The sequence below is a fragment of the Sturnus vulgaris genome, chromosome 3 (assembly GCF_052056855.1).
Source record: "Sturnus vulgaris isolate bStuVul1 chromosome 3, bStuVul1.hap1, whole genome shotgun sequence".
Taxonomy (NCBI): Eukaryota; Metazoa; Chordata; class Aves; order Passeriformes; family Sturnidae; genus Sturnus; species Sturnus vulgaris.
The window spans coordinates 30,776,148-30,848,236 of NC_142245.1; the positions used below are offsets into that span (position 1 = coordinate 30,776,148).

The following is a 72,089-nucleotide window of genomic DNA, read 5'->3' on the forward strand; positions in this document are numbered from 1 at the left end:
ATGTTGCACAGTGCACATGGCGACTCTTGCCATTTTAAGACCACTGATACAATTTTCAAGATAAGCTTAAGTTTTAATGTCTTACAAAAAGTCTGAGGTTCCTGAACATGCAAGTAACTCCTAAAAAGAGTTTTGAACTTATAAGTCACTTTACAGAAAAGAGAACTATAATGATTAGACAGACTACCCCCTGATATATAGGAAGTTATGAGTAGATTTAAGGATTTAGCTTAAGTCAGTAGGCAATTAACTAAAGCTAAATCAAATAGAGAATGCTATGTTCACTCAGATTATATCAGGTTAACATCAGTTTCTATACAAATATAAGACTTAAACCTGCCTAATACCTTTATAGCTGTTTGAGTGAAACTTTACACAAGGAACTGCTCTGAGAAGCATGAACATAACTTTCAGTGACAGGACTGCTACAATGCCATACTGCACCCTAAATTAAAGGATGATTAGGTGTCATGCATTTAGATGAGAATACTGATGTGGTATAAGATAATCACCCATCACTTCTGGGTATCCTGAAGTTGTTCCCAGCTGAGAGACCTCATTTCACACAGACTCCCACATTCCCAGCAATAGCACTCAGAGATAGGCAGCAAGGAAACATTTGGACCACTGGTTTTGAAACAACCCGTGTGGGCAAGGCAGGGCTGATAGCAGAGGATTTGGGTGCCTTGGAGGATAAATGTGAGACACCGAGTCAGCAGTGTGGCACTGACACAGAGCTATTGACTGGGAAGCTCAAGCTCTTGGTTCCAGACCTAATGGCTGGACTCAGAACAAGCTGCACATCCCCAGTGGATCCAGCCTGCGTTTTATCAGAAGTGCACTGAAAGTCTTCAGGTGGAACTTTTTGGGGTTTATGAGTATATATTTTTTAATAAAACCCTTTTACATTGCAAGTTTCTCACTACTCTCAACTATTGTTTTCACAATCGCCTTTTGTCATATTCACACACAGTTTGCCCCAAAATATTTTATTCAAAATATTTGACTCTGATAGTGTTTGGAGACTGTCTAAAAATTCATTTGCAAGGAAAAATGACAAGAAAAATTAGAAGTAACCTTCATAAATATTCTTCTGAGGCCTGAGTAGGTAAAAATTATGTATGTTAATGACACACTTTGTTTCAGCATCACATCACCTCACAGAGATTTTCTGATTAAAATATACTATTTCTCTCCTCATATTTCTTGTTTTCTTTCTGTCTTTAGACAATTGCTTTTCCAGAACAAGCATACCCTTTTATGAATTCTGTTCATCTAGCATATGGGGGGGATACTGTAATAATAGCATAATGTATTATTAATATAATAAACATTTTTAGACGGTTTCTATTTTATATTTGTGTGGTAACATTTTAAATATTTTCTGGTAAAAAAATACAGTATAATAATCATTGTGCTGAAATATCAGTAGTCCTTGAGCTTGAGAATGTGTAATCTAAATGGAGCTTTTGTAGCTATAATAGCTCTGTAGCTATTCATTTACTCTCTGGGTTCTGATTCATCAGAACTCTTAAGCAATTACCTAAATTCCTGTGCAGCAAAGCATTTAATCTTAGATTAACTTAATGTTTTAAATAAATTTTTTTTCCAAGAAAACTCTTAAACTAAATGTATCATTATCAAATGGAATTATAACTCCACATTAATCAGGACAGCCAACGGGGCTTAAAAAGAACCATGAAAGCCCTTTGGGTCATGTTTCCACCCAGAAATGGTACTGTTCTAACTATGTTCTAAATTGAGGATGAAGATACATTGACAGTGAAGTGTTTATAGGCGAGAAGTTCACTACCTTATGAGAAGCAGAACAGTGTATCTGCTCTTTTCAACTACATTTTTCCTACAGGTTTTAGCTATATAGTTACGCTGACAAAAGTCATACCTCAGACCAAAATGCTAAACAGTCCACACTGAAAATGACAAAGAAACTAATAACTTTATCTGTCAAAGACATCTTGAGTTTATGAAGAGAGAGCTGGATGGAAAAATACTTGCTGAACCTGAAAAAGTGATCCTACTACTTAGTTAACCAAAGGATTCCCAATTGATTTACCACCAAAGGGTTCCCAGTTTATTTACTTTTTAGGGCGGTAAAGACAAATCCACCATATCACTGTAACAAGATAAAATACATACGAGAGCAGTAAAGTTTGAAGTAGGACACTAAAAGAGGTTACAGATTTGTAACTTAATCTATATTGCCAATTTCTTTCATGCCTTGGTTTCTGTTTTCATTCACATATTGCAAATGGCATGAACAGTAGACAGTAATTAAAGAAATGAGACAGGAATACACTGGTAGGAAGCAGCACTGTAACACAGCAGATTCATATGATAAAGTTATATTCCAGCAGCAGGTAAAAACAAGGGCAGCCCCTAAAACCAGCAAAGCACAGAGAATGTCCGTGACAGCACATCTGCTGCAAAAGTTAGTGGACAGGGTTAATATTATTTTTGAAAATTTCTTCTTTAGGGTTGAAATTTTCAAGTAACATACCCTGATGTTAAAGCAATTTACAAGGAGAAAATAATAGTTTTTCTAATTCTCCTGAGGCTCTGGAAGTGAAAGGAATTCTCAGTGCTACTTTTTTAACACTGGTTTAACTAAAGGACTCTGTGGAAGTTTTATAGTAAGCTTTTTATTTCTATTTGAATTACTGCCATCAGTGGCTGATTAAATAACATGAGAAAATAGGAAAGAAGGAAACATGAACACTTTAGCAAAGACTTTTTTCACCTAAGAAGTCTTTATGGGGCATTAGAAATGTAAATTTTCATAGTAGAAACCAAGTTTTAAGTAGGCAGAAAAGAGACCCCATCACTTCACATGATCAGCTTCATATTTCTATTTTGTTAATGTCCTATACAAGTGTCTGCTTACTGGTATGATACCTTTTCTAAATTTTTTATCATTCTTAAATTTCTATTCATATTTTATTCCTAAAAAATAAACAAACAAGGTAGAGAATCCATGTAGTCAGAGGTATCCTTTTACTCTTTTTTTTCCAAGAGGAAAAAGTGCTGAAATATTTTTGTGTTATGACTTAAGAAGAGTATTGCAGATTTTGGGTTGTTTGTTTTCTTTTTCTTGGTTTCTCAAAATTTCCTGGGAATCTTTGAGATTAAGACTTGACAGGTGTTTTGGAATAGCATTTAAGGTAAACATATTTCATTTAATCCAAAAGCAGATCAGTATGAGGGAGACGTCCCCAGAGGATTAGTCAAGAGATTTATCAATTCCTAACATCTTACACTGGTTAATGTTCTTTTATCTGACACGGAATATTCAAATATATAAACCTATAATACTATAACATAAATCTATGCCTACAGGCATATAAGCAAAGTCACATTCATGGCTCTTAGTAGTAGCTCTGTGGTTCCTGTGAGGAATTTCAAAAGTCTAAATGGGACATTATTGTTACCCAAACTTTTATCTGATCCCTAAATACAAAGTATAGGATAACTTTTAAAATTACCTTTCTTGGAATTCTCATCCATTTAGAAACCAAAAATCATATTGGGAAACAGTTTTGTAAACATGTGAGTGAGAGATGTATTTTTAACGTATGAATATCTGGAAGATGTTTCTGTTTTCATTAGAAATTGATGAAAATTGAATTCTGTAAGATTAGGTGAAGTATTGATCATTTTTACCACTCAATTCTTCCCTGGACTGATCATGCAAAAATACTTTAATTTTGTAAAATACTACAGCAACTGATAATACTGACAGAGCTGGCAGTCTTAAACCTTAAGCCACCTTATTTTTCTGCATTCATTTGCGTAGGTCAGAACTGCGTTTGCCTGTTCTCTAAAGAAAAAAAAATATTAAAAAAGGCCAGTGCCAGAAACTGAGCACACATACAACACTTTGCTAACAACTTAGTGCCAGTAAGTAGCCAGTGAGATTGGTGACACACTTCCTTTCTGAGTACTGACAATAAAGAATGTGAATAGTACATTGCAAAACCTGAAGATTTGCATTCCAAAAAATAACACAAGAGTTGAAATTATCTAAAAACTGAAATCTCGACACCAGAGCCCATGAAATCAGTTGTCCTCAGAGGCCACTACAGTTTGAAAAAAAAAAAAATTGCCAGTCTTGCTGTCCTGCTCACTTTCCCAAAATGTGACAAGCAAAGACAGACTTGTATGGAGTTCTACCATCACATTCTCAGTTGGCTAAGTGTTGTTACAGCTCCAGAACTGAACACAGGCAGATATGTTCTGTGCATCTTTATATGTAGATATATCTCAACACATAGATTTATAATTTGATGTGATAAAATCCCATTAAGGGAAATAAATACTATAGAAAGGCTTTCAGATTCCACTCTTAACTATCCATAACACACATAGGAATCCATCTGTGAATGCTAAATTATTTACACATACAAATTGCATAACTGGTTGAACAGTTACCAGACTTGTGTGCTCAGGTGGGAGATTATTTTAACATCTACCTCAAATTGTGTGGATGCAGTGCAGGTGTTCTGCTGAGTTTATGACTAATATCCCTCAGGGGAGACCTATGAAAGGGGGAACATAATCTGTCAAGAACATACTTAATTTGATTAGTTTGAGCTTAAACATTTGAGCAGCCTTTGAACCTGAGCCGAGATGGTTCCAGGAACCTTCTTTATGACAAGCACCTCTGACTGCAAGTTCAGGATTGCCATCTCTTCCTTATTAAAGGAACATATTGTACATAAAAGGATATTATGCTGGATCTGGAAAGTATTTTACAGGTATGCATTAAGAGTGTATTTAGGTACTTAAATACAACATGCACTACTTTCAGACTGTGTATTTAGGACATGACCCTGACTCAGGAGGTTGCATATGGCAGGGTTTGTTTGGTTTTCAATTCCATTGCATTTTGTGTTTCTGCTCACCACTGTCTTATCTAATTGTTCCTCTTGCTTTACAGATCCACTGACTGCGGGCTTCTTCTGGGAGTGTAGACAGTCTACCTCTATGCAAAGAAGTACTAATTGGTTTGTTGGGTTTTCAGGGTTTTTCTAAAGCTGCTTCTCCCCATATGTTCCTTCTTTTCGTTTTAAAGTTGTTTCTCCCCACATGCTGGACCTTGAGAGAGGAACATACCTTCGGAAGTAACCAGCGCCCTTCAAATGCTTATCTAAAGGAATCCCACAGGAAACCTTGGAGCTCTTACAAAAATTTGGACAGTCTGTTATTTATCAGATTTACAAGGACACTAGTCTTTGGCTATCAAGCCCTCCTGAAGTCACTAACTGTTCTCTTCCCTTTTCCTTGCTTTTAACAGTAGAGGTAAACATTGACTAAAGTTTGCTTTGTGCCATCAATCTGTAATAAAATGGTTAACTATAAATGCTGACAAGATCTTAGTTCAGCATTAGTCCTGAAGCCCTGACATCAGCGCTGGCTAATGCCAAGTTACAGGCTCTCTAGCAACTGACAACAAACATTTAGACCCAGCCTTTACTGGGTGGGGAAACTGCACGAGCATCTTTCTCACAGTAACCAGTGGGCTGCCCTCATTTCCCTGGTTTCTTAGTCAGGGACTTTAATGGGTGCACATTTCTCAACATCTTATAAGTTACAAAGTTCCCTGTATGAATTTTATCTCATGTGAAAAGGCCCATGCATTTCCTATAGGTCTGTGACATATTGTGACAAGTCAGAAACTGAAGTAACATCACTTGAGTAACAACACAGAGAGGTATTATAAAACTATCTTTTTAAGCATATTTCAATTGTGTCTTTGCAATTATATGCACGTAAAGCACTGCACAAACATCCAATGCTTGGGAAAATTAAAAGGGATGGGTTGACAGATATAGCCTTTTCTAATGTTTGAGGAGGAACTGAATTTAGAAATTGTTCCAGGAGTACAAAAATATAGTTTGGGCTTCTCTGAGTGTAGACTTTATTACCCCTCCCTGAGGAAACCTGGTGAGTGGTCAAATAGGAAGTAAATAAAAAAAAGTAAAAAATAACATTGCACAGAATCATGAGAGTGTGTAACTTGACATCCTGTTGGTCAGATAAATTAGTGAGAATGATGGTGACAGAGAATATTGTCCAGCAGGAATAGGAGGCAAAACTTTCATTCCAATGTGGATTGATTTCTTGGCCCTTTTCTTGCTTCCCTGTCCCTGCTTCCTTTTGTTTACTCTTTGGTTTTTGTTGTTTTTAAATTTTGTGAATCAGGGTAAATCACACGACCATACCACAGCTGCCTGTGAAAACACATTCCCACAACTGAGAGCTGTAGCTGGTGCTAAATAGTACTTATAAATTAATTGGAGACCATTAAGTAAAAGAAATAAAAGCACCATATTTTATTATTACATTAATTCAAAGAGCTTCTGATAGTGTATTTTGGGCTAAATCCTGCTCTGCACCTCAGAATAGGACAAAAGCCTTTTCAGTCCATGATTACTTTGTACTACTTCCAACTTCCTGAAATATATGCTATCCATAGCTGAAGAGTTCTTGATGAGTCCAGCTAGTTCGAATCTGAGTGCTTGAGTGGTTATTGCAATCACTGCACTCAGAACTAATTTTTCTACATTTTCACCTAGAGTGATATCTTGTGCACACTGTTTTCTAATAAATAATCCACAACAACGGAGGGTGAGTTGACAACAGAGACGGGTCTGTCCCAAAACTCCAGTTCTGAATGTATCTAAACTTCAGCAAGAGACAAGTGAGTGCAATGAAACTCAACCTGTTTTAAAATGGTTTTGGGTTTGTTTTTTTTTTTTTCCCCTGACTTCATGGGTTCCATTCATTTTCTATGATACAAATTAGTTCTCACCTGGGGCATTTCAATTCACCTCCCTGAAAGACAATTTTAAATTGAAGCAGGGGCTGGGAGGAGCATCCTGCCAGCACAGAAAAGAGACCTGGTGGCTTAGAGACAGAGCTGCTGGTTCCTCTTTTCATTGCTGGTTGAAGGGGCACTCCACATGTCACTGCTGCTCCTTCCTTCAGCTGGCACCATGAGACTTCCTCTCCTCTTCCACACTTCTGCAATTGCTGACATCCTTCTGAGAGTACAGAGAACCTCAGTTTCTGTCCTTGAACAGAAGTGCTTTTCAGAACTTTGGGCTGCAAAACACAGGAACCCAAAGAACTTCTGTATTCTCTGACCTTCTTGCTATATTCTTTTTTTTTTTAAGTTCCTTAACATATGCTAATCCCTTAATAATTTCAGTGTTTCTCTACGGGAAAAGACACATTTGCTTTGTGAGAAAGCTACAAGGAGGTTAGTAACCTCTATATAACAGATTCTCTTAACAGGATCTCTCTAATCAAGCATTCAGAAACTAATCTTTCAGTAATAAGATAAAAGACACAGCATTTTTGGCCTTGGGCTGATCTGGTAGGAAGAAACTAAAAGCTGACAGGTTACAGCCATTTGGCAAGCTAAATAACATCCAAGAAATACATAGTTCACTGGAGAAATTTCTTTATTTCTAAAAGGAAAAGTCAGCCTTGGTTAGTATTTCTGCAGTTATGAAGGTAATGGCAGGATCTTTTGGTAATGCCAAGAGAAGTCCTGCTCAGCCTGAGGCAGTTTGAGTGATTTCCTCTGCTACCACTCCTCCACTTCCAGTAGCATCCTCCTCTGCCCATCCCTTCCAGTAGCACCATTCTCCTGCACTCATCCCTGCAGCAGCACCATCCTCCTGTGCCCATCCCTGCAGCAACACCATTCTCCTGCACTCATCCCTGCAGCAACACCATTCTCCTGTGCCCATCCCTGCAGTAGCAATCCCCAGGGTAGGAGCTGTTGCCAGCACTGCGGCTGCAGAGGGGAAGCTCTCCAGCCTGGGGCTGGAGCAGGTGGAGGAGAACCTGCAGGGGCCAGCATTCAAAGCTACCTTGTTAGGCAGCACGCACCTGCCAGCAGCGGCATGCCCTGTGCATCTCCTCCGTGCGTGATCCGACATGCCCAGTGTCAGACCAGGATTAGGAGCCGAGATGTGGGCATGCATTCCCAAATGATGATTCCCTCTGACCTCCTCCCCTCTCACGTGATGCAATCGCTCCAGAGTCTCGCTGTTCCAGGCTTTTGACAGTTCAGAAGTCTGCAAAGAGTTGAGCCAGACTTGTTTTGTATTGCAGCTGAAATACATCTGGGACAATGGTTAATAGGAATCTGTCTGTCTGCAATAGTTGGAGGATTTTAGATGTATGAAGGGCTTTTATCCATCTCCTACATAAATGGAATTTCTGAAGGTATAATTGGGCTGTCTCTTTTCCAATGTGAAGCTCGTTGCTTTTTACTTGTCTTATTCCAAGACACAATTTTTTAAGCAGTATATTTGGTTCAGCAAGTGCACTTGGGAGCCTTCACCGATGTCCTCACAGCCCCCGTGCTCAGCTGAGCCCTTTCACAGGACAGCAATGCCCTGTGCCAGGCACCATCTATGACACAGTGCTCTATTAACTATCACTGCACAAGGCAGACACTCAAGCAAGACTATTTCTGAATAGAAACTGCACTGTCCAAGCATGAAAAATGTATGGAGATGGATCCCTCAAACAGGACAGAGTGATGATGTAAAACCTTTCCCTCGCATTAGTTGCAACCTTTCTTTGTCTTTATAGTTCAGTAGGCAAAATGGCTTCAGCGGTCCTTTGCACAGTGAGAAGAAGAAGAAAAAAATACCCTCACTCTTCCCAAGTAATCTTTCATTGTCTTTAATCAAAATTTGCCTATGAGCAGAAGTATTACAAGATTATTTCCCACTTAGAGCCAACCTGAGCATTAAGTAGAAGTCAGGTATTGTAGAAACACAGGGTAGAAATTCACCCAGTATCGTTCTGCGCAGTCCTTCAGGGAGAAAGTCATTACAAGGAATAAAGAATATACTAGTAGTATCACTATTGTTATCCTATATATGTATCTGATTCCACTCTCTTCCCTGTTGGCCCAGCAAGTGTTGATATTACAGCAGAGGCAGCTTATGCAGCTAGAAAACAAGCTGGCTGCAAGACTAGCCATAGAGAAGATACTGGGAGAAGAACCAGGGTATGAGAAACTGCCAGAGTTCAATGGGAATAAGTTATGTACCTAAAACTACTCCCAGAAGAACAATAAATCTTCAGAGTTCGGAGGACTTTCTATTATAGACGACTTCATAGCTCAGCTTTGTGAATGTGACTGTTTCAGCTGAGGGCTTTCTTTGCATGCCACAGGTGGCCCATGTTGGTTTCAGTGGTTTTTTTACAGGTGCCTAAAAGAGGATTTGTGAGTTCTGATATATTGCCTCCCATATGTGAGACAATACTTAATCTTACAGAAAGATAGGATTTTTTGTGTTGTGCATTCCAGTTCATGCGTAACCTCCCACAATTAGTGTTATCTACCCTACCAACACAGAATTTGCATTTAAGTTTTAAGAAATAAAAATGTACTGGGAGCAGGGAAAGCTCTACTGATTTTCTAACTCTATGGCTGTGTAATGTCTGCCTTTCTGTGGATCTGAGTTAAAAAGTTGGATCAGGTGTGCTGGAATCTCTTCTCCTACTCAGTCTGTTTAGAAGCAGGCATAAATGGTGTAAAGAGACTGACCAAAAAAGGCAGAGAACTGGATATGCAGCTTTGAAATTAGTTCAGGAGAATATCAGAGTCATTCTTTCCATTGTTATTTGAACGCACTCATTACTGCACAGTACAGTGTATTCTTTGGAAAAAGAGTGCATATGGGGGAACAGATTGGACAGTGTTACAGTCTAAAGTTATTTGCTATCCACTCTCCAAGGTACAACTGAAAACATAATTCACTGCAGGGACTAACCAAAAGGTGTGTATTGCTAGCGTGTGCATTGGCAAGCTGTCAAGGTGCTGCTGTGAGCTCTTCCCTACCTCTGCTCCCTGGTCCTGAAGTAGGTACTCAGCTGTCCTGAAAAGCCTATGCTGAACTGAAAAAGTTATTTGATCTGCCTCCTTAGCAGTGCTAGATCCCATCTTTTATATTATCTTTTATATTTTATATTATTCAAGCCTTTTCATTTTTCCTTTCTTTCTCTCTCTGCACCATTGTTTGAAGATATTCAATACTTCTATCCACACAGGACCAGATTCAAGCTTAATGTCCAAGCCACGATCAATGTAAACTTTATTAGATTTCTAATATGGAAAACTGCCAGACTCAGAGGAATTCTCCACACAGTGGGGACCACAAGGAAAGGTTCAGACTTGAATTGGATCTTAAAACTCGCGATCTCTGTTCAAAAACAGATGAGTTTGCATCAAGATTCAATGGGAAAAAACATTTTAGTTTAGTCACCCCAGGCAGGAAAGCCAACTTGTTTCTGGAAAATAAAAATGATAGCTGGAGTACGTGTTGCTGGTGTATCACCATGGCCCTGTTGCCCACAATATGGCCAGCAAAGGCCTCCCATGGTAGCCAGCCTGCACAATGCTTCCTGTAGGCTCCATCCCACCCTTCCTTTCCAGTGCCCAGCTTATGGCAGTAGCAGCCTCCACAGTGTGTCTCGCCAGTGAGGCACCACAGCAGCTTCTCCCACTCTTCTGTCCTAATGACAAAGATCAAAATTCCCTCTCTTCTTTACCTATGAACCCCAGCAATGTCCTTACCACACTGCTCTGTTAACAGCTGCCAGATTTCCACACATTATCATGATAATAGATATTCCAATTGTAATCTTCCCACGTCTTCCAAGCAGCATGCCCTACAAGCAGTCCAGGTATAAAGAGAGGCAAAGGAATTTAATCTCTCTAAATGTCATACAAGGCATTTGTACACTCTGATAGCTGCAAAATAACTCACTTCCCACTGCTGAGAATAGATATTTGTTAGTTAAGCTATAATTGTGTAACTAGGGCTTTTCTCAGCATTAGAACAAAATTTGGGAAGCATGTCTTCAGCTGATACATGCAGGATTAATGATCTTGTCCAAAGTGCTTGTAAAAGACTAGTGTTGAGACAAGCCCAGAAGTAAATGAGGCCTCCTTTATTAAGCAAGGCTGCTGTATTTGCACTAGGCAGCACAGCAGAAGAAAGACTTCTCCAACAGCTCATTTATTTATGTGGCTTAGACATTACTTATTTGTCGATTATCAGTTCCTTTAGTCAAAATGGAAGTTGTACTGCCATTTGTTTATAATAGACACACATTGAAGAAACATACAACACGGTTAATGTCAACTGGCAGGTCCTGGCCACTTTTGTCTCGTGAAAGCAGCAGTTTCTTCAACCCAGCTATGAAAAATGATGGTTTTGGTAGGGCAGAGGCAGATCTGTGATCCGTTGTATACCTAGTACAAAAACTTCAGCAAGGCAGCCCAAGCTTCCCCATGTGCTTGTGACACAGCAGCAGTAATGCAAGACTGTAAGCTCCAGACTACTTTTGGACTTATCTTGGAAAAGGGGGAGTGAAGGGGCGGGGGAGTGTAGTTTCTGCAGGACACATTTCTGCACTCAGATATGGGCCATGGTAATCAAATCTCTCTTAGGAAAATTAAGGGCTTCAGGCTTCTTGGTATATTGCCAGGGCAACCTTTACTTGGACAAAATGCTGCTGCTCCTCCTTCCCCTGTGAAAATTTCATCAGAAAAGATGATGATGCAAATTGCTCTATAGGATCACAGACACACCTTTATTAACTCTGATTGTCACTGAATTGCAAAAGATTGGGGCTGAGAGTAGGGAGTAGTGAAGCAAAGGTAGAATATGAAGCAGACCTAAGAGCCAGGCTTCACTGTAACTTTGTTGTGACAAGTACACACAGTCAGTGAGAGTTCATGGCTGCTGAGCTGAATGAGTGTTTGCAGATTGGTCCCATTATTCACATACACTTCCTTGTTCCAGAGAAATCTTGCAAAAAAACACATGCAGGGAAAGCGCTGAATTTTCTGTTTTGACTGAAGCAATGCCACTCTGCAGAGTTCACCCATCTGCTTATTGACTTGATCTTATAAAATAAATTAACTAACCCATTTAGATTTTATTTCCTCCTCCTCCCTTTTTCGCCTTGCTTTGGCAAAAGAAATAACTAATATTCAAAGGAAATGAGTTGTGAAACCTCTAACAGGCTGCTAACCATTAGTTTCTATAACCCATGTTGGCAATGCAGAATTCCCTGGGGATGTTCAGCCTCAGATAGTCCTGTTGAATGAACAAAAAGGCTTGGGATGTTCACCTCTGTTTGGATGCCCTTAGAGAGCACTACAGCCCTTTATCTTGATGGGGTCTGTGTTCCCTCCCCCATAGTCTCTCTCTCTCTCCCAACTGCTTCAGAGATTTTTGCAGATGCACAGATATAGTTAGGAGTTGTCTTCTTATACTCGGTGCCTTCCCTCAACTCTGCTTCCTGCCAGACCTCCTCCACACCTCATTGTTGGCACCATTGTGAGTCTGACCTGAGTTACCAAGACCTCCCCATGAACTCCCAAAGGAGAACAGAAACATGGGCAATTTGAGTCTGCTTCCTTTCACTCACTGCTTCTTCGCTTTCCCTGGACTGTGTTCCACTTGTGAGGCAGAATGATGAACAGAGTACTGCTGAGGTGCTACACAACAGGAGGAAAATATCCAGCATCTGATTTGCTTTTCCACCTCAGTCATGGGTTATCTTCCAATTGACTGTGACCATGCACACATGCATCCCTACAAAGTCACTGAGAGCCAAGAGCATGGTGTTCACCATGAAACCTGGAAGTTAGGACTTGCAAAAAGCTTCTATGCTTAGAGCAATGACAGCAGTCCTGCTGTTGACCGAAGCACCAGATCAGGAGGACTTTTTTCTGATGCTCTAACCCAGTCACTTTTGTACCAAATTACCTCCTAAGAGTCATATCTGTGAGTCACCTGGATTTGCTTGCTACTTTTACACTGAGTTTTGGCATGTGGGAGGCACCACTGGAAGGCAGTAACACTGAAATCCAAGTTCCTCCAAACTCTCTTAACACCTCTCCTGATGAAGGTCTAAGAGAGTACAAAAGATAAGTTAAAAGCCACTAAGAGCTTTGCAAGCCCTTCACTTGCAGGATAGCTGTGGGTGTTAGTGCTCAGCTTTTGCTGTCTTCTTTCCCAATACCATATGTGACAGAGGAGGGATCACAAAGAACCATGTGACAGGCTAAGGGGCTCTGGTGGTTCACTATGCCAGGAACTCTTGTCTTCTCTTCCAAAACTTCTTTAAACACATAAGGCAGAGGCACATGCATAGAGACTGCATAGGCCATGACCCTTCTTTCATTCCAGGACATCAAGAACAAAAGCAACTCATGTCCATAGGAAACAAAAATATTACAAATCCATACCCCTTTAACTGCATGTATCCAACTCTCTCACTTATTTACTCAATCTTTTCTTTCCCTAGATAAGAACCAATCTAACCTCACAAGCTGTTGCTGCAGGGCTTGGAACAGGAGAACAGATGATAAAAATATGATCGTTTTCAATGTTTTTTTGGTGTATAGCTGTCTTCATTTATTATCCACGAGGCTCTATTCACTCAAGAAGGAAAAAAAAAGCCATCAACCCTCCCTCTGCTTTCCCACTGCCAAAATTAATGTGCTGATTTTTTTCTATAAAGGTAAGAGTTAGGTGGGAACAGCTCTTCCGGCATGTTGACTAACAAAACGTGAGTGCTACACACCGTGCATGGAAGGGAGCCCAGTCTGGATTTGGGAGCTGCCCAGTCACATACAAGGCCCTTCATTGCACAACCTGGCACACAGACACAGCTGTGCAACCCAGCTGGGAGATGGGGGAGGCTAACAGCTCCTTGAATTCCCCCCTGTAATCCAGCACTGCCACAGTCAGGTACTAACATTGAGGAAGGTATGCATTGCATGCACTACATGACACCAGATTGATAAAAGTTAAATTAAACTGGTGTGGGAAACAAGTCTCAAGACAATGTGCAAACATTCATCCATATTACTATACACAAATAAAATTTAATTCCTTCTTAATAACCCAAAAATAAGACTTGACAGTGATGTTTTATCTAACAAAATAACAGATTGTTGCATATTCACTGACTCTGTTACCATGGTGCTCAGCTATCCCTGAGCATATTATCTAGAAGAGTAATGTCCTCCGGGTATCATGGTGGTAAAAGCCAGTCTAGGACTGACATTGTACAAGTCAGTCTTTTTTTGTAGAGCTGTATTCTGAAATGCTTAGATCACTGACATGAATGTCAGCATGAAGGACTGCCATAAAGCTTCTGGCACTACCAGTGAGGTCATGGTGGAACAGAAAGAGAAGGCCAGAGTATTTCTTTCTAAAACATTTTGAAGGAAAAATGTTTCATCATCCAGTGACTACTATGGATGGCTGAGGAACAAGGCAGTCAAGAAAAACTGTTGAAATACTTAGGCTTCTTCCTGATGAAGACATTTCTCTCGAGCACTGCAGGCACCTCAGTGAAAAACAGATGATCCAAATGCGTATTTTTCCTTGAACATATTACAGCCATTCCACACAGGTATTGTACTCATCACCAGTTATTCATTAAGCAGCATGACTAATATCTGTCATGTGGTGTTTGTTCACTCATTATCTGTCCATGGGTGAAGAAGTCTGTTGCAGTGGTATGCAGGTTGTTTTGGTAAAGGTTTTTATTATTTTTATTATGATTTACTATGTGTTACTGTACATTCAGAGTATAAAATGTGCTTTTGTAAATACTTAAGCCAAAAGGTATGAACAATCCCAGGGAGAATTTTTGAACTTTCCACAAATGCCTCATATAAAATTCTGCATCATCTGCAGACCATCCTTCCCCTCTCTGTGTGCACTGCACTGCATCAAAGAAACAAAACAGCTCACAATAGTCACGACAGTGCATCCCTCAACTCAGTTAAACCATACATGGCTGGATGCATAACACCTGAAGGCAAAGTTGGAGGTGTCTAAATTTCAACAGTTAAAACAAATGAAAGATGCAGAGTTAACAGACATCGAGAACAGTCATCAACCAGTCAAAACCAGACTTCTAGGTGAAAATGGCAGAGGCTTGAAGAGAGGCCCATAGCTCATAGTCAGTATAACATGCAGTCTTTGCCACTACATGACAGGTTTCTTTTGCCCAAATAATGTCTTTTACTTGCTCCATCTAAAACATTTTCTGACATTTATGCATTCATTCCAGGCTGTCCTAGGAAACATCTGTACAGCAAATGTGTCTTAGACATACAGCTTGGATGAAAGAGATTTCCTTTTGGACTGGACAGCCTGAAATAATGTCCTATGCAAATAATACAAATGATTGATACTTGTGGTATTGCTCACCACAGTGCTTTCTGCTGTTTCTCCCTTGATTTTTAATGAGATTTAAAGGCCTGTGAGTGAATAACCCCAGCCTTTTGATTAACTCAGCTAGCATGAAAAGCTGTGGGGCCTATGTGGCAGGTGCTGTGGGTTGACAATAGGGGTACTGTTTAATCCAAGGGAAACAAAGAGGAGAAAAGGGCCATGAATAAAAGGATATGGGATCTTTTCTGAGGTCAGTAGAAGCATTTTAGATCAGGAGGTGCAAAGAGAGGCCAGCTACACAAAACATTCCTTCTTGACACACTACTTGGCCAGCAGCATAAAAGTATACCTTGTAATTTGCTCTGCAGAAGACAATGGAATCAAAGTGAAATATCTAAGTGCCTCAAGTTTGTTGATACTCAGTGGATCCCCTCTCCTTGCAGGAGTAGCTGGTTTATGGTTCCTTGGGGAATAAACTGTTCTCCTGGATGTCACTCCTTACCAGGCTCACCTCTTTTAAACCCAGAGAAACACAAGGAGACAGTCTAACAAGTGCAATAGCATTTCAACACAGGCAAAAATGGTATGTGATTTACAGGTCTGTTTGTTTTTAAATACCGACTGACTCAGTTACTGAGACTACTAATTATGCAATCAGTGATTGGGAGTTTAGAGTGGAAAGTAAAAATATTGAATGAATCAAAATCACAAACTTTCTGTAAAATGCCTGAAAGTGTTTTTACTCGTCTCTGCTCGGTAACTGCAGTGGGTTCAGGGTCATTCATGTCATTCCTTGTGCCTTTAAGATACTGTTTCAACGTATAAATGGGTCTGTAGAGACTTAAAGACAGATGGAGAAGAGTACAGTTTCAAAATTTAATCAAATACCTTCCAGTTACCAAGCACAGATGTTCAGGGTCAGGAACACACAAGTGCAGCATTGCTGTAATGTGTCAGGCTACTGCTGCTGCTGTCAGAATAACCTAACCACTTGCAGGTGACTCAGAAGAAGGTGCAAGAGCACCAAAAGGAAAATTATATCATAATTTGCCTACTAAAAATTCTTCAACACTTTCAGTCACTTGCCATAAGTACTCACATACAATTTTGAACTTTACTTTTAAATCAGCGAGTGAGACAATGACAGATGCTCATATTATAATTTATGTGGCCAATGGCTTCTCAAGTTTTGCAAAGGTCTTGGGCCAAGTGATAACACCTGGGAGTAATTTTCATGTGGTAATTGTGCATCATGAAATTCTTCTTTTACTTTTAATTAAAAGGAAATTACAGCCTTTCAACTTCATGAAGCATCCTCATTTTAACCTTAATAAAAAAGATTAGCACAGGTTCTTTATGACATTTTAAAAATGTTTATGATGCTTTTTTTCTTGCCATTTTCTCTAGTATATGTAAATTAATCTTTTTAAGTTTGATTTTTTTTTTTAACGTTTCCTTTAAATAACTGGGAAATCCCATGCAAACACTGATCACTTAATGTGGTTGTGGATTTTGTCCTGTTTTTAGGCTGCTAGGAGCCTCTTGCAGATATATTTTTTTAATATATTTTTATACATTAGTAGGAAGGACTGCTTAAGGACCATGTGATTTTCTGGGGGGCAATCTCACACGAGCATCCATTGGGCATCATCCAGTTTTATATAGGCATCTCCATGTACCTTTTAATCAATGCATGTCCCTCTGACTTTTATGAGCTCTCCTTTTTGTTTTCTCATACTCTTGCATATTTTCTACCTCTCTCCTTTGTCTTTCCCGTTCTCCTCCATTCCAACTCTGTCTGCACGGGCTTATCTTAGCCTTTTAGTTTGTGTACTCCAACTGAGTACCTATACATCCCAAATCTCTTCGTGTTGATGCAGTTGATATGAACTACTCCTTGAGTGTTTACTTCTGTTGTGGGGGCTAGAGGAGGAAGAGCTAGTTTTTGTTACCCCCACAAAAATAATGTTTCTAAGATGAACGGTGTCCACACCAGAAACAATTTGCTTTGTTCGTAACACTTCACTGTATCTCTCCCTAACCCGTTTAACCCCATTTCCAGCTCCATCTGAACACGGAGGGGCGAAGGCTGGTTCGTGGCTGTAAGCAGCTCCTGGAGAAGGCTTCAAAAACAGGGTGAGCTTCGAGCTTCAGCCTGAAAGATGTTTTCAGCATCTCATAGAAAAGCACCACCCGATGTCTCTCGCTCCCTCCCAAACACACAGACAGAGAACATAGCGATATTTATTGAAGGTACCAAAGGCACGAAAGAAATGGAGATGCAGTTTCTGCTCCTGATGATCTGTAATGCCCACGTGTGGACGTCTCAGGGAAGGGGTGAAATCTGGGACCGACATCTCATTTTCTTCTCAGAGCTCCTGCTCACCTTCCCTTCACTCTTCCACACACCCAGGAAAGCCACAGACTGCATTTCACAGCCTCCCGGCGTCGAAAACGAGCAATTCCGCTGAACCTGTCGGCATGAGGGAACAAGTAAAATAAAATTGAGCTACGTTACCCCTTCCTACCCTGACTCTGGGGAAACCACGGAGAGGGGAAGGCACGGGCGGTGCGGGCGCAGGGACCAGCCGCGCTCAGGGGGAAGAGGCCGGGGCCGCGCTGCCCTCCCGGCCCCACGCCGGCTCCCGGCAGGCAGGGCGGGAAGAGCGGAGGTCGCGGCCCCGCTCCCCTTCCCCCCGGCGGCCCCTCGGGGGCGGGCGATGGCGATGGCCGGACCCCACCGCCGCCCTCCCAAGCCGCGGGGACCGCCCGTCCCTGCCCGGGCCGCGGGCCGGGTCCCGCCGGCCTCTCCCCGCCGGCAGCGCCGCATGCGCGGGCGGGGGGGCGAGAGAGGAAGCGGGAGAGCACCAGATTCAAATCGCTGCTCTGGAGGGAGGGGAGAAAACTGGGGGAAGGAGACAGCCCGGGGGGAGTGGAGCGGTGCGGAGGAGGGAGGAGGAGAGAGTGGGAGGGGAGTGTGGAAGGGGAGTGTGGAAGACTCTAAGGGAACGCGGCAGAAGCCGGGAGAGGAGGCACGGCGGCCGGCCGGGGCTGGCAGAGGTGTCAGGGGAAGGACAGGGCGGCTTTGGGCACCCACGGCCGCAGCGCGGGGCACCCGCCCCGGCTCGCCCCCTCGCCGCGCTCCGCCCTCCCTGCCTACGGCGGCACCATGGTGGACAGGGGCCCCTTGCTGACCTCGGCCATCATCTTCTACCTGTCCATTGGGGCGGCGATCTTCGAGGTGCTGGAAGAGCCCCACTGGCGCTCGGCTACCGACAACTATAAGCGGCAGAAGACGGAGCTGCTCAAGCAGTTCCCTTGCCTGGGCCAAGAGGGGCTGGACAGGATCCTGCAGGTACAGCGGGCGCCGCCGGCGCGGGGGCCGGGGCTGGGGCCGGGGGGTGCCGGCGGCAGCAGCAGCAGCAGCAGCAGGTGCTGCCGAGCGCCCTGGAGCGGAAAACCCCGCGCTGAGCAACCAGCCGGGACTCGGCACAGCCCGACCGTGTCTGTGCCTTCACAAAGCCCGGTGCCGAAAAACTGTCCCTCGAGCGGGAGCGTAGGGAAACCTCTTAATCGTTCCTAACTACTTAATGATAGAGCCTTTGAATGGGTCCGCGTTGCCTTCTCTTTCCCTCCGAGTGCTGGAGGAGCTGGGGGTTGATTTCAGCGCTCGCTGGCCGGCCCGGCGGTGCCGCCCGGAGTGTGCTCCCGCCCGCCGCTCAGCCCGCGCCCGTCAATGCGGCTCTTGTTTGAGCACCCGGGGTGGTTCCTTCTGCCTCAATGGATGTTGTGCTAAGAGCAAGGGGAGGCTGAAGCCAAGTGTCTCGATCCTCTTGTGTTTGGTCTGATTTTCTTCCCTTTCTCTTTTTTTATTTCTTCCCTTACTAAATGCCTGGGGGTCCCGGGGGTCAGTCGGGGTAACTGGGAGAAAGGGTGCACGGGTCGCACGGAGGTATGCTCGCAACTCTTGAGCTCTTATACTCCAGGAGACTGACTTTTTCCCAAGCCATAAGGAGTTGATAATCGTCCTGTCGCTCATCTGGCAGAATGCCTCTTCAAAACTAATTATTAATCGATAGCGTGTATAAAATACGTGAGCAATATAAACTTAGTGCCTTCTTTTGGATGTGGAATCCGTTAAAATGTCGTGGTAAGCATTAGTGAGCTATGAAACACAGGCTGCCCAGATATGTGGGGCTCCAGTGGTGAGAATGAGCCATTTGGGACTTTTATTTCAGAAACGTTTATACCGAGTAGATTTTTTTGTTCATTATGTTTTGGGTTTTTTAAAAATTATTTCATTTTCAAATTCACTAAAAGTCCATTAAAATGCTCAAATACAGAAGAACGGCAAAGTGGCTCATTAGTTTTCTTGGTGTAATCGATACTGTGCAAGCTTAGAAGAGTGTAGTTTCTTTATCCTAAAAGTTTGTGGTTTAAGTTCCCTTTCTTCGGTTGGTGGCTTCCTTCTGTCTGCTTCAGATAGCAGAGCTTTCTGGTGGCAGCGTCCTTATTCTTACCATCTTAGTGCCCTGTTAAGTGTCTTTGTGGTATTTAGTGGAACAGGTGGATGGAGGCTTGAAACTGTAAAGAGATGTTGGAAAATGAAAGACATGCTATGTGTTTGAAGTATGTTTTTGCTGTTCTGGAGTCTTAATGAAATCTTACTCTAGATTACATCCCAAACCTAATTTAATGTCCGCAAAAAAACCCTCTTGTTTGGATTGGGATGTGCCTGGCTTGCTTAACTTGCTGCAGACACAATGCAGAGTCTGTATTCTGCCTCGATTTAGGATGAAAATTATGTTGGTATGAGGGAATCATTACGGGATTTTATGTTTGTTTTCTCCCATGATGCGTATCATAATGAATCCTGAAGTGGCAGAAAGTTGGTTTTTTTCTGGGTTTGGGTTTTTTTTCCTTAACCTACAAGATGACAGTGGAAAAATGTGGAGGGCCCTCCCTCTTCCATGTATTAGCCCCTGGTGATACTCTCATACTTGGTTTGAGGTTTCCATCTGCACTTCTTCCAATCATATCCTACTTTCCATGTCCAGTCTTGCTCATCTGGTGATCCCACACAGATATTCTGTTGTCATCCTAAACTCAGGCTGGCCCAAATGTAAATGCCTTTATTTCACTCTTACTAGTAACTGCAAATTTTACTGCCTGCTTTCTTTTAGACTTGTGGTTTTGTGCCTGTTCATATTCAACTTCTATGTAAGAAGTGTTGGGAAAGAAGGAAGTGTGTCACATCTGACAGGGTGAAATCTAACCTAGCTGAAGTGAACTGTGATGGGGGGAATTATGTAAGGACATCAGGATTCTGTCCTGAGTAAGTTGTAAATTATATCAGATATAGTCTTTGTAGTTGTCCTTTCTCAACCACTAAATGCTGCTTCTGTTGGGTTCTGCCGAATTTTTAAAGCATTGCTAGCATCTCTTCCACAAATCTTGACGATCCTCTTATTAAGCCTCCAAATTTATTCTCTTGTAATAAATCCAGAACGTTATTGATTTGAAAAATGGGCTTTTAACACATCCCCACCCATCCTCATCCCGACTTTTGTCTTGTTCCTCTGAGCCTCTTCCTCTAGCTTCTTCCATGGACTCCCTAAACTTGTTTTTGGGATTTTGTGTGGTTTAACTCATTTTTCTGCTGTTGTTTCTTTTTTAATAGGTGAATTCATCTTGAAGCCTTTTCTTTCACTCTGTTTTTGGTCCCCACTGATACTCATGTGACTTTAGAGAGCCATGTTGAGCTTTGCTGTTACTTCTCTGATGTTCTATTTAAGACCCCCATTTAAAACATACCAGATAAAGTTCTTCAGCAAATATCTCCAACTGTAGAATTTTAAATGGGTGTTGGTAAAATGAAAGGATGCCAAGAAATGTTCAAGTTGAACTAACAATACCAATTTTGTTTCCAGAAGCAGCCTGAAAGGTGACAAGGACTGACTTATTCAGAGACCGGTCTCTCTGCTGCCCTTGTTCCCCACCCAGGTTAGCTCGTGTGTTCCTTTGAGCTTAATGCTAGCTGTAAGTGCAATGGAAACTGTTTGGAATGACTACAAAGCCAGATCTGTAGTGTTGATCTAGAGCACTTAAAATGACAAGTAGGTTATCAGCACAGGTTCTCAGCTCACATACAGACCAGCATCTCTGTACCAATAGTTCAACTGATTATTAAGTGGGCTGTGTTTGGTCAAATACTGTCTAAAGTTTATATTCTGTAATAAAAGTTTCACAATGTATTACAGAAGAAATACACCATAATAAATGTTTACTGAAATCTATTAAACACACTTGCAGAAATTTACAAGCTGAGTATTGTAGGATATGCGAAAAAGAAAGCCTTTTCCCTCCATTGAGAAATGTCTAAAAGTAAACTTGCTTAAAAGCAGCTTTTAGGAGTCTCTTGTGTGAAGAATCCATTTGCTTTTTATTGTCGACAGTACCATATTACTTACCATAACTGTAAGAGGTATAGAAAGTACTTAAACAGTTCTTGGAATAAGGCTACATAGACCCTGATTTTAAAGGTGATTCACCCTGGGCAGTGTGTAGGCTGGTTTGTGCCTGTCTATGTTCTGGGTAGAGCTCAAATTGCTCAAATGTAAATGTGGCTGAGATGCCACATTATTCACCTTATTTAAGCCTCCAACGACCCTCAACCACAACTGTATATGGACATAAGGAACTGTGTAATCTCCCATCTCTGTACAATTACTTCGGAAGAGAAATGTCTCATAACTCCTTGGAATATATGCAGAAATTAACATTCTTAGTATTAATGTCACTATATCGTATTTATAATCATTATATAATCTTAAAAGTAGTGTAGCAGCTTTGTCTGTTGATACATTTCTAAGGCTTGTTATTGCCACTTGTTTCAGTGGCCCTAAGTCCTGGGACTCTTTAGGAAGCGCAGGAAAGCAGGGATCCAGTGATGACACCTTTATCTGCTTTGCTGTAGGAGGGAGTTTGGAAGACTGAACCAAATATAAGGTGATTCAGTCGTTTCCCGCTTCTCCAGTTCCTTACTTTTACTCTTTATTGCTCCATCCTGGTTGTGAAACATCAGCTTAATGATAAAGGAGCTATTCATGCAAGGAGGTGCCCTCTTGACCCTCATGTCTATTCACATGAGCAAAGGTTTAAGGTTTGCCTACCCTGGGCCACGTCTTATTTACCGGGAAATCTTTTACTTGCACACCAGAGTCATTGAAAAATGATATGCTTCCCATTGATAAACATCAAGGCTAGTGAAAAGAAAGGGAATCATTTGCAGATGAGTTTAAATGGTTACTTTCAAAACAGCAATAAAATGAAAAGAGAAACTGCTGGCTATGTTTAGGGGAAGCAGACAAACACACTGAGTATGCGAGCAAATAGTTGACATCTTTATTTGAAAAGCGTACGAGACTCTAAACAGGCCTGAGATATAAGTTTAGAAACCTGAATGTTTAGACTTAAAGCTCAGTGCTATGAACAAACATTTTAGTAGGTTTTTAAGGATAGCTTCTAGAATATAAATGGAACATGGTTTATGCTAAAGGAAATAACAGTTAAGTGGATTAATAGTAGTTTCTCCCCTGTTTTTTAAAGTGCCTTCACTTTTCGCAAGTACCTACAGGTGCATTTCCAGCATTTTGGTTTGTGCTTGGAGATGGTGAAGCTTGCTTCTAGATTTGAATGTTCTTGGAATTGATCTTTAATTGTGGAAATTTTAAGAATATTCTATGATTCTGAACATTGTTTCCCACGTTGCTTTACTTTCAGGCTGCTGTCTCAAGGTTTAAATCTATGGGCAATACTTTTGAGAGAGTCTGCAAACTAGTTTTCTTAAAAAATTGAACCAGATTTTCAACATTTAACAGAGATGATGGCTTTTGCTTAGGCTTTGTAGAGTGATTTGGTTTTCAGTGTAAAGTTAGCAGGGGCATCTTTTTCATAACATTTTCCCTTTTTTATGCTCTTCAGGAGGTGCATAATGAGATTCTAGACTTACTTAGGTTTGTTTGTTTGCTCTTTACCTTCCTGATCTCTTCCATTTAAGATATTGAAGGTGGGGTGGATAAATAGGGGACTGAATTAATTATCTGGAATGCCAGTTGACTTGTGTCTTTCAAGGCTAAGCCTTTTTCATAGGCTGAGGAAAGTAAAGCCGAGCATCTTTCAGACAAGGACGAGTGACTGCCAATGAACAAAGTTGTTAACTGTTTCTAATATCTTTCATATAAGAACTTAATAGTGTAAATTAAGGCTTATGCTTGTGAAATAGGTATTCCTAGATTTTAAAATTTATATCTTTAATAATGCATCCTCTAAATTCAGTGGGTATGAACTGAGATGAAAAGTTCACTGTCCACAGCTGACTAAGATGCCTCAGAGTGTGAGACAGAGGTTTTATTGCCACTGCAGCATTAGAAAAGGCACAGAATCATTTAGGTTGGAGAAGACCTCTGAGATCATAGAGTCCAACCTTTGACCAAACACCAACTTGTCAAGTGGACCCTGGCACTGGGTGCCATGTCCACTTCTTTCTTGAACGCCTGCAGGGATGGTGACTCCACCACCTTCCTGGGTAGTCCATTCCAATGCTTAACAATTTCTTTCCACGAAGAAATTGCTCCTGATGTCCAGCTGCATTACCCCACCGCTTTTCTCTGTGTCTCTACACATAAAACCAAATGTAAGCAGGCATGCTTTTCTGTTGTGTTTTCTTTTTTTTCCCTGTTTAACCATTAAATTGTTTGAACTGTCTTGGAACATAGTTAAACAAAGCTGATAGTGCATACACTGCAACTCTGCCGATGGAGCAATAGCAATCGATCAGAAGCTATAATTTTTCTGCTATGGGCTTTTCCTTTTTCCAATTATGAACTTAATCCTGGAGTGTTCCTAGTATGCTGTTCTTCTGTTACCTTAGAACTGAATGTTTGTGTTACCTTTCATGTTACCTTCTGCTACTAGGTGTGTTTTTTGGCAAGCTCTGCTCCAGAGACCATGGCATGCAAGTAGTTTTGCAAGTTATCAACAGCTTGTTCTATGCTTTGGTTCATACTGTATGCATGTATGGTCTTTGCAAGATGCCTTCTGTAGCCAGTGAAGATACAGTGTAATAATGACTTTCTACTGATTTCCTTTCTAAAAACAAATTATTGTTTTCGTTATTAATACTAATTAAACATAATTAATTGTTTTGCTTTTCTCTGAATGTTGTTGACTTTCAGAAGAGTTGTATTCCTTGCTGGTAGTGCAAGTAGATGTCAACACTGTAATCGACAACCTGGAAACAAGCTAGATTTCAAGTGATAGTAAATAATCTGATCAGCTGGGGAGCAAAGGAGAATGCTTTTGCACGTTGGTGCTGTGGATCTGCTGATCACAAAGCCTGTGATTTGCAGAGGTTTTATTTTGTCCCTGGCACTCGTTTCATTCTGTGGATTGAATATATATGACCGTGTGAACATTTCTTCCTGAAGTAGTTTGGAGTAATAGCTTGTCTTTGGGCTTTGTTTAGTCCAAACTGAGCTCAGATCACAAACTGAGTCTGCTCTGTAGTATGTAACAGAATGTGGTGACAGGTAAAGTGGAAGAGTTTCACCTTTCAGTTAAATTAAAATCCCACTTCAGGTCACACCCGAAGCACCTGTGGTGCTACAGACATCCTCAGGAGAGCCACACTTCGAGGCCGATTGAACTTTTAAAATAAGCATGCAGTATGTACTCTGCATTTTTGCTAGCTCTGATTGAGGGGATGCCTTGGGCTTGAAGGAGCTTTGTCTTCCTTTATTTTCTGTCTTGATTCTGTCAAGTCCCTCATCGGCATTGCTGGTTCTAGCATTAATAGATCTTTTCTTTAAAACACCAGGTACTTTAGCAGCGAACAACTTCAGGCTGGCTGTTTGTTTTCTGTGTCTTCCCATCTTGTATTATCACGTCTTTATATTGGAGTTTTTAGATTTTACTCTGTTAGTTATGTACTTGTCAACACTTAAATTGTAGGCAGGAGAGATTGTTCCTAGTAGATCTATTTACAGTCAAATCAGTAAGGAAGTTATTATTTCTTTTTTTTCCCCCTGCATTGTGTTGTGTGAACTTGAGTGGATCAGACACTCTTGGCTGCAAAATAGTTTCTGAAATATTTTTAAATCAAACCTCATACACTGATTTGCTTAAGAGAAATAAATGCAAGTGATAAAAAGGAAGTAAGAAACAAATAACAGGTTGTTTCCTTTTCTAACCTTATGTGTATCTGTAGTGTTTCTTATGATGGACCTATTTTTTTTAACCTCTCTTACAGAATTGATTGCTAGATCAGCCAGTCTATAGGACTAAATTTCTGCCTTAGTGAAAAGGTAGACACAAACTGTGCTTGAGCAAACTGCCAAATACTAAATTGACTTTGTTCTGTGTTGGCATCTTGCAAATACTGTGTAAGCAGTTTCTAACTGCCGAGAAACGAAACCCAAACCTGTGTGTCTCTTTGAGGTTGCAAGAGGTGCAAAAATATCGCAGTTCTCTGAATTCTGATACTTCCTAATAACAGTGACAGTTAACATTTCTTTGGACTGCAAAGTAAGTCATAAGATTGTTAGATAATGGCAGCGAGTGAGTAATAGCTGATGGAACTTGAAAATAATTCTGCAAAGGGTTGTGAATGTCCTGAGGTAGAAAGCATAGCCAGATATGATACTATATGATAGTATTTTTGATGGCCTGGCTAAAATATCAAATGATCAGTGATGACTTCTCTGTGTGACCTCCAAATGCTCATATTGCTTCTCCTCTTTGCTACTCCCAACCTACTCCAAAGGAGTAAGAAAGCTTTGGAGGAAAGTTGCTCAAGAATCATGTTTGGTCCCTCACTAGAGAAACAGTGGCTTGTAAATAGGTTATTTCTGGCTTGTAATGGAAGTGGGGTTGATGAGTCTCCTCCAGGCACCAAAGAAACAGGGGAGGTATTTGGAGCCAAGCAGCTGAACAAAGAGAAGGGGTCGAATCAAGCTCACGGTGATATTGACTTCTCCCTTAGCCTCTCTTGCATTAGTGTGGCTGAACGTTCAACCTACCACATGCTCAGCTCTTACAGTTGCTGTTAACCACCTACAGACTGTAATGCAAATATGTTCAAATCAAGTTAAATAGTTGATCTATGATAACTTTCCAGTTAAGGCTTCAGGCCTGTCTAAGTGGTGTGTACGTGACTGCAGAATGACAGAGGGCAATCAAGGCTTGCCTTGTTGGCACAAGGGTTTTTGAAGGGCACTGGAGTTTATGCTTCACTCTTATTTTTATCAGTGCACTTTGAAAATTTTTCACCTTTTTCACTATCAATTGTCCTTTTTAAAGTACCACCTGCCCTCTTCCAACTTTTTTTGTGGCGTTTCAGGTGGAAGGCAAAGGAAGGGAGAGAGAACAAAAAATTTTGAAGTTGTTTCTGTTTAGCAGCAAACCCAGTAGTCATCTTTATTGTGTCTCTACATTATTTGTTACAGTGATACTAGATTTTCAGGTAGTATCTTAACTAGATTGTGACTATAGGATAACTGTACTTTTCATGAAGTTGTTACATAGTCTCTGCAAGATCCTAAAGCTGTCAACTTGATTAATGAGATGAGAATAGATGTTTTATCTAATATTTAGAGGCAGTAAAACATAGGTCAAACTTTGAGAGTGCCTTGGCTTTATTTGCATGTTTTAATAATGCTTGTTCCGCTCTACTACAATTAGACATTTGGTTATTTGGACAGATGTCCTCACAGCTGGCTGCATCTTGTCTCCTAATGGAGAAACACTGTCATAAAGTAGTTTCACACTAGACGTTGAGTAGGTGCTTTCATCTGAATTCTGTGCATCTTAGAAAAACCGTCTCATTTATTTGAGGTGACTGCAGTTTTTCTGTGGTTTTGTTGACTCCCTTAGCATCTTACTTGTGAGCAGCTTTTAAGCTTGTGGGTTCTCTAATTAAAAATGTAGGAGTGCTTCCTGTGTCTCAGCTTCTGAGATGGTAATAGATGCTGCTGAACAGTCACAGATATCTGTTGCAGGAAATCCGGGCTAGGAAGGAAAAGAGTAACAGAAGACAACAACTGTGGTACTTCTACCAGTTGATTGCTCTTGCCTTTAATACAGTAGCAAGAAGACAAATTGCTTTGGCTTTCATGCATCCTCAGGGATGGGACAGTTGAGAACTGACAGGGCACAGAGTCTTTTAATTACCTGCCACACATCAATACTGTACATTACTCTTTGCCTGCAATTTGTCTTGTGTTAGCTGTTCAGGGGAAACCTGCAAATTTATGGGAAATTTTGTGAAACTGAAAGTGTGCATGGTTTGGTAGTGTTAAAGTGAAAAGATTTTTTCAGTTGACTAAGCTTACTTTTTAACTTACTTAAAATCTTCTACAGGATATATGCAATTTCTAGTTTACAAGTGGGATTTGACCAGGAACTAGATGTGGAACAGGACTGAAAAGATTATTGGAGAATTATTGATGCGGTATCTGTTCTGCTTTCTGTAACTTAGTGGTTAGAATCTCCCTTGGTAAAAAAGCCCCTTCTGTGTATTTATTAGTAGAGTGCCAAATGTATTAAAATAGCAGAAGATTGTGTTCTAGTGCATGTGTTATTTGTGTGGTTTTTAATGTTTTACAATTCCTGAAAAAAAAACGGGGGGGGGGGGGGTTGTATATATGCTGACACAACATTGTTTAAGAAATACTCTAATGCACAGCCAGCTCTTAGCAGCAAACTGATGTCATTGCCAGTCTAATTCACTCCCCAGCAGAAGAAATGGACTAGGCAAACCAAGCTATTACAGGTCTGAGAGTGTCTAGGTCAGACTGTTTCCTAGTCTTTTATCTCAGTTACTGATCACACCTTTCTAGCCTGCCATAACTGTGCCAGCAGATCTCTGTATTTGAAAACATTTGTTCAGAGTCCACTCTTTACCCAAAGATCAGTCTTGAGTTAATCTAGTGTTGAAGAGATTTACAGTAAGTCCCATAAAAACATTTTATTTCAGGTTAAGCCCTGGATAAAGCTAAATACATAATAACAGAAATCGCAAAGCTAAGAGCCTTTCTGTGGCAGGTTTTGCCCTTGTTAGACCTCTTAAGATAAACCCATCACCTTGTTATTCATACAAAGCATCCTGTCCCTGTTGACATTGGAAGTATGCCTTGCCTTTCCTCCTCCTCCTGCTGCCTGATACAGGAATGGGAGATAGACTGGTGTGGTTGAGGTTATGTAAAGTTTTTGGTTGACCCTGGAAACGTGGTTGGTTGTTTGGCTTAACAAGGTGGCTTAGTGAAGGAACTACTCCGAAGAGTTAATAGCCAACAGTGTGTCTTTTTCTTGTTCCTGTTCTGTAGTTCAAAAGTCTACCTGATTAAAAATGTTGTTACAGGCAATACTCTGCTCCACCCAAGTCTGATCACTTTTGGTTTTTTTATTTGATACTGTTGGGACAAGCAAGATTTCTATTCCAGCATGTGTAAGCTCACTGAATTGTCAGACAAGTAAGTTGTTTTACACGAACCTGCCTTTTTTTTTTTTTTTTCTTTTAGTACCTGTTTCTACTTAAGATAGGTTGTTGAATAGGAAATGAGGTGTGTGATAATACTAGCATGCAGCTTCGGCAGCAGCTTCTAACGTCTTCAAACAAACAAGACCTTTACAGTTGTATTGAAATTTGGGGATGAAATACAAAAGTGCTTGTGAAACTGAAAGTCTATGACATTTTCCTCCTAGTGCCTAAGAAATGGAACAGTTTTTAGAGTGTTTTAAACAAGTAGCTTTCTGTCAATTTCTTAACCTGAAGCATATTTTAATGCATGGCTATAAATGGGAGAGAATGTAGTATGCAGTGTTACTTTATGCTTCAATTCACTCACTGAGTTGAAAAGCTTATTGGGCCTCTGTAAGCAAAGCTGTCAAGCTTGGATCACTTGTGTTTTGACTTGTCCTAATTAACTATTCTTATACACTGAGAGCAGGACGGGCTGGGGGGGGAGGGGGTGGTGGGAAGCTTCATTTTAAACTCACTTTCCTCTTCTACATCTCCTGTGTAATATCAACATTTTCTGTTCAGCTCCTCTGCATCTAGTAAATTAATCTCAAGCAACTGTGTTTTTATTGACAATAGGACTGTTTTGGTTTCATTTAAGTCTACTTAAATCAATTGCAACTGAACTGAAATGTATTATTTTGGAAACAGACTGCTGCATGGGTTACCATCTGCTTATGCAATCGGTACCAGCTCTGTTGCAAGAGTCTCTTGCAAACACTGTCTGGTTCTAACCCTGCCTAACTCAGGTCACCAGCTGGTGTGAGGGCTTGATTAAACTCTTGACTCTTCTGCTTCCACTTTCTTATCTCTGAAGTGGGGACAACAGCATTTTCCAAAGCCCTTCTAAAGGGGAGTTGGCTACATTAGTCACCATGTATGTATTCAGATAGGAAGGAAGCCTAATCTGGTATTATAGATTATTCCTATGTCTTAATTTCAGCTGATGCAACATAAAAGTTGTTGAAATACTTTTTTTTTCTTTCCCCCATCCAAGGCAAAGCATGCTGTAAGCATATTGGAACAGAGGCCCACAAAATTAAGCTATACTAGTGAAAGCTGATAGGTTTTATTTCTGAATGAGAATGATTGTGGGCCACTGAAAAGTAGGGACACTCAGCATCTGCAGAACAGCTGCAGTTCTCATGCAGCAATAACCTTTAGCTAATTTGTCTTCAAAACATGTCTGTGGAACTTAGGAAAGTGAATAGGAAACATTTCTATTACTGCATTAATCAAAAGAGCAAGGGAATGCTGGTAAAGCACTGAATATGCTTTTCATCAAAATAGTTTATTAAGTAGTTCATAAAATTGGAATCTAGTCCTGAAATTAATAGGGGGAAAATCCATATAAACTGCTAAATTCTGTAGTCATGATCTGTCAAAAAAGCCAGATGCCACTTCAAAACACTTGGTATTTACATCCATTGCACATAAATCAAAAGGAGAAATAAAATTAAGCAACATTAGTTTGCTGAAGCATAGGATCTGCAAGTATCACAAATAGGGAAGCTTCAGTATTCAATTCTGCAATGACAAAATAGTTCCAGTTAACTTATTTGCTGAATTAAGAGTTTCACTTATTATTTAACTCTGCAGAAAGTCACAAAAAGGAAATAACCTTGTTGATCTCTTTCCATTAATATCCCTCACATTGTTTGTCCTATGAATTATGACTTATAGGAAAATGAACTGTCCATGCTATACATCACATACAAGCAAGTTTTAACCAGTGTGTGCTGTAAAAATATTGACATGCCTCCAAGAGGTTAATTTCCCTACAGATTAGACCTTTTTTTTCCAAAGGAAACAGTAACACCTATTTGTACTGCATAATAGAAGTAGAGTTCCAATGCTGAAATTGTTTTTTTTATGGACTCTTACCACCTAAATCTCAATGACTTCATGTTTCACTCTAAAATAGTTGGGAGGTTATTGCAGAATTAATTAATTCTCTCATCACAGTAGTTTACCCCTAGTCTTCCTTTTTACACATCTGAGCTTGGAGGTCCCTAATCAAGCATGTTGTTATCTAGTGGTTATGTCAAAGAGAAATTAGCAGCAGGACAGCAGTGGTTGGTAGCGAGGGAAAGCTTTATTCATTCAACTATAATGGTTCAATTTGCCAAAACCTCTCAAAATTCACCATGTAGCATCTTACAACTGCTTGCTTTCTGATCAGTGGAGTTAATTTTCACTTTTTCTTCAGGGCTTGATTGCATATTTGATTTCATGGTATAGAAAGAGTAACAAATATTTCCAAAGACCTGACTACTCTGTTTTTCTGTCAATTCACATGACCAATCCTGGCTTGGCCTCAATTTGACTTAGTGAGGAAGTGTGCTTAGGTGCAACCCTGTTTGGGCTGGACATCCTTCTTTGATTTATTCTTGAATTTTACTGCATGGAAAAATGAAGCCTCAGATTTGGACATTCCTTTCGGTAAAGGTAGTTTAGGAAAGCAATGGGAAGTTTCCATGAGGGTGGAGAAAAGGCAAAACATAGAACTCATTGCAGACCATGAAATCAATAAGCATTATCCAAATCATGTCTGGGCAGTCTACAACAGGTTTCCACAAACACTCCTGCACACACTGTGAGGACTTTTCAGAAAACATGTATGTGTATTTTGACTGAAAATGTCTTATACTGCCTATTTTTAAAACACTGTTTTGTAAAATAGATGCTTATGATAGAAAGCTGCAAAGACAAATGTAACTCTTGCATTGCTTCTTATAAAACAAAAGAAGAAAATTATACAACAGTTTAGGTTGGGAAGAGCCTTAAAGTTCATCCAGTTCCAATGCCCTTGCCATGAGCAGGGACACCTTTCACTAGACCATATCGCTCAGATTTGTGTTCTGTTTCCATTGTCAGATGGAGTATTTCCATGCAAAATTTGCTTAATCCAAAGAGGACAGCACTTGTGTTATGTCTGTAGCTGTAGACGTAACACCCATCTGTAAACCTTCAGTAGAATAGCACTTCGTACAAATAAGGAGGGCAAATTATCATTACAAAATCAGTAATCTTGACTTGTACTTCTTTTCCATGTGACCTTAAGATAAGACTTTACAAAGTCAATTAGGACATGCATCCACTTAGTAGAAACGCTAGTATATTCAGTAAAGGAAATTATGTGTATTCTATATGGCTCAGACCTTACTTAAAGACCTTCTTGTTAGAGGTCTGTCAGGAGAAAAAATAAATCAAGCTCATGCTGCAAAAGTATTAGTCTTCTGTTTATCAGTTGCGTTGTTTCTTTCCAAGTAATTTGTTTTCCTCTTCACCATTTATCTCTGGGGCACTCGGATTTGTGTCCATCCTTGAGGAAGAGCTCCTGCATGCCTTTGAATGGAGCCACAGAAAATGGTAAAAGAGTAAACTCTTTCTCCCAACGTCACTCTGAAGAACTCCTTCTCTCTTACTAAGAGAATTTTAGTAGAGGACAAAAATATGCTCCCTGGTGCACTATAGTAGTAATAAGGAGTCCTGATCCAAAATCTTACCTCTAACACGACATTGCAGAAATATTTACATTAGCTAAACTAATCACTGTTAATCTAGATCTTGGTGTAGGCATAGGGAGGTTCTTATACACTGCCATGCTGAATGTTTTGATTAACAGCTATTGCCTGGTTTAGAGCCTGCTCTAATTTGCAGCTTGGTTTCACTCAGATTTTTTTTTGTTGTCGTTTATTCTTATACCAAACAACTGGCTTTTTGTTTAAATGAGTTTTGTTTGTGGTCTTCATTAATCGTTTCTGATACCGTACAAAGAAAGCAACACTATCTCCTCTCACCTTTCATTTTTGCAGTACAACTTGCTTATCTTTAAATAAAATTGATGACAAAACCTATATTGTTCTCAAGGTCAATAAGGTCCAGTTTCAAGATACGGAAGCTTTGAAATTCTCCTCTTACTGCAGGCTAATTCAAGGAGAATTTAAGTTCACAGCATGAACTGAAGTAGAAAATTAAAGAAACTAGATGCATTTTAAACTGTATTTTGCTAGTTTTGTTCTCTTTATAATTGAACTAAGTCAAATGTTTTTTTCCGTGGCTCTCTTCTCCAGGGAGGCACTTTCTGTTATTAGATTGAGAGCCTTTCTGGGAACTACTGTTTTTCTATTAATATTCAGATATTGCAGAAGTTGAGAAGCTAGGAGGGTTAAGTTTGATCTCCACTCATTTGTTTGTCGTACAAGAGATAATCCTCTCATCATTTCAATGGAGATAGTGGAAAATATCCTGGGAAACAAACTTCAAAACTCTCAGTCTTTGTTCTCCATGCCAAGTGACACACAAAAAATGTGCACTTGCATCTTGGGAAGCATCATATCCTCAGGAAAGCTCTCTTGATTAGGTTTATTACTCAGCTGTGACTTTTCCTGCAAAACTCAAGCATGTCAATATACTTTGTGATGTTTGTGTCCACCTTGGAGGGAAGGAAAAGGTGGTGGTGCTAGTTACCACCACTGATTGAGCAGCTAATCTTGCAGAACATTACACAATATTAAGATTGTTTCTCCAGGTAGAAGCAACCCTAAGGACTTTTTGTAGACAGAGTAGAATTCATTGCAGTGATCAGCATTTACATCTATGTGAATTTTTAAAATGGCTAGCACGTGAATGTCTGGTTTTAATTGGGGGGTAGGAAGTAGTGGGTAGAGTGTGTGCAGGGGTAGGAGAAAAAAAATATTCAATATAGCAAATGCTGGCACTATAGAATGCCATAAAATTTTTATCCTCAAGTCTTACATATCCTATTTCATGTTGCTCATGCTTTGTCTAATTTTGATCATTTATTCAAGCAGAATTATTTACCTTTTCTGTTTCTAAACAATGATGTGGAATTAATTTATTCGTAAACTCACAACGTGTTTCCACTGGACTGTGTCCTGAAATTTCCAGACTCATAAATGTTATATTTAAGCCACAATTAGAGTTTTACGTGTCTTTCAGGTTCAGGCACGTAAAAAGACAGTTCTTTACATCTCCTCTAAATTAATGATTTATTGCATGGCCTTCAGATAACAAGCTAAAACTAGAGTAGAGCATATGTCTTCTAAATTTGTATGTAAAAACTTACCCCCCCTTGTCTCTGACTAATGAGAGCTATTTCTGGATAATAAATTGAGATTGTGCTTGAAGAGCATGATTTCTGCTGTCTAATATGGGTTAATTAACAGATTGCCTTTCTAAAGGATCACTTAGTCTGATTAAATTTTAATTGAAAAACAAGAAAACAGATGAGCACTTAAAAGACTGAAATAAGGAGTGTTTTGATCTGTGACAAATGTGCATTCTCTGCCCTCATTCATTTTGCCTACTAGGAGGCATATGGAGTAAGAGGACATAGAGACAAAAAGAGGTGCTTGTGCCTGTACTACTGTCTTTAATGAGACTGCCCTTTGCATGTTAAATCAATTATTTCCTCTATTAACTGAGTTGTCACTGTCAGTAGTTATGGTTTGATACAGCTCAGTGCTTGGTCCCTGTTACAAATTTATCGTTTTAGCATTGTTCCCACAGACACTCTGCACTTGCAAAAACATAAAACCCAGGAGAAAAAACCCTGAAACGCCCAGATTGAAATTTGGGACTCTGTTCCTTTTGAGACTCAGTCCACTGAAGAACTTTCTGCATTGTTTAACATGTGTGTGATTGGTGCTGTGTTTAAATAATGATGCCAAAGAGAAAGGGTGGAAAAGTGCTATCTATCTATCATCAGCACCTGGGAGAAGGTGTGGGAAAACTCTTTTGCACTTGGCAGAATAGTTAGAAAGCAGGTCTACTCTGCAAAGTCAGGACAGATTTTTAAGCCACTAGCCTGAATAAAGGTAGGGAGCTGTGACAGTATTGTCTCTTATGTTTTATTTATAATGGCATTGTATCTAAACACAAATGCTTTTCAAAAACTTCCCTCACGCACGTTTTTTTGGAAGGTCCTGGAGACTATGCAATAGTAAAATGTGGTGGGTTGACACTGGCTGGATGCCTGGCACTCAGCAAAGTCCCTCTATCACTCCCCTCAACAACTGGACAGGAGGGAGAAAATACAGTGAAAGGTTTGTGAGTTAAGGACAGGAAGAGATCAGACCACTCACCCATTATTATCACAGGCGAAACAGTTTCAACTTGGGGATATTAATTGAATCTAGTACTAACAAAATCAGAGCAGGATAATGAAAAGTAAAATCTCAAAAACATCGTCCTCTCATCCCCCCTGCCTTCATAGGCTCTATCTCCTCCCACCCAGTGGCTCAGCGAGACAGGGGTGGGGATTTATGGCCAGGTCATCACATGCTGTTCCTGCCCCTGCTCAGGGAGATGAGTTGTTCCCCTGCTCTGCCATGGAGACCCTCCCACAGGAGACAGTTCTCCATGAACTTCTCCAACCTGAGTCCATCTCATGGGCAGCAATTCTCTCTGAACTGCTGCACTGTGGGTCACTCTTCCCTGGGGTGCAGTCCTTTGGGCACAGCCTGCTCCAGTGTGGGTTCCCCATGGAGTCACAAGTCCTGCCAGGAGCCTGCTCCAGTGTGAGCTCTCTCCATGGGTCTGCACATTCCTGTCAGGACCCTGCTCCAGCACAGGCCTCCCATGGGTCACAGCCTCCTCTCAGGCACCCACCTGCTCTGGTGTGGGGCTCCTCCACAGGCTGCAGGTGGATCTCTGCATCCCAGGGACCTCCATGGGCTGCAGGGGCACAGCTGCCTCACCATGGGCTGCACCAGGGGCTGCAGGGGAATGTCAGCTCCAGAGCCTGGAGCATCTCCTGCCCCTCCTTCTGCACTGACCTGGGTGTCTGCAGAGTTGTTCCTCTCACATTCTCACTGCTCTCTGCTCTGGCTGCAGTTACGTCTGAGCAAGAACTTTTTTTTCCTTCTTAGCTACATTATCATAGAGGTATTACCATCATTGCCTTGGCCAGCATCACATCCATCTTGGAGCTGGCTGGTGTTGGCTCTGCTGGACATGGAGGAAGCTTCTGGCAGCTTCTCACAGAAGCCACCCCCACTACCAAAGCTTGGCCACTCAAAACACAGTCGACTAACTAACACATAGCAAGGATACTGTTGTTTAAATACTCTTTGTATTTACAGGTTTTTCTGGGATTGAGTAGTGTGAATTTTAAGAACAGCTAATGTGATAGAACTTTGGATGCAAATAGGAATTCACTGGTGTAGCCAACAAACTCCTTTGCAGAGAGATTCTGGAGCTCATGTTGAGCAGTTCCAGTTTGCTTTGGGGTATGGCAGTATTTTTCCTTAGTTCTGAGCACCTAAATAAACTTTACAGAAGCTTCCTCAGAATTATAAATAATGAATATTCTCAATTGTAAAGGAGTATGTGTAGGATTAAAATGTGAAAGTTTTCTAATCCTCTTCAAACTCATTTATGCCCTTTGAAAGACATACACAGGGCTTCTTTACAGTGCAATGATGCAGTTGTTTAGTCAAGAGTATTTTCTCTCTAGTAAAGACCATTTCTGTGTTTCTCTGTGTTTGGTAGTGTCTTGTTTCGTAGTTTCTTGTCTTTGGTGTTCTTACTGGACAGCCTGTTCTGTGCTGGTTAATCAGTAAATTAAAATGGATGTTGAGCTCTAATCCACATGCTATTTTCTTCATAGCGTGTACTTAATTACTTTCACTGGAATCTGCTTTCAAAGTCCAGTACATGACAAGGTATCCCACTCTGCACTTTCTCCATCTAAATGGAGACAATAAAATATTGCAATAAAACTAGCAAGACTGCTTTAAAGGAAGTGCTAGCCACGTTGAAGTCTCGGAACAGTTTTCCCACTTAAAAATAAATGAATAATTGTGACAAAATGACTTAAATAAGAAATCAAGAACAAGGCATGTAAAGAAACCTTCTGGGTATTCTATGTTCTAAACTGACAGCCAGAAATGATGTCTCGTTTGCTGTCTGTTGTATCACAAAACTATGCAGAGAGAAAACCAGGCATGTATTTACATGCATTCTTTAAATATCAGGCTTAGATGCAGGGACAGCTTTGTATGAAGTGGCATTTGCTGGAGGCTCAGTTAGGTAAGAAAAATTCTGCTTTAGGTGAAGGCACAAGTTCCTGACAGACCAAAGTAAAGCATAATGAAGGGAAAGCAGTGGAGTGTCTTGGTTCTGTAATTCATTTATGCATTGAGAAGCACTGTTGCATGAACAGAATAAAACACTAAGAAGTTGGCTGGGTAAATGAAGAATCAACAAGATTAGCCAAATTTTTTCTTCAGAGCAAGTTCAATCTTGTGATATAACCTTTTGGATAAAGTGTGTTATATGCAATGCATTTGAACTCTACATATACCTTTTCTATTTTGTATGCTGTAAGATACTGATGGATCATTTAAAGTCACTTGTAGCAAATTTAAATAACTTTTATAATTGCCTTATTAAAAGCACACAAACAAACAAAAACCACTCACATGTTGAAGCAGTTAAAAAAAAAACAACAAACTTAACTTTGAGTTCTTCTTCCTCCAAAGACTGTGGAAAAGTGATAATATTCTATCTGCTGTATTGATATAAGTGTGAAAATATCATCTCATTCTGGATTAAATCTTGCTATTGTTGGAAAAAACTCCTCCCATATCCAAAATATGTTAATCCATATTTTCCCAGAGTTTTTTTCCCCCTACTGGGAATTTTCAAGACTTTGTCCTTTGATAAGAGAACTATATTTTAAGACTAAACTATTGATTGAAAAATGCAAAATATGTATGTACTTGCAATAGCACTTGCACTGCATTTATAAAGTGATTGATTTTGACAGCAAGGGGAAAACTTATCCCCTGCTATTTGTGGTAGATCTACATAGGAATGTAAACCTGGGGAATAACACTTGTTTCCAGGGTTTGTTTTTATTTTTTTCTTCTATTTCAATTCATAGATAAAGTGGAATAAATCCTGTATACTTGTAGTGATCTCTCTAGTTTTTTGCATAATTTTCATGTATGCTTTTGTGTGTGTTATTTACATCTGTCAACATCAAGCATGAAGCTTATGGAGTTTCTGTTCTTCTAGAAGTGAAAGTTAACATTATTCCCCCAATGACTACTTCCTATTTTTTGCTTCAGTTTCAACTTTGACCTTGTAGTAGGTGGCTACGGTCCACAACCCCATTGTCCTGTTAGAAACAATCTGTTTCTGCCTTGGATTTTATTTGTTAAAACAGACTATACAAGTTCTAGGATTATCAAGAACCTTGCAAAACCTAGTTTAATATAGGCCAGCTGAGTATTCACTCCTTTATGCTTAGTTGATCCGGAATCAGACTTGTATAGTCAACTGATGTCCTCTTCACTTAATGTGGAATTTATTAATTCCCACCATCCTTCTGTAATGCAGGTGCTGCTGACTCATATCCTGCACCTCTTGCCCCAACCACCTTCCAGCTCAACTCTCTGCATAGGTCAGTAAAGGACAGTAAAACTTTCACAGGTTAGCAAGACACAAGGGTGTTGCCTGTCAGACTGAGACAATGTGGTTCATTTGTCTTATTTTTCTTTCTCAAAAAAGGTCGCAAACCATTCCCCACAGACGAGAAGTAGGAAATCCAGGACTCAGCTAAAAGACTTCTTTTTACATCTGGCATGGTTCTTGCCCTGACAAACATGAAATTCATACTGCAAACACAGATAATGCTGAGAGGGAAATGAGAGGTCAGCTATCCTAAGTCCTGCTGGTTCGTGGAATCCTGCAGAGACTGTCAAGTGGCACAGGCAGCCTCAAAGCCTTGTCCACTTGGCCCCGTGTGCTGGCCCTGGTCGTATTGCCAGCGTGATTCAGCTGGGAACTCGGGTCCAAACGAGCAGTTAGGGTAATTCTGCCATTACACCAGAGATGGGAGTTTAAAAAGGAACCACAATTGTGTGCTTTTCTGGTGGCTTTGAGTTGCTCAGAAGGGGAGGATGGCTACTACCATCCCTTCCTGAGAACTCTTGAGCAGATTACATATTAAAGGTGCCAGGTGCCAAGTGGCAGAAACGTGTCCAGATAGGGTGCTGCTGTTTTGTATTGTAGGCTGTGGGTTTTTTTGTATTCTAATCCTTAAAGAATTTTTTTTTTCCTTTCCAAGAAGTGATGAGCTTCCATTTCTGTGCACTGACACGTGTATAGCAGCCGTTCTAAAGATGACATGGGAATAGCTGATTTTTCTGCTGCCTCGATGAAATCATTTCACCGTATGGGAATTCTCTCGGCTTTCTGCAGCTCTGCCACGTTGTGTCTCTGGCTACCAAAGTAAGCAGCGTGGCACAGCAAGATTTTTCTTAGCAGTACTGCATCTGTCTTTGAGGTTGGGAATAGAGGTGAAAGAATATATAGGTTAATATGAAGTCTTTATGGAACTCAAACAGGAAATTTTAATAAAACATTACTTGTGTACACCTCATATATCTAGACATGAAAAGTAATTGAGGAGAAAGAGATTTTTATTCGTTGGTAAAATCATTAGTTGCATAGTTGGCTTCACTTTTCCTTTCCTTACCCAAAAGCCAAGCTGCCAAGGTATTCCAGAGAGGAAAATATTTTCTCTGATGGACAGTATCTTCCATTCAGTTGGGGCACATCGGGGGTGCAGAGTGAAAGCCAATCACCTTCAATATCTACCTTGTTTGTTTGTTGTTTTCTCTTTCTCTGTTCTGACTATAACTCAGAACAATCGATTATGGTGTTTAATATTACATTAGATATATATTTCTTGTTTAACAACTAAACACACAAACTTACTCAGTAGTTGAGCTATGACAGCTGTAAGCCAGGATTTCCAGTTTGACTGTGAGTCTACAGCTTGATCTAGCTATAAAGTACTTAAAAAATTCAGACTGTGCCTGTGAAATAGGTTCTGCTGCTTTTAATGTGCAAGCAGACATCAAAGTGCAGTATGCCAACGTGACAGGAAACTTCTGGCCATGGCCACTGTGCTGCCCGTCTACATAATGAGTCTGAGGAAGCTGTCCTGTCAGTCTAGCTGTGACCACCCACAGGCATTTTTCCTTCAAAAGGGTTACTGGCTGAGAGGGTTTCTTTTCTCTTTACATACGTGTAGTCAGTCCTGAGACAATATTATCCAGGTCAGCAGAACTTTGTAACATATGTTCTGAACTTGGAGTCTTAACATGTGACTCAGGTTTTTTATTATCGGAAAGATATTAATTAACAATTAAATATGTCTTTATTGCACTTAAAAATATGATTATTGTAAACAGCTGACTGCTACTGTAACTTTATAGCTGGAGCCAGAAAACCTAAATCACTGTAAAATCCACGTGGGACAAGTAAAAGGGTGTGCAATTTGCATGGCATGGATTTTAACTCTAGTTTTAAAGTCACTGAGAGTTCTTTTAGGCTTTTTGTTCATACAACTGCTTGCACCACTTCACCTGTCTGCTTAGCCTTGCTGCTACTGATTTGGTTAAAACTGAAATCTGGTTAAAGATGAACAGCAGTACACTGTTCATCTGATAGTTTAAATTTAAAATTTATTACCCTGAACAATTCTATTGTGATTGGCTAAGTTGTCGGTATTATACATACCTGTGATTAGATAACTACAGCACTTTCCCGGTTTCTTCAAATTGTATAAAAGATTTAGATGTCAATGTGAAAAAGATTGCTGTTAAAGCTTTTATTCCTTGTAGGAAAGTCTCTAAAGTACTTGGTAGAATCGAAATTCAGTGTTTTTCAGTGCACTAAATCTTTACATCCTTGATGAAAGAACTTGAGAAAGAAGCGAAATTACTCCTATATTTTGGAGTCAGAAGTGAGGACAAAGCCTAGGAGTCTTCAAAGGATGTTGTTGGTTTAATGGATTCAGCTTTTGGATCTAGAAGGAGCTGTGGTTGTCCATTACACTGTAATACTGCTGAGAGTAGAATGAAAGCCATTGGGTCTAATTTCAGGCTTAATAGTTCAATTACATCTCCTTTCTTGTGGAAAAACAGCATTTCAAAAGACAATTGTTCACACCACCACCTTAAAGCTGCCATTAGATCTATATGTCAGATCCCCGGGGAATGCTTTAAATAATATGGGAAGCTTTAGCATTTTCAAAAGAGACCTGGCTCTGAGCAATATCTGGCTGTTCTTCCCGTAGGTACTAGGGAGCCTGGGGGCAGGATTTGTTGCTCTAGTTTAGATATAGCCGGTTTATTTTCTTCTGTCTTCAGTCTGGTGTATCTCTCTATCTGGCCACAAGTACCTTAGAAGTCCTTTTTTCTTCCTGTTGCTTATTGTCATCAGACCTAACTGTTCCTTACTACAATATCTTAAGATTTTCTTGCTCTCCTTAACTCTTAGAATAAAATCAGGAATGGTGTGTGACCTATATGGGCCAAGACTTTGCCTTGCTATTTTTAAATTTGTTTTAAGAACTTTCCAGCCCTTCTCTTACTCATATAGGGAGGGTTCAAGTGGCAGGTGCCTAAAACATCTGAGATAAATTCCTCTTCTTTGTCCAAGATAGAGGAGATTTAACAACTGTTTCCTGTGATACCTGGTGAATCTGGAGTTCCTCTGGTCATCAGAGGGTTAGTAAAAATGTCACCAAAGGGAGGAAACACCAGGCTGTGTTGGAGCAGTGCTGGGGTTTGTGGGGAAGTGGGAAGGTACCTTGCAAATGGAGTTTATTGTCTGCTTGATGACTTTCAAATTACATCCCTTTTTCTACTTGTGTTAATGTCACCAGAAGAGGTAGTAATTTTAAGTCTGTTTAACTTTCAACAAGAACACCAGAGTCTCTAAAACTTCTTCCCCTTTTTCCTTTGCTAAGAAGCAGAACTGGAGTTGAAGGGAATGAGGGAGAAGAAGGGTTTTGATTCTGTGAGGCAAAAGACCATTTGACTGAAAATGCAGTCCCACCTTTATCAGTATGAATTGTCTTGAGGTGAGACCTAAGGCGATGTATAAATTATGAGTTAATTTTAGCTTTTGCATTTGGAAACACTTGAAAAGATATTTTTAAATTACATCTTTCAAGATACTAAGAACACTTGTACCATCTACCCTCTTCTTCCTCTTCTTTGCTTCCTATTTTACAATCCAAAGGCTTTTTGGAGGAAGTTTTCTGTAGTTTAAGAAATCCAGCACAGCCAACTTGGGGTATTCTGTATCCTAGCATATGAAAACAAAGACATATCTGACATTAGAGCTTAACACATTTGCCAAGCAAAAAAAAACAACCATGTTTGCAGTTCAGTTGTATAGTGTCCAGTCACTTCCCCACCCCCCCCTTTTTTTTTTTTTTTTTGTTTTAAGCCAGAATCTTTAATTATTTCAGTATGGGCAAAAGTTATGCTGCTCAGAAAGCAGCTACATATTTCCCACAGCATCAAAGCTATCTAAGCATGTTTTGTGACCATCTTTGTTCCTGCTGCAGGGATGCATATAGTGCATTCAGACTTATTGCAGGCTTAAAGTAACTTAAAAGATTGGACTGTAGATCGTAGATAATTGTGTGCTAATAGCCAATAGCTGTGTGCAAATAGGGACAGGAGGAGGCTGTCAGCTGTGTCTGGATAATTAATTATTGTGGTTCACTATACTAAGGGTTCCTATAACTTGTAGAGCTGGTCATCTCGCCCAGAATGTTAGCTGCCTGGCTGTGAAGGGCAGCTGTGTGCCACTCAGTCCAGCAGCTTCTTCCCTCAGCTCTGGGCCCTCTTGAGACTTCCAGACCTCAAACCCTGGCAGGTTTTGATATAATTGTATGTGCTGGGAAACTGAGCTCATGAGGTCAGGCCAAGTGGATTAATGCAATGAGATAATGGCCCATGACAATGGGAGCAGATAGTTCACTGGGTCTCTTGGAGATCACTTGTTCTGTGAGGAAACAACAACTAAAAAAAAAAGCCAAGTCTGCTTATGGAATGGAAAATGACTGGAAAACTGGTGCTTAGTGTAACATTTAGGCAATGGAAGAAGTCAAGGCATTTTTTCAAGAATAATAGATAACAGATGGTGTTTTTCAGGTGATTTGGATGTCCTTTGGGACTTTCAGGAAGTTCCTCTGCAAACCATGGCAGAAATGAGTGATTGTACTTTGACTGGTTTCTTCTCAGATGAGCTCTTGTAATCCCTTTTTTTTTGGGGGGGAAGAGGGATGACATTTTATGTTTTACTTGCCTGCTCTCAACCTGCCTGTTTTAGGGCTGCTTCTCATTTGTACACCACTTTCTCCTGATAAATGAGTACCTTGGTGAGAACTCTGTTGTTTTCTATCCAGAGCCTGTAGGCTATGGAAAGACACTGCATCCAGTTTTACACACACTTTTGAATTTACCAGAGGAAAAAAAATCTAATTCTTTACCTTCATTCACTTTCAATGCTTCTCCCTTTATCTTCTGGAACAGAAATGTTGAAAGTACATTTTTAATTAAATTGTTTGCATCTTGTATATGTACAATATATTCACTTTGAGGGCATTCTTATTACAGTAGAAGGGTGGTGATAAGTAATAAGTCTCAAGAATAATTAAAACCTGTGTTAACTTGTGTATGTTTTCAGTAGTGATTGAACTTTGTGTTGAGTCTCTGCTGAGTCCAAGATCAGATCTTAATCAAGTACAAAAGGAAGGAAGGGGTGATGGGGGAAGGAAGAGTTGGTTGTACTTACCTTCATAAGTTCTTGCCAGTTTAAGATAAATATCACCTGTCATGTTTATTTCTAAATAAGTTTTTTTAAAAAGTATATTGCTTCCAATTTTTTTTTATATTTAGCTATAGACAGTTTCTATGTTCAGCACTTACTGAGGGATAAATGTAGAGAGTGGGTAATGTTGTAAATCAACATTTGGAGATATCTTCACCTTTTCTGTATATGGGTGTAGCCTCAGAGTTTAGTTCAGTGTAAACACTGAAGGGAAAAAAGTAGAGTAACCTGCTAAGGCTTTAATTGCATCATGATGTGACAGGGCAAAGATTTAAATAACTAGAGATTTCCCAGAGAGAATATGGTATCTGTTTGGTTTTTTCCTTTTAGTTTGGGGAGGTAGAAATGCACTCCAGAATTAGCAAGATGTATGGTATTGATCTGAAACTTCCACTTTCTGCACTAAATAATAATTAGTACTTTGCATTCATTATGGCATACCAGATCCCAGCATGGGAGAAGAAAAGGGCCTGATTCAAGGACAGTGATTGGAATCCTGTTGCATGAAATGCTGTGAAAAAAAATGTTAATTTCTCTGTCTTTGAAATGTACAGTTTTACCATCTGCTTGTAGATGGTTTCACTTTGATAGAGACAGCAGGTGAATTAACATGAATCGCATGAGCTTTGCCAAGGATTCTGTGACATTCATACCCAAGTAAAGCTGAGGCATGTAATAGTGTTTTGAAATGGACAGCAGTTCTGAAGATGTCCCTGATGTTAAACCAAATTCAAGATCTGCACTGGAGGTTAAATCCTAGTTCAGTCTGTATGAGTGTTATTTGCTCTCTGGAAGAGATCTATTTGTTTTAAACTTGTAAGTCAAGTAGAAGTTTATTAAATTAAATCAATTAAAACTCCCTGTTGAAATGTCAGAGCACCTGCATTAATTTTTCTTATGTGAAGCAAGTTTTCAGCATTTCATAAAATTATTGTTAGTGAATATACTAGGCTAGTCTTCACAAAACACTCAAGAGATTATCTTGAAAGTATGAGCTAAGGGGGAAAACCTGAGAGGGACAGACACATTTCTTTTTTAGGCTGGTAGGATTTTACAAGACTGATTGTTACTTTTTCCTTACAGATTGTGTCAGAAGCTGCTGAACAGGGGGTTGCCATCACTGGGAACAATACTTTCAACAACTGGAATTGGCCTAACGCTGTGATCTTTGCTGCTACTGTGATCACTACAATTGGTAAATATTTACTAGGTCAACCTTCTTAGCTGTAGTTTTCTGTAGGCTGTACTGTGTTTGTACTCTCCCATTTCTGTGTCAAGGTAGCCACCAAATAAAGTCCCCATGGTTGGAACTGCCTAAAGTGTGTGTTCACCTGCAGATTTATAGAGGAAAAAGGTGAGGGTTTTGGCACTCTCTCCATGTGTGTACAGAAGAGAAAAGTGTGCCTTTCCAATAAGTAATGGATTAAAGGTGCTGTTGGGGTTGGCTGGTGCCATCTCAGTTCCATTGATTCACTTAAATTTCCAAGTCATAAAATTCCAAAACAAAAGCGTAACAAAGCATTCCATTAAACTATTACCTAAAGCAAGTGCATATGAGATTTTTGGATTTCTGTCTTGTTACATGCACATATCCTCTTGAGCTTCTACTAAATTATCAGTGTTTCTGGATTGCAGAACTTACTAGACTTTTTATCCACCTCTTAAAAGACAGGCGAAGCAGAATTGTTTTTTAAATATCACTACTGATTTGTGCTTTTAAGACCCTCTGCACTGGAAGACTTCTTCCTCTTGTGATACAGAGGTTTTCAGAACTCAACATCATTTACCTTCTGCTTTTACAGAAAAATCTTTTCTACATGGTGTTGTTACACACTTGTTGCATCTACAATTGCAAAAAAAACCAAAAAAGGAATGCAAAATAACCAAAGAGGACTGAATTTAGAAGTCTTACTGTTAAACCATATGCAGTACTGTGGTTTTATTTATTTAAGATTCACAATACCCAGCTTATAATATAACTTATGAAAAAATGTTGAAGTCAACAACACACCTAAACAAGAAAACTCTGTCAAAAGTTCAGAAAATAGGCTGCTGATTTTAGATCCTGAATCTGTAATGTTCTGTTGGGTTCTGTGACCAGCAAAGAACTAAATTCATTTGAAATATCTTGCACTTACTTGCCTTGCACTTAACTCACAAGCTGTTACCCTGCAAAGGTACCAGGTCACAAGTTAAATGTGAATAGTGGATCTTTTATCTGGGAGCTAGCTTCAGGATGAATTTTGAGTTTCATTCCATAAAATTAAATCAGTCAAGTTTAACAGTGCTGCTTAAGATTGGAGCAACATATTAGAAGTTTTGAGATGAGCTTTATTTTCTATTTATCCCATCTTGTCCAGAAAAAGGTGCACAAAATCTAGGGAACACTTAAAGTGCAATAATGGAATATGTGTTTGTTAGAGTAGACTTGGAAGGCATCCAGTTTCAGAAGATGAGCAGCTGGAGTAAACCAAAATCCCTTTTAGATGGTGAAGTGAGGAGTGCCCCACACAGTGGGAGCCCACAGAGTGTTATTTTGTGCACAGGTAGAACTGCCTTGAATTCTCTTGAAGAACAGACAGAGGACATACTTATCTCTTTCAGGTTACGGAAATGTTTCCCCAAAGACGCACGCTGGGCGTCTCTTCTGCATATTTTATGGGCTTTTTGGAGTCCCTCTCTGCTTGACGTGGATCAGTGCTCTGGGGAAATTCTTTGGAGGACGTGCCAAGAGGCTGGGCCAGTTTCTGACGAAAAGAGGAGTAAGCCTGGTAAGCCCTTACTTGTTTATCCTTGAACTGTGTAGTGTTGATGCATGAATTAAGCTTACACTTCCTAACTTGCCTGCTTATCTCGTAGTAAATGAACATTTGCACAAATACAAATTTTCCCAAATGTTGTTGCATTGAAAGAAGTAAAAGAGGCATGGTGTGTTAGTTCTGCAAGAAGTTTAGCAAAATGGGATCTTATGAAAACCTCTGGTACTACTTCTTATCTTGAAGTCCTTTAGGACAAACGTACACAAGGCTCAATTTCGCAGACATTTCATTCAAGCTCCTCAGGCACAGAAATGAAAATGAGCTGTCCCACTTGGCTCCCACCTGCCTTCATGCTAGCACAAATATTTCCTGCTATGCAGTGAACCTACTGCAAAACAATATTTTGTGCTGAGTTACTGGCTTTTGGTTTTTTGTTTGTGGCATTTTGTTGGATTTTTGGTGATGGTTTGTTTGGGCTTCTTTCTCCTCCTCCCTCCCTCCCTTCCCCACTGCAAGTGAATTCTCAGTTCTAATTCTGCACAGAAATGGGAGGCAGTGCAGAGTCATAGTGCCTGGAGGGCACTGGGACTGCTTTAGGTCCTGGTTTCAGAATCAGAGCAAGAAATTTATTGAGTTTGCACCTGAGAAGAAAGCATAGAAAATAACAGTGAAATGCATGTATATGTGCAGGTTTGTACAGATGCTGGCATGAGTGGCAAAGGGAAGGAAACAGAAATAGGAGAGAAGCACCTTAAAACGCTTCTGATCTTCTTTATTCAAATGAGTAAAAGGAAAATTAGAGGTACTGATGGCTTTTTAGACTAGAGTGCTATGTCCATATCCCAGGCCAGTTTATCAAATACCAGGAACTCCTTAAACTCTTCCAAGAGCATGAAAGAAAACTATGAGCAAATAATCCTTTTTGAGCTAACAGTTGTAAGAATAGGGAGTTCTGCCTAAAGGAAAAAAAAAAGGTCTGTTTGCTTCAGTCACTTTTAGTGACTTTTAATTATGGTGGCTAAATTTTTAGCACAAAACTTGAATATTAGTTACTGTCAGATGATTCTTGGTGCCATGGGTGGGGGAAAAAAAGGTGAGATCTTTCCCTGACTTTTTTTTTTTTTCCTTCACAGAGGAAAGCCCAAATTACATGCACGGCTATTTTCATTGTTTGGGGTGTCTTGGTCCATCTAGTTATTCCTCCCTTTGTCTTCATGATAACTGAAGGATGGAATTACATTGAAGGCCTCTACTTCTCATTCATCACTATCACCACCATAGGATTTGGAGATTTTGTTGCTGGTCAGTAATTGTATTTTATGTATTATTTCATTACATGCATAGTGTCACAATTCTACTTCCAAACTTAATTTGAAAATACATTTTCTAAGCTTTTCCAGCACATTCTGCAGGATAGAAAATTCTGTTAATGCTGAGTACTGATTCAATGGGCTAGATCTGGCTCTTCAGTGTTGGTGTAGACACCTAAGGCCTTTGTTGGGTTAATTTTGCAGCTTATGGACTCTATAAGTCCTTCTGGTGCCCCAGGTCTGTATTTCAGGCAAGGAGCTACCCTGCCCACCATATTAGTTGTGCACCTTTGAATGGGATCCAGTATACTAAGCAGGATGTGTAGGCATTGGGCAATGCTTTCTACACCTGCCTAGAACTAATCAATGGGGAATCCTGAGCATATTCCCCTCTCCCTCCTAAAGTTCTTTTTTCTCTAAAGTCCACTGCTTTCTTCAGCACTTTGGTCCTCGTAAATGGAACTCTGAATTTTTTTCTCGAGGGAGGTACCTATATATACATACTTCAGTGGCAGGAAGAAGACTTGTAATTTTTGAACAGGAAAATGTTCAGTTTTATATCTTAAAAGGAGAGGATAAATATGCTTCATTTTTATTTTGTTAGTGCAGTGGTCAGAATACGTGTGGCCAAGAAATGGAAGATGTGGGTTCAACTTTTTCTTTCATTTCTTCACTCTCTACCTCTCTGACCAGTGTTCAAATAACAAGGCTCTTCTAGTGAGGAAGAGAGCAGTTCTCAGGAGCATAACTTCAAAGGTTTATCAGCTGTGAGTGTTCTTTCAGTAATTTTTTTTTTTTTAAATTTCCTGTAGGTGTAAATCCAGATGCAAATTATCATGCGCTCTACAGATATTTTGTGGAATTATGGATCTACCTGGGACTAGCTTGGCTCTCACTCTTTGTTAACTGGAAGGTCAGTATGTTTGTGGAAGTCCACAAAGCAATCAAGAAACGAAGGAAAAAAAGAAAAGAGTCATTTGACAACCATCCTCGGTCTAAAAAACCCCTTCAAATGGGTACCTCAAAGGATGTCAACATTTTCAGCTTTCTTTCAAAGAAGGAAGAGACCTACAATGACCTTATAAAGCAAATAGGGAAGAAGGCCCTGAAGACAAGCAATGACAAAATGATTATAGTGGAAAATGCCAAACAAATGAATGCCAGTATAGACGTTCAGGTGACTTACACAAAGACAGAGTCATTTGAGTATGATGAGGCTTCCCTGGACATTCAAAATGGTCACGTACTGAGACCCCTCCATGACAAACGTATTGGAGACAGCCCTCTAGAAGGAACCATGTTTGTGAACCAGCTGGACAGGATTAGTGAAGAAGAAGGTGAAGTGTGGGATTCCAGAGACTATCGACCCTTAATATTTGAGAATGCCAATATAACATTTGTAAATGAAGATGATGATGAAGAGGAAGATATCTCGGATGATGAGGAAACGTCAAAATCCTCTATGGACGATAATCTTGCCGAGGAATCTGAAACTGCAAAAAAATTGGTAAAATTCCCATCCTCTGATGAATCTACCTTTACCAATAATGAGCTAGAACTTTCTGTGCCTTATGAACAACTGATGAATGAATATAATACAGTAAGCAATGTGAAGGCTGCTACATGAAAAATGCTGGACAATGATTTTCTGAAAATGGTCAGTGCATATTAAACATAGAGCAAGGAGAAAAGTAGGTTTGCAGCTTCTCCTGTCTCTTTGAAAACAAAAGCAAGTCCCAAACTAAGAAAGTCCAGTATCTTTTTCCCATCCTAAGTTGGCTTCTGAGCCCATCAGCTTTGCTTTTCTGAAAGACTTGTAAAATAACAGTTGAATTTGGAGTCCCACTCCTTCTTTGGATTTTATGGTTCTTGAACAAAATAGAAGAGACTAGTTAATACACTGGATCTGCTCTGAGTTCATGCATTTCATTGAGGAAATATTTTGGGAGTGCAACTATACTGTTGCAAGACTGTTTTGGGCATCAGATATGTTCGGTTACTCCATTAGTCTTTCGCCTCTGAAAATCTGGATTTGAATCCTGCTTTTATCACAGATGAAATCAAGGGGATTGCCCATTGTTGTTACTGCCAAAAATACGGCGTTAGCACGCTGTACTTAATGAGGAACTTTGGATGGAATGCCAGGACACACAGATCTGAGTTGAGGTGTGCTGGTAGACTGAGAAGGAAGCTTCTGAAACATCTCTGTAGTGCTTGTCAAATTATAGTGAATTCTAATTTCATAAATAAAATACTAAAATTAATAATTCCAAAGGAATGGATCGAGAAGGAGCCCTCTAACAAGGAAGTATCATCTGGGATGAAGCTTGCCAGTTGGGCTGCTAAGCTGCACATCAGCCCCAGATTGTCAAAGAGTAAAGTGACTGGAAAACTGACTGATTAAAGTGTGTATAGGCACAAGCAGGATGCAATGGACTTTTTTTGTGTTGAAAGTGTCCTTCCACTGTCCATTTCCTAAAGGAAATACTTGAATGAACCTTATACAGTATCTGTGTACAGGTGAAGTTTTATTGACACTGTTCTTCTTGGGAAAAAATCACCTTGGGAAGCACAGATATTCTCCAAATGCCCTAATACCTGTTAGAAGGGACCCGTAGCACTGCTGCTGATCTGGGCAGTGTGTTAGTCAGTATTGTTGTTTGATGTTCCTCCCTGCTTTGGTACTTCAGACATGACTTGAATGGGAGATGATTTTTGAAACAGTTGATTACACTTTGTATATTTTTTGGTTGTTTTTAGAGTTTGACCTATGTGCATATACAATGGTTATTCTATCCCACTTGATAGAAGGTTGGGCGATATCAGACCTTGGGCAAACTGAGATGTGATTGAGTGACTTCAGGCCATAAGGCACTTTTTTTAGAAGGAACTTTGGCTCTAAGCTTCTAAAAGTATTATCTTTTGACTTGGCAGATGGGCTACTCGCTAGAAGGAAACATGTCTGTTCATAACATGTATGCCCAAATTGTTTTGGCTACAAAGAAATTTTACCATGGCTTTATTTTTCTTTCTTTTTCTATATCTATGCATTAACCCTGACAACTCTTTCAGATGAGGCTCTTGATTAATATGCTGGCTAAAGGTACTGACTTCAGTTTTATCCAATATATTTGGAACAGAAAATAGCCAAGACCTTTAAACCTTAGCATGTCAGGTTCTGCTGATCTGTTTGGTTTTAGAGTATTTAAGTCAGTCTGGTATGTATGAAAGTTTCCAAAGTTCAGCAAACAAAAGTTGTCTCAATCTCGTTTTCAGTGTAATGCTGGCAGACTCACTAGCTCTGTAAGAAGACCTTATGGAACCTTGCAATGCTAATCTGAAATTACTGGCTATATCTGACAATTACAAATATTGGCTGCAGCTTCAGTTGCTGGCCTGTTCCACAGAAGAAGGGGAGCTGGTACTCTGGTTAGATAGCCTTTAGATGGGAAGTTTTGGAGTTATCTACTGTGATAACAGTAAGGGAAGAAAAGAGACTGTCTTTACTATTCTGTTTCTTTCCTAGAATTTTCCACATATATGACATTTTTTCAAATAGAATGTGAACACAATGGCCAAATTGTGGCCAGCTCGTGTCCACCTCTGTTACACTAAACAACTGTGGAGTCAACGTAATTTAATTTGTATTTAATCTGCAATTTATGATAGTGTTGTTGACAAGAGATTCTCATTTTTAATCAAATTTTATTATATTTACTCTGTTTGGAGGAGAGGTGGCTGGATGAATTTGACTTGTATCTGACAGGAAAGCGGGGGAGGCCATATCAAAATGATTCTTATTTATTTCCAGTAAGGTACCTTAATCCCCACTCTTCTAAAATTACTCCAAGCCCTTCAAGATTTTGTATCTGACGGGTTGTGGTTGACAGCTGTACTTTATAACTATAAGAAATGTTAGGTAGGATTATGTGTATATGCGCAGGATGCGCAGTCTGTTTAGCCTTCTCTTTTTTTTTAAAAATACTTTATGTTTAAAAAAGTCCACACTAACTTAAAAGAAAATAAGAAAGCACTCCATATAGCTTTTGTTGTTCTCCAACTTGTCTTCCATTATTGACTCAAAGATCAAAGTTTTAGTAACAGTTAGAAAGCTACAGGACGAGGAGAGAAAATATTTCCAGCAAGTGCATGGAATGGAAAAGCATAGTCCAATGTTCATTTAAAAAACAAGAAAAAAAAGATAGAAAAAATTCTCTTTAATACCGAAATAATACAACCCAGACACTTGGCTGGGCTGCTTTGATTGGGAGGGGATGTTGCACACTGGAACCCAGACTCTGTTCTGCGTAGTGAAGTGCACTTGTACGCCAGAGCTGAGAATAGATGGGATCTGTTTCATATTATCAAGCTAGATGTGGCTCTCTGGCCTTTCCCAGTGTAGTCAGCATAGACTATAAGTCTGCATAATAAGTATCTTGGGATTTAAAGTAATAGTTTAAATTTATTAAAACAAAGAACGATATTCCCAGTTTTTCGGGGAAACATGATCACACCTCACAAAACTGTTCTCAAGATATCCCACCATGTGCCTTAATGTAATCTTAACACTGGGAAAAAATTCCTCTTTACACAGGGGCCAACCGAATTGGTCTCATTAAGCCCTACATGTTTCAGAGTTTTGGAGGGGTTTAGTTGGTGCATAGCTTTCATAGTGGCTCTCTCCAAAAAGCTGAACCATTCCCAGGGTTTTTAAAATTATGGTGCCATCTCAGAAGTGCCGAAGTGCTAAACAAGACAGCTTTTTGCCTGCCTGTCTTCCACATCTTGAGAAGAGCATCTGCCTGGGGGATCTAAACTAATGTCTTTCTGCCTTCAGATTTACATGTAGTGACTTAGAGGGGTGTCCAGGCTGGATTTTGTTCTGTTCAGCTCCAAAAGTGTCTCTGACTGAATTCCCTAGTGCTACCTGGTTATGTCTTGTAGATATTTCAATTATTTGGTCAATCTGGAAACATTTTCTTTGGATGCCAGTTGATTTCATTTGACTAACTAATAATGTTATCAGTTTTCTTAAAGCTGTGGAATTGGTTTTATAGGTGAGACAGATCTCTTCCTGGAAAGAGAGAAAAGGGAGATTTTTAGACAAGGAAATAATCTTAAAAGCATATATAAGGAAGGGATGTAATAGCAGTGAAAACTCTTCTTTCTAGCTGTTGCCTACAAGGAGTTTTAATTTCCAGCCACATCACGTGAAGGATGGGTTCACTTCCTAATTTTGCCAAGATGAGCCAGTACTTTCAATTTTATTCTTTTTTTTCAAAAATCAAATCCTGAAACGTGACCATGGAAGTGTGTTCCTACAAAAGGTCTTTTAAGTGCTGTAAGACTGTGTGACCCCATTCTTCATGACATCGTTGTGATGCTTCTTGGGTTTGTGTTGTGCTATTGAAGCCTGTTTTTACCAGAAGGGCATCACTTCCAGATACCTGTCTCTCACATCAGGCAGCCTGACACATCTGATACACTGGTACGAAGTCACTGAAGAAATACAAGATCAGAGTGTTAAATTTTTCTGAACTAATGATTCGTGAATCTGTTGCTGGCAATGGATATCACAAAGCATGCAGAATTAAAACCAGGCTGATAACAGATCCATGGTAACACAGCTGTATATGCGAAGATTTTATTTTTCCTCCAGTTGATCTGGGAAAGTGTAGAGACAGACGAGGAGAGCAAAAAGCAATATGTCTGTTGACTAAACAAAAGAACTTTGTAGACATGTAATTTTTGTGCCTCGTGGAATTTATTCCATTTGTGATGGATTTTAACTTTTAAAAATTAGCTTGTCTTTCATACAGCTTTTGACATTTGTGCAGTTCTTACTCTTATCACTCCATAATATGCCTGTCTGTCTGTTCTTTGTTGCTGATTGTCACTGGAATCACACTGTATGTAAATATTTGCTAAGTCTTTGTAAAATGTAATTTATTTTAATATTTTGCAATAAAAAATTTACAATTTATCCTCTCTGTCGTGAGAAGAATGGCAATCAATATTTCTTTTTAAAACTACCTACACTTGTAATGTACCTTACAGATGAGACTGGTTCTGGCCCAAAGAGCTGGAAGGTAAAGAGCCAAAAAAAGCGAGTTGTTTTATGCAGGCAGATGCCTGAACTTGTATGGGGTATTGATGACTTCAGTTCAATGGCATCTGGTCTTCAATTAGATACAGCATAGCAAAGTATTATTCAATGTGGATTTTGGACAGCTGTTGAAAAATAAACTGAAGATTATTTTAAGGGCTGTGTTTTATCAGTGGACTGCTTTTATTAAAGAAGATGCACAGAGATGGGAAGTGTTAGAATTAATCAGTACTGTGATAAAATAAAGCGGACATTTATGACTGGTATCTGAATCTCATGCCAGAGCTATTAAAATATCTGCGTAGCTGTTTATGAATTTTCACAATATTTCTAGTAGCAATGCTCACCATTTTTCAGGCTAGAAGTATTTGCAGTCCTTCAACTCCAGCAGTTCCCTTGGCAACACGCTGGAAAATAGCTAACTACCTGCCTTAACAGGCAGCAAAATGTGACTTGGTGGTACCCATGTTAGAGATGGAGCCATCTGAAGAAACTGGGACAACCTCAGCCTGAGGAGGAAGAGCCTGAACGTTGGCATTTAGACAGCTGAGTGGAATTGCTGAAGCACGAGCTGGGAAAGTGAGGAGATGCATGGGCATGGAGTGAAGGGTGGGTGCTGTTGAGTGAGGGTAGCCAATCTCTGCTTTTCCTGCAGCCACACAACAGGAGCAGAGAAGAAAGAAGTACTTGACTGGTGGCCAAAAAGAGCCAGAGGGAGGTGGCAGCTCCTCATGGAGCTGAGGGCAGCACATAGCATGGAGTCTGGTAAGCACCCAGGAATATTTCTATCAGCTCCCAGCAGGTTGGAGACTATTGTTCACCTTCTACCCTCGGAATTTTAGTAGTGTCATTAATTTGTAGAGGGGAGGGTAGCAAGAAGTAGGAAAACAGGACAAACCTGTATCTGTTACACGCCTGTTCTTATGGTCCATGCCTGGCAGCAGGTCCTCTGAATACAATAGATTAATAGACAGATAAAATCACAGACCAGCTGGCACTTAAAAAGCCTGATATGTTTTCACTGAATGTGTATCGTAGGCCTTTACAGTGCCCAGTGCAACATGATACCAGCAACCTGCAGCTTGTGGACACAGAGAACTCAAACCTTTAATTCTGAGAGATGAAGACAGTAAGAAAGCAGGATCAGTTGTGGTTCAGGACTGTTTTAAACAGGGAAATGCTACTCCATCCAGGGCAATTTCCTGTAGTTGGACATAGGTCCTGAAGAACCCATGAAATACCTCTCTCAACTCTTCTGCAAGGAGGTGGTGGAGCTCTGTTACCTATAGTTTAAAGAGGAAGGGTTTTCTTTTTAAATTTGTGACTTGTACCTTGTGCCTGTCAGCAAGGGTTGGCTGCTTTTTGGGTTTTTTTTGGTTGGTTGATTTTTACTTTTTTTTTTTTAACCTATAAAAAGGCTATATTTTTAGCCTCTACCTGCCCTTGGTAAGATAACTAATACTGTGATATATAAGAATAAAAGGTTGTGCTGAGTAAAATGTTCCTTAGATTTTTACGTTTTTGTTTCTTGGAGAATTCCCTTGACCTGCACCTAGACTGGGCTTTCTCTGCATACCCTGCCTGGTTTTACTGGCTGATTGTGGGCTGTGGCTTCATGCCTGAGGAAAAAGGAGAAGTGATGGGTGAATGGGAGTAAACCCAGCCCTGACCAGAGTCACCTATCTTTGCTGAGAGCAAAGCCATGGCATTGCCTCCTCCCTTAGCTCTCCACTCAAACTTGTTCATCACTAGGTCTTGTGCAGCCTGAGGTACTAAAGGGATTGGTGAGGGATATTCACTTTCTTTTTGGCAAATACCTGCTTTTGCAATGCAGCTGATACAACTCCTGCTGCATTGTGGCATGAGGGCAAAGACATAGGGACAAAGGGGTGCAATACTGCCCTTTACTGCCTCGATTGTATTCCCAGCTCTCAAGGAAACAGACTCATAAGGGGTTGGGGTTTTTTTGGGAGGCGAGGAGGTTGATGTTTTGTGGACAATAGGTGTCCAAGCAGGTGTTGTGCATCTTGGGGTGACCAAAGTAGCAGCCACTGGTTGTCTTGGACTATGCAGCCAGCCTAGCACAGGGAGTGGTGCCATGACTGAAAGGAGCATACAGGTCCAAAACAGAGCACCCACAGGTACTCATCTAACTGACCAAGGGAATTTGCTATTTCACACCAGGAGGGCTTCTCTGGGAAGAAAGAGTTAATATGGACTGGGATGCTGGAAGCATTATCCTGTACAGAGGCTTCCTGAAAGCCAGGTATCATGTTGTAGTTGGGAGGGTTTCCTCTCATAGCCAAGATTCCAAGTACCAGAACTCCTTCTGGTTAATTAAAAAAATGAGTAGATATATGGAAAATATACTAACATATGAGAAACATTCCGATTAAAATGTTCTGATAATCATTTTGGATTTTACAAGTTAAACTGAAACAACTGTGAAGTCAAAGAGTTTTGGTTTTCTATTTTTAGAATATTTTTTATGGGATGCCAGAATTTCTCTCCCTCTTGTGACTACTTGCTGCTCATAGAAAAGAGCAGAAGAGTGATAACTTACTCTTCATATTTTGGTGGTTATGTTGTTTCCTACATGGAGAAAGCTGTGGAAAATATACCCTGTCCCCTCTTTTCTCTTTACTGGATTGGGGCTGCAAATGACAAAGAAAGCAGGAAAAAAAATGAAAATATGAATTCTGAAAAATTGAAAATTTCTGAAACTCTGAACTTCTCCTCTGTGAGGAGATTAAAACACAAAATATCTTAAGTACAAGTCAGTATTTTTCCTACAGACAGTCTGTGAAATTTCCCATGCTAACTTAACAACATTCTTTTGGCTACTCTCCTAAAAATGCTAAACAAAAGCACTCATGTTATCAAATTGCATCTATGCATTATTAATACAGGTGAAATGTAAGCACTGACATACTTTTAATCTTATTTGATATAAAAGTATAGTGTGGCACCATAACATACCTATAATTGTGAGAATTAATACATTCAGTATGAATGACCAAGAGCAAAAAATTCTTGTGTAAGGCCTGTCAACAGCTTTGCACTGTTCTGTGGACTTTCGGCTTTGGACACTTGTTGATCACATTTCTGTTTTTCTAGTTAAGCTTTTGGGTGTACAAGGGAGTATCATAATTCCTAATGCCGCTAAGATCAGAGACAAAAATCCTCTTCTGTGCTGGTTTGTGGGTTGGGCGCTATCCATACTGATCAAAATAAACTGTGCAGAGGAGCACTTGTTCCTACATACTGCTGGTTGCTGGGCAGAACTGCAAAATATGTGCATACCAACGTGAAATAAATCTGTGTTCACATTGAAATAGAAGTCACAAGCTTCTGTAGCTAAAGTATAAGTGTTTATTCATAATGCTCTGTTGTCCTTCTCTGGCAACTTTCATATTTGTGGCTTATGGGTTGTTGGCAGCTAGCAAAAAGTAAAGGAACAAATTAACACTTCACATGCAGACAATCTCTGCTGATATACTCTATTCCTCTCGTCCTGGGACTTTTGCCAACTCATCTCTGGCACAGCTGGAAAGGAAGAAAAAATAGTAAGCTAATTGGCCTGCCTTTTAATTGCTGATTAGGATGGGAAATTAATACAAAAGCAGGAGTAAGCAACACACCTGGGACACCAAAGGGAGACACTGCACTCTTTGGCTGTTTTTGTGGCTGTTAGTTTTTAATAAATGATGGAAAATGGGTGGCTTAAAGTGAGAACGGCTTGCAAGGATGGCTTTCTTTCATACAATGAAGACTCAAATTTTAAGGTTTCTTTCTGTGCTGCTTATCTTCAGAAAGTGAAATTCACCGATGTAAATTGTGAGACTAGACTGAGATATATGATAGAGATCAGGTGAAGGCAAGGAGGTAAAGCAAATACCTGATTTTAAAATTTAACCTTCAAGTTATCTGTGGTTTTGTGGTGTAAGTTCTCTGTCCTTCACCGTTGCTCAAAGTGAGAAAGCCTGACATTTAGCTCCAGATCTGGTAAGCCCAGCATGTCAGTAAGGCAAAGTTAAAGGGATGTGATATTGAATTGAGATTTTTTTTTTTTAGGGCAAGAGATAAAATTTGTATCAAGTACAGGAAGAAATCAGAACTACAGTAGCTGAGGAATCTGTTAATTGTGGGGAGATTTGCTCTAAAACACTAAGAAATTAGTTTTCTGGCAAATAATTTCAAGCAGTTTTCTGAAGATATTGTCTGGCTGAGTGATATCGATGTCTTTGGGGGAGTTTAATTATATGATGTTTGTCAGTAGATGCAAAGTATAATTTTATGGAGGCATAACAGCTGAAAGCTCCAAAATCTGCAGGAAAGAACTGGCAGCCTTTTAAAATGTGTAGGCTTGAGACAGGCTTCTTTCAAAGAATGCAAGGAAAATAAAAAATAAGGTGGAGATGGATTGTAGCTCTAACTAGCTCTTATTTAAAAGCTTCTGCCCCCAAGTATTACTGTGCCTTCAAGTGCTATGTGGTTTTAGAAATGCATGGGATAAACTCTGGCACAGTGGGAGGAAGAGACTTTGGGGTTGTCACAATATATTTACTGAAAAATGACCATTCTTGAAAGCAATATCAACAAGACTCAGGGTGGGAAGAACTGTGACTGGTTTCAATGACACATTCTAGTCAGACATGCAGTAATGACTTTTGAGTCTATATTCTGGTTCCCATCGCTTGTCTTTTTGCTTATATATCTTAATTTTCCCTTCCCTCAGCCGTGTTGCACCTGTCCCATGCCCCCTCGGAACATCAGGGCTGCCTGCAGGCAGGACACAGCAGCCTCTTGGAATTTGAGGCTGACAGGCAGAGATAGACTTGGCTTCTCTGCTGAAACAATGTCAGTCTGAGCTGCTTCAGCTGCAGGAGGCAGACACTGAACAACCAAGGCACCCAGCTAAGTGGTCCTGGCTTCCTTCAGTGAGAAATTCAAGCTTCTGCACCCTTTCATCCATGCTATTATTATCTGCTGGGGATTAAGATTTGCCTGGATGTAGTTCAGTAAAGGTAGAACTTCACTAGGGGGCAATGAAGTGGACTGGGCAAGCCTGTTGAAATGCAGGGACTTGTTAGTGAGGCTCCAGTTCAAAACAGGTTTTGAAAGAGGCTATGTCTATTGTGAATTTTAGTTGCACCTTTTCTAGCTCCATGTTCCTTCTCCTCTTCTTCCCACTCCAGTTCCCATTTACCACCACTCCTACGCTCCTCTGCCCCACTTCATAACCACAGTGGTCCCTACTGCTGCAACCTTTGAACTGGGAGGATAAATCTTAGCTCTTTCTAGTCTGGAACTCTCCAGAAGTCTTCCAAACTTTAGATACACCTTAGCTTGTTGTTGTGTGTTCAGATCTCTTGGCATGGCTATATTTGTCTTTGTATATGTGACCTAAAATCATGTTACCAATGCACCAAGTAAGCAGCAAAGCTATCACCTGTTTAAATAAACCTTTGGCTCCTAATCAACAATTCATCAGAAGAAAAGAAATTGAATAGAACAAAATATGTTTGATTATTTACTAAAGGCATAATGGCCTGGAGACTGAAAACAAAGAGTGGGACTGAAAACCAGATGGCAACCAATATAATTTAGACAGCCTACATATCGAATCTTTAGGGTACAGAAAACTCCCACAGTGGAATCTTTTTAAGCAGTAGAAAAATCCATATGTGCTACTTTCCCAGTTACTGTAATTCCAAATAAATGCCAGAGCTGTGACTTTAAAAATACCTTAGATCAATGTCAGGAACCATTTATGTGTAACACTTGAGTTTAAGTGGCCTCAGAATGCCAGTGAGAGGGGAGGAGCAGGAATGGGGTCTCACACCAGCTCTGTGCAGAAGCCCCCACCACCAGATTTGCCACTTGTGTTATGAAAGAGTCCATAGAAAGCTGATAATGCATGAGAGCACAAGCTCATGGGATGGATGCTGCTGGTACTACGTGCCATAGTTGAATTCTAGGGTGTTATGGTGCCAGGGAGTGTAAAAGGACCATTTCAGACAGGGACAATCATCTGATTACAGGCACAGAACAGACTGTGAATAGCAGCTGCCAGTGGCCCCAAGCAGAATTATCAGAGATATTTGTATAGATTGCTTTGCTCTTGGCTGGTTAGTCTCGAACTGAGGTAGAGGAGTTTTCTTCAAGTATCAGAGATACATGGCAGCACTAAAGTCATTGTACACAAAAATGAAACCCTAGAAATGGGAAACAGGACTAGACAGAGACAGTCACCATCTAGAACTTTGAAAAGGAGGAGGAAAATGGAGCAACCCTCACTCCAGACCACCTGCACATTGCAGGTAATCTGCATGAGGGGGAATAAGAAACCATGTCAACTATAGGTGAAAAAGATTCTTCTACATCCCCACATCCTGCTAAACAGACCTTTTCTTGGACTTATGTTTATACCAGGCTAATATTTGGAGTGGGAAGGATAAGAACATGAGTTTGGATGGATTCAACAGTTTTAGAATATTGTCTCTTGTATTTCTTGTTGCAGCTGAAAGCCCTGAAGTATCCCTGTGCACTGGGACTCTGGGATGGCACTTGTTCCTTCAACAGAAGTTCACAGGCAAGGAGGGCAGGGCATGTGCCACCATATGCCAGCTGCTGGGAAAGGACTTTGAAGAAGCAAAAATTGTCATCACCTCACAAGAAGAGTTGTGTCCTCCCTCCCACTGAATCCCCACAGTGATCCTCAAGGGTAAAAAAGAGGTAAACCTATATCTTCATAATATCTTCATACATCCATTAGATGACATTCAAACAAGGAGTGATGTCCATATGCTTCATGAGAAGCCTACAACTCTCTCTTGTTGAGAAGACTCTCCAGGAGGGCAGCTGACAATTCCTGCAGTGATAACCTTGTTCCCTGTTGTTACAGACCATGAGGTGTTTAATGTCTTGTTGCTGCTCTACATTCACCATCTTCTCTCCAGGGAGACAGTGCTGCTGCTTCCCTCAGGATCAGACCAGAACCCAGGTGGGTCTCCTTTGCAGAATCCCTCATGCAAGGTTCCTTTGCTCTTACCCATTTTGAATGCTCTTAAAGCCTTGGAAGGCCATGGAGTGTGAGCAGACCTCAAACCCATATGACACTGTGCTGACAACAAGCAGCTGTCTGGTTGCAGCTTTGGCAGAATCTGTTGGTGCTGTTTCCACCATCTCCCTCACCAGGTTATTTTTTTGGGTAACGTAATAATTTTTCTTACACGTAACATGCAACTCTCGGAAGTTTAATTCTGTGATAATTTTATGTTCCCATTAGCAAGTAGCAATAATTGGTTCCTGTTCTTTTCTTCATTTTAATTTTTCACTGTCTTAGGTGCAGAGACCTCTGGGCAGCAAAAATAGGAAGAAACTAAAAACAGAATTAATGAGAAAAAAACCAACATGCATCAGTATAGAGCCCATATCAGGAAATTCTTAAAATCCCATCCTCTCACCTCAAGAAAGTAATTTCAAACACTTTAAAGATAATTAAATCAAGTAAAATATCTAGAATAGCCTCAGAATTACTACTGTGTGAAAGGATCTGGGAGGTGTCAAATATCTCCCACCAAACACATCAGATGGCTTCCAAAGCCCTAATTCCTGGGATGTATGAATAAAATTAGAACGTGTGAGAGATGAGAAGTATTGTTCCACTCCCTAGGATGGTGGGGATAACATGGACTCTTGCATGACATCAGATAATCAGATTTTAAGGAAGCTGCAGGTAAACTGAGAGCAGTCTGTATTACAGCAACAAGAAAATGTTTTAAGAAAAGATGACACTTGAGAAAGTCATTAGAAAAGGCTGAAAATGTTTATTCAGACTAAAAAAGAAAACAAAAGAATCAGTACACATAAGTCTTCTGGTGGGTAAAAGACTGCTGAAGTCTGCTAAGCAAGGGCTAAACTGTTCTTTTGTAGGCCTTGGAGAAAATAATAAAAGAAATCTGTCAACTTTGCAATAAACATGACAGAACCCAGTGCTACAACAACCTGGAAAATGTGCTGTGTGGGATCTTCTAGTTCACTGTCTGGCTCTCCTTTCCAGTGTCAAGTGTTTGGATATAATAGTGTTGAGGCAAAGACTGATATATCTATGACTGTGTATCCCATCTGCTTTTCCACTTGAAAAAAGGAAAGATTTTTTTTTTCATTTCAAGCAGCTTTTCCTTGAACAGTATGTCCTCCTTGCCTACCTTTTCCTCCCACTCCTTAGTCATCTTCCATTGCTTTCCAGCCACATGTATGGATTTATGTGACTCGGATGGAGTGGTTGTACTGTACATCATTTGTCATGTGTGTAAAGTTACAAAAGTTATCTCTTGATTATAGTCCTCTGGTTTCTAAATTTGGTGGCTTTTCACTGCTGTGTAACAAGTCCCTATTCATTTACCCCACTGCTTGATAGAAGGGATGGAAAAAGAGGTAAGAAAGTTTGTGAAAGGCTTTGCCTTCCAGAGTAGCACAGATGCTTTGCACAGTCACAGCTAAAAAGCAGCAACTGGTATCTCAGAGGAACATCACTCCCTTCGTGGGTGAGAGAACTGGCAAAACCTCTGACTATTGGGAAGTCTTATGAAAAGAGCTCTTTCAGGAAAAAAAGCAAGAGGCTTATTTACCATTCACTTCCATTTTTATTACAAAATGTTATGCTATTTCTGTTTCTGGAGCAGAGGAATTAACAGTCTTCTCAGACACCTACGATTTGCTTGTAGAGAAGGGAAGCTCATTATAAAGAACTCAAATCAACTGGACATAGGACTTGAAAGTGTAGTGAAAGAGAAAACAATGCTTTACTAAGGTATATTACAGACTATATGAAGTACTTACTGATATAAATGATGTTATATTCAGCTCAGAGAAGTCATCTAAATAAGAGCTGCCTTTCTTATTCTTAATTTATTGCGTTATTTGGATTACAAAATCTTTAAAGATTATTTATACTACAGCTAATTCAATTTCCCTAGAATAGGGCCAAAAAAATCCCATTCTTTTCCCTTGTATTTAAAGTTTTCTGGCAAAGAAAAGGGAAATGAGGTCCCATATGATACCAGTGGAAGACGGTTCCTCGTCCAGCAGGTCAGGAAAGACAGTAGAAAGCTGATGAAGAAGGGAGGGTTGCACCAGTGTAACAGAGCAGCAGCCAGGCCTGTCCCTTTCCTAGGCATCGAGGGGACTGACAGCACCTCAGGCAGGGACAGACAGACTCCTGTAACTGAGTCCTACAAGGCTCCTGTCACAGCCTGGGCTCACCACCATGATCCTCAGCACTTGCCTGTCTCACAAGACAGAAGAAGGAGCTAAGAGAGAGGTCCTGGGGCACTCTTTTCCCCAGATTCCTCTAGGTTTTTGCCTTTTCCCTTAGCTCATGCTATTTTTCTGCTCTGCTGGACAACCTGTGTGATTGCTTACATGAAGCCTAAAGCCACCCTTGCCCTCTACTGGCACCCTGTAGAAACACAGGAGTGCACCAGGCAACAGATCCATCTCTTCAGCTAGCCAAAATCCCTGGGCAGGAGGAGAGGGGGTGCACAGGTTCCCTGCAGTCCCTCATGGGGTGAGGAGCAAACCTGTGCAAACACTCTGTGAGCAGCTTCCTACAGCACCTGTAGCAGTGGCATCCTGGTGAGACAGGGCACAGCAACCCTTCTGCTCGTTCTGTCCTGATGTTTGCAAGGGGAAAACCTGTCACTGATTAAAGTGGAATCTGATTTCAGGTTATTTATGAACAAACCAGTCAAGAAAACAAGAAGCATCTCTGCCAAATGCTGTTCACAGTGTTTGCTTCCTTCATTTCTAAGGAAGGTGCAGTCCAGTTGGTTTGTAAACTCAGGGAACATGAGCAAGAGTGGTCTAAGAAAATTGCTTGAATGGCTACCATGGCTGTGCAAGCAGGCTGGTAATGTTTGGTAGCCCTTTTAACACAAGGGTCACAAGTGTTTGAACATACTGTAGGCTTGAAGTGTTGCACTGAATCCTGCTGGAAAGCCAGTGTTGGGGTAGGATGCACTGGCTGCACCAACAATATGTAGAAATCTGAGACAAAGCAGAAAAAGAATTGTATTCACTTGAAGATATGTGACACTTCAGCTTGGCAACAGATTACTGGATAAATGGAGTCAGCACATCAGCATCACTGAAAATGTAGACCATAGAATCAGTGTTCAGGCTGACCGATTCCTAGAATCACAGAAGCATGGAATGGTTGGGGTTGGAAGGGTCCTTCAAGATTTATTTAGTTCCAACCCACCCTGCCATGGGCAGGGACAACTCCCCCTAGACCAGGCTGCTCAATGCCCCACCCAGCCTGGCCTTGAACACTGTCAGGGGCAAGGCACTCACAACACAATCCTGTCTTGTAAGGTTTGGATGGATCTTTCATATCAACCCCAGCTGTAAAATCCAATAGATTCAATTCCTGATAAATACACTATGAAAAGACTCACAGACTAACAATAGCCATCTAACTACTGCAAATTACTTTATATTAACTTGTTAAATAAGCTGCTGTTGGTCACTATAATTTTCTAAGATTCAAAGTATTGAAAATAAATATGGAACTATAAACAAGTAATAATTTTCAGAAAATAATCGTTCTCTTCCCTTAGTTTGTTTGTCCATAATAACAAATAGCATTGTACACCTTCAGCAATGGCACAAATAAATAGAAAGCAACAGTTATTTTATTGAAGAAGAAATGTTCAAATGGCAACTGCTATTCAAAACTTGTGATGCCATTTGTTTTCTTTAACTGTATATGTTTAGATCAAATTTATCAAAATAACTTATTTTTATAAAATCTGATCTTGTCTTAGAAGAGCAATTGGAAAACCTGGATTATTCTTTGAGACAGTGTCAATGTGCACATTACTGGGGATATATGTGCATGCCATCTGCCAAGATCAGACATTTTGCCTTGCCCAAAGCCACAGAGCAGTGCCACTGGGGTTCCAGTCTCCTTAGCCACTCCCAGTTTCTCTTCTAGTGTGCTTTTCTGCAAGTCATTTTGATCAGTCTCCAGCCTCCATGTTTAAGATGGAATTCCCTTTCACCTCTTTAAATCTGCTTCTGTTTTTTTGTACCCTCAGATGCTCCAAACCAACTAAACATCTCTCAACACCTCAAAGTTAGCAGGGTCTTCAAGAGGAGCTTTCTGCTCGGGTCTTTGTCTGAAGAAGCTGCCATTGTGGTGGTATATCACCCTTGAGCCACAGACAGGGAGCCTCAACGTTGCTGTTGGATCCTGATTCAGCACTAAATCAACTTGATTTTTCCTCTGCTCCACCTGGAAAGGTATCTTTGTCCTGCTCATGACTTACTGCCATACAAGCATTTACCTTGAAACTATCTGATCTATGAACATCTGACTTTACAGTAACAAACCCTTCCCATGATGTTGCTACTCAAATTTATGTCTGAGACAGACATGACCAGGACTTCACCAGATCCTCTGAGCACCTAATGCAAATAATTTGCATTCCATATACTCCTTTGTAACTGCATAAGTCTTTGCAGTAACAGATAATGTTCTTTGGAAAATGTTTTGGCAGACCACTGTGTTTACCTTTGCATCCCAGACATCAGTCCTATGTGGCATTGTCCTTGGATGCTCTGGTGGCTCACAAAAAGCTCATATACCTCAAAAAGCAATCAAGACCTCAGTATAATTTTAAAATTTGTTTCTTTTCTATCATTGCTTTTCATATGGATTATAAGGAATTTGTTGAACTAATTTTCTACCAAAATCAAACCACAGTGCCCATGGGTCCTGTAGAAATGTTTGCTCCTCTGAACTAAAAGATGTAAGTGTCTGAGATACTCCATCCAGTTACCCTAAAGGCCAGACCTTCCTTTTGCTTTTGAAGACCTTTAGAAATGTCCCATACTAGGACTGGTGAATGAATGCAGGTGCTCAGCTATTTACTTCATGTTGATCCTTATCTCCACCTTCTGGTCTCCCACCCTTTCCAGCTACGGATGTTTGTCTTGTCTGCAGCATGGAAGAAGCAGTAGAGAAGCACTGTTTTGGGATATGGATATTCACAATACCATCAAGCTTCACTACAGAAAAGATCTGAGGCTTTTGGTGAGTTTGCATTAATTGCCAGTGCCTTCATGGGAGAGGCAGCCCATTGGCCAATGAATTACATAGCTCAAAATACATTAAAAATGAGTAAAAATATAATCTTATTTATCAAATAAACATCTTCTGGATTACTTGTTTTCTTGCCTGTAATAAGCTCCAAATGCACCCTGCTTTCATAGTATCTAAGAAGTGACATCTTAGGTAATTTAATTTTAATAACAGCAGAGAAACTGCATTTTTTCCCCCCAGTTTTTGTATTAGATAACAATATCTTTCAAATTGGACCTTTGGTTATTAATTTCTTCAATTACAAAGGAAGAGAACTTATTTTCCTGTGTAATTCACAAATGAGGCTTTTGTTCACTGGTAGCAAGGGTTCCCAAGACGAAAGCAAAAGGCATCTGGTCTATTGAAGTCGGCAGCAGAACTCCCACTGCCTGCAGCATTGTCAGAATTTCAGGCTGAGGATCAGGCATATCCTAATCTGTCCTGATCTTTAATGCAAAAGACTGGTAAAACAGCATTTAAAGTTTTATCAGATTAGACACACACATACTCAACAAATCAAAGGCCTTTTAAAGATAAAATTTGTGCCTCTATGAGGCCTGAGTCATAATGTCTGAATGTTTGGAGACTGTGACTTAATTCCGCTGAGAGGGATACCTTGTTCAGGCTAATGATCTCACTGGAGCTGATGCCTGAGGAATCGTGCTGGCAGCAGCAAAGCACAAGAGGCAGTTTACCTCAGCAGTCTGATGTAGCAAAAGTTTGGCAGGTCTGATTCCCCACTGACTCTTCAGATTCACCAACTCCCATCAAATTCGGTATTTTGTTCCCTCTCTCTTGTTGCTGTTCTATGTATAATAAGGAGGTTTGCTTATGTGTTCTATAAACATGTATTAATAACTTAATCTTTGCACTTGATAGATGTAAAACCATCAATTTGCTTGGAGCAACTCAACAAGGTCATATCCAAAGCAATAAAGTTTCTCCCTTTTATCCTTCCTATCAAGGAAGTACATTCCTGGTTTCTTTCCTTTGGGAACAAAATACAGCACGGACAGAAACAAATAACTAAAATACAGTGTGGGGAGAAAAAAGTAACTTTTTTCACTTGTTGAAAACTTGTTTTTGCTTAGTTTGATAACAGGTCTGCACTTGAGAAAGGCCATGTTTCAACTCCCACTGACAAATGCACAAGAGGTGCACCCTTACTGCTCTGTAATTGTACAGTGAAAATGTATGTCTGGCCTGCATACTTTCTGAATTGTTTCTCATCCTGCTTCTAAAAGAAAGGGCAGAAAATAAAAATGCCAGGGCAGAGAGTATCTTTGTCTTCTACACAATCAGGCATATTCCATGGGCCTCACAGGTACCATTTTCACAAATATATCCAGCTTCCCTTTAAAACTAATGAGAGCTTTTGGCCCGAGAAGAAGGTTGTTCCAAATTCTCATTCATTTCAGGTCTGGAAATCTGTTTCCCAGCAGAGATCTATTTTTGACCTCTTCTTATCTATTTTTAGTAAGCTAACCTTATCCTTTAGCTTAAGTATTCTCTTCCTTTCGAAGTGTTACGGTCCAGTGTATTTACTTACAGTAATTGTATCCCCACTCCACTATTTTGTGCTTATTTTGTTAGACTAAACAAGCTGATATCCTTCATCTTCTCCTTAACCAGCATATTTGTCTTTTTCTGCTCCACTCCAGTGTGCACAGCAGTAGTCAGGAATTTTTATAGATTAAAGCTCATCAAATAAAGATTCCTTTTTCACACCAGGAAATTCAACAAGGAATACTTTATTATAGCAATAAACTCTAGGTGCTACTATTATCTACACTATTGCTATTTTATCGATAGCAATAAATGGTACTCTATCTGCTTTTCATACTCTAATCAACAGATGCTTTTAGTTTTCTTCTCTCCTTTCAAGGGAAATGCATCAAAGTCAAAGCATCATTTTGTGTCTTCAGTTTACTGATTCTCATTTTTTCCAGCTAGAATCATAACCCTGGAATCAAAATCACTTGTTTCTTTATGCTTCACACTGTGTTTTCATATTTTTAACACACTTCAGTGTATGAGAGCTGACATCATATTTTAGGTCAGACTTAAGTCAAATCTGGCTGAAATTTCCTGAGCTTCTCTAGGGGAACAAAACCAAACCCTGGATATTCCAGGAAACATCCCCACAAGCAGCAGAATGGAGATTAAAAGCAAACATTTAATCTGAAAAACAATTCTTTTTGTATCTCAATCACAGAGACAAATCAGCCAAGCTTATGTCAGTCCTGTGCATGCTGCATGACTTCTGTGAGCCTGGAATATGTTATTTGGTGTGGAATCTGTTCAGATCTGCCTTCACTTACCAAAAAGTCAGTTTCCAAACACTGTGATTGCAAGGGAAAGCCGAACACAGGCTGATGCATTGGTATTTGCTACCTGAAAAATGGCTCTCTAAGCTACTCTGCTCACCTTAGCAGATATCTGAGTGTTAGTGCCTTGTGGTCAATGACTTACTGGTGAATTTTAGGAAGAAGAACCGACAAACTTGTTTATCATCCTCATCCTGCACTGTCTCCCTCCCTCACAGCTGCTTAAATAAGCAGCTGTCCTCATTTCAGCTCTATCTCCTTTTGATAATTCTGCAATACCGTCATATTTTTTCAACCTAGTTTTGAAGCACACTGAAGTTTTGAAAGTGTGGAGAATTGATAAACCAAATTGCACTTCTGCATGGAAATATTATTTTACCACCTTTCTCAAATGTATGCTTAGTTCAGTAAACTCAGCAGCTGAGTTTTCTCTTTCAATTTGATAAATTCCCAAATCTAAACACCTTGCTGTAAAAATCGATCTAATTTGCTAAAACAATAGCTGATTTACGTAAACATCAGGTATGGCTGCACTGCCAGGATCTTTGTGATGATGACTTTTGGTAATGGAACATCATTTTCCTGTCATAAACTGCTTCATGTGACAATGATAGCAAATCTCCGAGAACTCAGTGTGAGAAACAAAACATGAATTTCACTGGCAAACAGATGAAAGCTACTTCTTTCTTTTTTTCTTTAACTTCACTCAGTGAATGTACTGTAAGGAAATCTTAAGGCTATACAGTGATAAATATTGATAATACCAGAAATTAAGTTCCACCAAAATGTTCATCCTGTAAACCTCTGCAAAGATAAAAAGTATTTAGAGATGTGCCTGGCTATGGTATTATCCAACATTTTTCTTCATGCCTAAAACTCAAGACATGAAAATATTTGGGAATCCTTTGGGAAGAAGGGAACATCAGCATCAGGGAATCCTGTTCTTCCAACAGCTCCCAACACCTCCAAATGAAACTTAAAAGTTTCCTTAACTTATAAACCTATCACAAGGATAATCTGAGTATTAACCCACACTAGATCATCCTTCTAGTCCCCTGGAGATAGATGGTTTTGCTTGTGAGAGTTCCTTATTCCTACAAAGAATTTATGTCTCAAAAAGACTTTTAGAAGTGAGGATTTGGCTTTGAGTCTTGTAATAACTGCTGAGTATACATCATGGAGATACTCATCAGGCCCTTTTATATATATATATGTATATATATATATAATATATATATATTTCAAAACACCTGCAGGAAGAGAATGCAACAGGCAGAAGGAATATTGGGAGAGGCTCTAATGGAGCTTGAAAGGAGACACCAGCTCTTACTGACTCTTTCCTATGGCATGTGTGACTCTTGCAAAGACTGTGTTTGCTTCCTTCCATGTATCACCAGGCTTGAGTTGCCCACCCTATGTTATTTTAATTAGCAGATAGAGCAAGGGCTCTTTGGAGTGCCAGGTGCAGCGAGTCTTGGAGAATCCTGGCTCACTGGGTAATTTAGAACACATTCTAGTACATGTCTGTGCTTCAGTGGTCCCAGCTGAAAAAAAGAGTAGAGTACTTGAATTTTGCCCTGTTGTGAAGTGCTTTGAAATCTGCTAGATCAAAAGAGCTTCAAAGCAAAGAGCAGTGTTATCAATATTATCACTTTACTGTGTTGGCAAACTCCTCATATCTATTGCTAATTTCTGATTGCTTCTTGTCCCCATCTCTCCAAAGTGACAACTACAGAAAAGGCAGGCAGATACCACGTATCTTATCAGCAGTTTCAGGTGGAAATGGAAGGGGGAGAGCTAGAAACAAAGCAGGGAAAATCAGTTTGCATCTCCAGATGAGATGAGTCTTCGCTGGCTCCTGATGTCCATCTAACCTGGACATCACCTAAAGGTTAATTTCAAGCTGAGAGAGCACCACAGCCTTCAGTACCACGGCTGAACTTCCATGTAGTTGTCAGTGTAACTGACAGAGACAGTAAATTATGGCTCCCCAGTTTAGACTGAACTTGCTGGTTCTTGCCATCTGCAGGAACATGTCCTGAGCACCAAGTGATTTAGAGCAATGCTCTGAATAATCAAAGGAATAATGTGTGCACCCACTGCTGTATTATACTGATGCATATGATAAATGAATTGACCTGTAATTTCCTGCAGCATTAGCTAGAGCAAGTATTTCCTTTTGTAGACTGTATTTATGGAAACTTGACTGTAGCAGGTCAGAATGACTTGATACATGGCTGATGCAACCAAAGATCTTTTTAAAGTCAGACAGGCCGGGAAGAAGCTTTCCTCCCATCAGGCTCAAGCATTGTTCTGTCACTTCATCTTCTGCAACTATGAGAAATCCAGGTGTCTGGTCATTGTCAGTCACACCACAATCATGCAGGGATAGTCACAGCTGAATTATTTGCAGCAGTCAAGACGTATCTATTCAGAAGTGCCTTTGAAAGGATCATCCCAGGTCAGTGATGGTAAAGCAGTAGCACTGGTATCCAGTTCAACACAAGTAAAATTTGGACCAGCCATTAGATTCAATAATTTTTAAGAGCAATTTGGTAGTGAAAATCAGAAGAATTTACTGCCATTGCTCTAAATAATATTTTTTTGAGATAGACAGTACAGAAGTGTATCTATGTATAAGGAGATTCATACTCTTATCTGTTTGGGAAACAAGAGCAACAATTCATATAAGAAAAAATAATATACTAAAGGCAACTATCATCTACCAGCTGATGTCTCTGTGAGGCTAAAATAAATTAATAATCTTTCTGATTACAGACAGCCTTTAAAAAAACAGGTGCTCAGTATCAGTTGTTCTAATTCATAAGATAACTTACATAAAATCCCCAAAGTCCTTATTGAGCCCAGGCTCAGCCTCCCATGTGCCCCACCAGCTGTGCTGTGCTATCAGGTACCTGCTCTGGACAGTCTCTAGAAAACAGGCAGCAAGATTAAGTATTACCTGAGCAAACTTCAGTGCAACTATCTTTATTTAAACAGTTCACTGCAGTAATTTCACACCCCCCTCCCCCCCGCATTTGTCTCACAAGCAGGGGCTGGGGAAAACATTCCCCGCCCTCAGACAGAAGTCATTTTTTGAGCGTGAGTTATCCATATTTTGAAACTTTGTCTTATGAGTAACCCTGTAGAGCTTCGTCATGGTCCAGCCCAAATGTCCAATTCCAGCAAATTCCTGATATGCCACCCTACATCCCCTGCACTTCCCTTTAATTGCTCTTCCCTTCTGCCCCCGACCACACCACTGGGAGGGTTTGTTAATAATGGGAGAGAAACGGAGAGACTCCAAGGGGCTGGTTTTGTCGTATCCCTGGCTCTGAACCCTGCCCTTCCTCCCCTTCCTTCCTCCCTCCTGCTTTTCATCTTGGTGCAAAAGGAAGTGGCATTTGGCTGTAAAATCTTCCGTTTTGCCTCCTCTAGGGCAGGATTAACCAGTCTTCCTCGCACTCCAATCCATCCTCTAGCACATGACAGGCAGCTTCATCACCCTCCACCTCCCACTATTTCCCTCTGCGCCCACAGCAGGCAGTCACCATCAGCATGTATCCTGATGTGTCCTGACTTGGCTGCACCTTGCTAACCATAAAAAGCCAAACCCAGCGAATCCACAGAAGAATGCCTCCATTCGAAACTGAGAAATTGCACCAGGCAGTGTGTCTGGAAAAAAAAAAAAAAAAAAAAAAAAAAAAAGAGAGAGACGTTTCTATTCCTTTGCTACAGCCAGGGTCTGCCAGATGTTTTTGCAAAGTTCACAGCACCACCTATACAGATGCTTCTTCCCTCTTCCTCTTTAACTGTGCTCAGAAGAAACCAGACACCAGGCTGCTGTCATGGTCTCAGCACTGCAGTGGCAAAAGCTTACCAGTGTATATGCAATAAGCCTTCTTTTTTCTGCCACCTCAATGTAAAATA

At 40.2% G+C, this 72,089-nt stretch overlaps 1 protein-coding gene and 2 long non-coding RNA genes across 3 annotated transcripts; 2 read left to right on the forward strand and 1 right to left on the reverse strand.

Annotated features, from left to right (window-relative positions):
- Window positions 1-16,607: 16,607 nt before the first annotated feature.
- Window positions 16,608-18,116, reverse strand: LOC148224261 (uncharacterized). The gene is made up of 2 exons (XR_015802252.1): window positions 17,515-18,116; window positions 16,608-17,412 (listed from the first exon to the last, which is right to left on the reverse strand). It is a non-coding gene; the product is annotated as an uncharacterized LOC148224261 (long non-coding RNA).
- A 157-nt stretch (window positions 18,117-18,273) lies between these two features.
- KCNK5 (potassium two pore domain channel subfamily K member 5) lies at window positions 18,274-53,558 on the forward strand. Its single transcript, XM_014877270.2, has 5 exons — window positions 18,274-18,612; window positions 44,590-44,701; window positions 46,111-46,277; window positions 47,399-47,567; window positions 48,388-53,558. Exons 1-5 carry the CDS (start codon window positions 18,427-18,429, stop codon window positions 49,200-49,202), a joined length of 1,449 nt encoding a protein of 482 aa, XP_014732756.1. The 5' UTR covers window positions 18,274-18,426; the 3' UTR covers window positions 49,203-53,558.
- A 6,664-nt stretch (window positions 53,559-60,222) lies between these two features.
- LOC148224262 (uncharacterized) lies at window positions 60,223-64,981 on the forward strand. The gene is made up of 3 exons (XR_015802850.1): window positions 60,223-60,419; window positions 60,589-60,687; window positions 64,787-64,981. It is a non-coding gene; the product is annotated as an uncharacterized LOC148224262 (long non-coding RNA).
- Window positions 64,982-72,089: the final 7,108 nt, after the last annotated feature.

Excerpts from the sequence above, each read along its gene's own strand:
- KCNK5 (XM_014877270.2), top strand. The coding sequence starts at position 18,427 with ATGGTGGACAGGGGCCCCTTGCTGACCTCGGCCATCATCTTCTACCTG. Across the intron at positions 44,702-46,110 it reads TACTGTGATCACTACAATTG|GTTACGGAAATGTTTCCCCA; the intron begins GTAAATATTTAC and ends TATCTCTTTCAG. Across the intron at positions 47,568-48,387 it reads ATTTGGAGATTTTGTTGCTG|GTGTAAATCCAGATGCAAAT; the intron begins GTCAGTAATTGT and ends AATTTCCTGTAG.